The sequence below is a fragment of the Rana temporaria genome, chromosome 3, assembly GCF_905171775.1.
Source record: "Rana temporaria chromosome 3, aRanTem1.1, whole genome shotgun sequence".
Classification (NCBI taxonomy): Eukaryota; Metazoa; Chordata; class Amphibia; order Anura; family Ranidae; genus Rana; species Rana temporaria.
The window spans coordinates 433966392-434038480 of record NC_053491.1 but is presented as its reverse complement, the minus strand read 5'-3'; the positions used below and the strand labels follow the sequence as shown (position 1 = coordinate 434038480).

The following is a 72089-nucleotide window of genomic DNA, read 5'->3' as shown; positions in this document are numbered from 1 at the left end:
CACATGCGCGTGCATACTGTTTGCGCAGGTGTGCGGGGCTACAGGGTTTTTTTGGCAATTTTTTGCAGTGCTGGCCAAGAAAGGGTGCATCTGAAACCAGGAGTGACATCCCTTTTCACTACAATCTCTCTCCCCACGCCGGCAGCTGTGTTCCTGGGCACCGGTGAGCACAGGACAGCCCAGGAACCACGGGAGGAATGGGGTCGCCGGTGGGAGGGGGGAGGCACCAATGCTGACATCCTTCAATGTAGAGTGGGTTTAAAAAACATGGTGGGTGTAATGCAAGATGAACAGGTGGGCGCCAGACACTTTTTAAATGCTAAGACATTAATTGTCTCTTAAGCAGAACTGTGGGAGAGAGGGTTAGGTCCAGGACACCCTGAGGTAGATGCAATGTTAATTGGCAGACTCTGAGACTTCTTTGGTTAGATAGTTATACAGGTAAGGGCCTCCAGCTGGACAGCATAGATAGGACTGCTGTCTTCTATGGCAACAATCTTGGAGCTGTTACTAACGGTAAAGTATTCAACTATCTGCAACATGAATAGTTCTCTTTACCCCACACTCACTCAATATGGGTCTTCACTCAATGAGCTCCCAGTCTCTCTCACTAGACTCCAGATCCACTAGCCACTGGGTCCCCTGAGCTCTTTCACTGTAGCACTCGGTATCTTCATCAAGCGTCACCCCTGCTTCACTGCTGGGTCCCTGGCTTGGTACTCACAAATACTCTTCAAGCATCACCTCTGCTGACACGTTAGGTTTCTGGCTTGGCATTCCACAAGTGTCACCTCTCCTGTTAACTGGTGACAGGGTCTCTTTAAGGTCCCAGGGATGTGGGATATCTATTTACCCCACATAGATATCAGAATCAAATGTATGATTTCAATGTAAGCAGAAATATTATTTAAAGCGGTGGTTCACCCTAAATAACAAGTTTTCACCATTAAATCCAGCATACTAGTGTGAGCTACAGTATGCCTTTATTTATTTTTTGGCGCCGTACTCACAGTTTAATCCCGTAGTGAAGTTTCAGACTCCCCGCGGGAATGGGCGTTCCTATGCAGAGGGAAGATGATTGATGGCCGGCTATGGCGTGTCACGCTTCCCAAAAATAGCCGGAGTAGGTCTTGGCGCTTCACGGCGCTATACGGCGCCTGCGCACAGACTAGGAGCTGACTGCGCAGGCGCCGTGAAGAGCCAAGTCCTATTTTGGCTATTTTCGGGAAGCGTGACGCGCCATAGCCGGCCGTCAATCATCTTTCCTCTGCATAGGAACGCCCATTCCCCGCGGGGAGTCTGAAACTTCACTACGGGATTAAACTGTGAGTATGGCGCCAAAAAATAAAATAAAGGCATACTGTAGCTCGCGCTAGTATGCTTGATGGCATGCTAGAATTATTTTTTTTTTTTTAGGGGGAACCCCCGCTTTAATATATGTCAACGACGATATGTAACTCATAGCAACCAACCAGCTGGCATCCTCCATTAGACTATTGGACTGGAAGGCTGCTGATCTCTGTTAAAGTGGATGTTAACCCAATTCATGAAATTTGAGCTAGGCACATATATCTGCAGTTATTTGTTATCTCTCTTCAAAGAGCTAAGTCCCGTAGGTCTCTCCTGACCCGTTCCTCTGTTGTCAGCCTGATAACTCCTGACAAATTCTCGGACACATCACATAAAAGCAGCCTGAAATTTCAGTCCTGGGAAGTTGCTATAAATAAATTAGCAGGAAGCTGGCCCTGTTACAAAGCACCTCTGAGAGTCTCTGCCTATGATGAGGGGTGTCCAATCAGCAATGTTAGCTATCTTGGCTGTATGCCCAGACATCACACTCTGTGTTAAACAGGAAGAGAAAATTTCTTAACACGATCTGACTTTCTAAACAGTATATAAATGTGAAGACAGCAGATATGGATGTAAAACCTATGTAGGGAGATTTTTTTCATCTCTGTGTATCATCTGAGGCTGTTCACTTTACTGGGCATATGGATGGTTTACATCCACTTTAAGGGTTAGTGCACATCGCTGCGCTTTGCACTACATTGTAAAGTAAAGATATTTGTGTTTTTCTTATTTTCACACATTACTTTCTTACAACAAAACTCTTGCAGTGAAATGTGGGCAGGCTTGCACATTACACAACCTGGTTAATTGCTGTGTTCTTAGTATAACCACCTCTTTTATATAAAAGGCGATGAGAGGTGGTTGGATTAATGGTCATGCATAAATCACAAGCTTCCAAAGCTGCAAACCTTTGTCCTCCAGCGATGATATAGAGAAATGGCTCTGATTGGGGTGTCAGTGGTGGGATGTCGTCTTGCATGTTGGATCGCACATCTGCCAAAGCCTACCAAATGAAAAAAAATCCTTCTTTATAAAATACCTCATTACTCATTAGAAAAAGACATATCTGGAAGAAAAATGTTCAATTATTATTCCACCGGGTAGAAAATCTACGGAGAGATTTTTCATTCCCCAAATGATTGCATTTTTCATATGTCTACATAGCGCTGACCCTTCACCTCCTATACACATATGATTGCTTAGCTGCCGTGTGCAAGAGTATGACCTTGTAAGTGGAGTTCTGGCAACCATTTCAAGACACATCCGTTTACTGCGAGTTTCTGCAAAGATCATTAAGTGCTTATGTCTTTCTACCTCTGACTGCCAAGTTTTAAAAATATCCTTTTTATGGAGAAATTTTCACACACGCTGCAGGAGCAGAGGGAAAGGGGGGCGCAGGGTAGTGGAAGACCCAAAATAGCATTGTATAAATCTGTTTTACCTCCTGAAATATGCCCTTCTGGGACGAGAGCTCAATCGAAGCGAGGCCCTTGTCTCATTCTCGATGAATGTGCTCTAAATTTCTTTTGTGGCAAATTTCGGTGCAATATCCTTCCCTATTGAACAATTCTGGGTATGCTGGTGCTTTATAAAGGAGAAATAGCTTGCAGAAAATGAGGCATGTGGTTCTGCCGCGCAAACAATACCAGCAGTAGTGATTAAAAAGAATGTAGCGGTTCCTTTACTGAATATTTTTTACTAAGAAAGAATATGTTCCCCTTTGTGTTATGAATACAATCAGCTTTTTGGTTGGTCCTCCTTTTACCTGGTCGACTTCAGCATCTCTTATCATCACTACTATATAGATAGCACATGCTTTCTGTTAAGTATTTAAAAAAAAATGTGCTGAGTATTAGGCCGCGTACACACGATCGGTTAAACCAATGAGAACGGTCTGATGGACCGTTTTCATCGGTCCAAACCGATCATGTGTGTGCGCCATAGGTTATTTATCCATCGGTTAAAAAAAGCCAATTTGTTTTAAATTTAACCGATGGATTCCTAACCGATAGAAAAAAAAAACGATCGTTAGTAGGCACAACCATCGGTTAAAAATCCACGCATGCTCAGAATCAAGTCGACGCATGTTTGGGAGCATTGAACGTTTTTTTCAGCACGTCGTGTGTTTTACGTGACCGCGTTCTGACACGATAGTTTTTTTAACCGATGGTGTGTAGGCACGACTGACCATCAGTCAGCTTCATCGGTTAACCGATGAAAACGGTCCATCAGACCGTTCTCATCGGATGGACCGATCGTGTGTACAGGGCTTAAAGGGGTTGTAAAGGAAAACATTTTTTTTTTCATAATAAGCATCCTTTACCTGCAGACATTCACTTCCTCACTGTTCGTTTTTGCTCAGAAGTTGCTCTATTTCTTCTCTGTTCTGTTCACTTCCTGCTTGTCTGATTTTACTGACCACCGTGACGGGAGGGTTTACTGCGGTGGTCAGCAACGTGCTTGTGGTGTGAATTACTGGGCGTGCCGCAATTCACACTGGGAAATGCAGTTCTTACATCAACAAACGATGCAAACCAGGAAGTGAATGAGAGAACAGAAACTAGAACGCCGGAGGTGATATAGATGAAGGAATTTAATAGGTATTTACTCGTTTTTTAACAGAATCATTACACTATTCTGTCTGTCTACCTTGCAGTCATTAATTTTAGGCAAATTTTTTTTTTCCTTTACAACTCCTTTAAGATGTCACAATGATGGAGTAGGAGAAGGAGGGGAAGAAGAGGCAGACCTACATGCAATCCGCGGCGGTAAAACCAAATCTACATGGGTGCCACGGGTTACATGCTTGACGGCCATCAGAAGGTTTACCCAGTGGGCAGTAAAAGTTATATACCTTCCCTACCCGTGTTTGCTAGACCACGTGTCTGTGGTCAGATGTATCTTGGCACCGACACTGTGTGCCAGAGATACATTCACTTGCCGCTGAACATGGCCATATATCTCTGGGATGCCCTTCTGTGAAAAAAATGTCCTTCCTGGGACCTTCCATTGTGGTGTTCCAATGGCCACAAATTTTCGAAAGGCCTCCGAGTCTACCAGTTTATTTGCCAGTAGTTGGCGGGCTATCAGTTCCGACAAGCCAGCGGTCAACCGTTGAGCAAGAGGGTTATCTGGCGTCATTGTTTTTTTACGATCGAACATTTGGGCCACGGAAGCCTGCCTTTTTGCAGAAAAACGTGAGGACGGCATGCTGGAAGGTGGAGTGGAGGACAATTGTGAGCATAGAGCGGAAGGAGAAGGAGAAGAGGCTGGACGATGAGAGCCTGGAGTGTGGCTTTGTGGGTTCTGATGGCGTTGCTCCCACTGGACTCGGTGATGGGAGGCCAGGTGCCTTCTTAAGGCGGTCGTCCCTAGGTGAGTGTTGGGCTTACCGCGACTTATGCGTTGACTGCAAAGGCTGCAGATTGCAACACTATTGTCTGCAGCGGACACATTAAAAAAAGCCCACACTGCGGAGCCATGGGCCGGCGTCCTGGGAGCGCCAGATGTGACCGTAAATGGTTGATGGCTTGCTCCTGATACATTAGGAGTCTTGTTTGTCCCTCCTGTGCAATGTAAGTTTGGCCTGCTTCTCCTCCCTATCTGCTGGTCCATCTCACCCTCTGAACTCCCCTCCTCTTCCTCTCTTGTGGGCACCCAGGTGACGTCTGTAGACACGTCATCATCAACGTCACCTTCCCCATCACTAACAATAGAGATCTCGGAGTAGGCAGCAACAGCGGGCACCAACCTCCTTGGGCTGATCTGAGTACTGTCGTCAGACTGCTGGCTGTTGCTACCTCCTCTTCCTGATCCAATGCCAAGAATGGCTGCACATCCGAAATGTCTTCTGATAGATCGTAAAATAATTCCTGTGACTCAAGCAGACAGTATATGGTGGTGGTGTTGTTGGTGAGCCACTCAACCAAGTCTGGTGCGTCCTTTGACGTAATCGAAGAAACGTTGTGCCACTTCCCACTTTGGCTCCGGCCTGGTGTTCCTGCCCTACCACCCCTGCGGAAGGGCCTGTCTCTTCCTCTGCCTGTCCTTTTTTAAATGACCCTGTGACAAAAGTCTCTAGAGAAGCGCAGTATATGTGGAAGAAGGTATATAACAAAATCTGTCATTTTGGGGGGCCACTGGTTTATCGCACCAGTTATGAAACTTTTTTTTCAGGAAATGTTGTCACTGTGTGTAGCAGAAGTAAAGCAGCGAAAGCGACAACAATTCTGCAGTACCCAAATACACTATTATGAAAGTATATTTTTAGATAACACCCCGCTTCAATCTGTCATTTTGGGGGGCCACTGGTTTATCGCACCAGTTATGAAACTTTTTTTTCAGGAAATGTTGTTAACTACTTGCCGACCAGCCGTCGCAGTTATACGGCGGCAGGTTGGCTCCCCTGCGCGAGGTCACGTAGGTATACGTCACCTCGCGAATCGGCCACTAGGGGGCGCGCGCGTGCCCCCCGCTCACCCCTGATCCCGATGCGCGTGCCCGGCGGGTGCGATCCCCGCCGGGCACCCGCGATCGCTCTTTACAGAGCGAGAACCGGGAGCTGTGTGTGTAAACACACAGCTCCTGGTCCTGTCAGGGGGGGAAATTACCTATCGTCTGTTCATACAATGTATGAACAGCGATTTGTCATTTCCCTATGTCAGTCCCACCCACCCTTCAGTTAGAACACACCCAGGGAACATGATTAACCCCTTCCGCGCCCCCTAGTGTTAACCCCTTCACTGCCAGTGGCATTTTTATAGTAATCAATGCATTTTTATAGCACTGATCGCTATAAAAATGCCAATGGTCCCAAAAATGTGTCAAAAGTGTCCGAAGTGTCCGCCATAATGACGCAGTACCGATAAAAATCGCTGATCGCTGCCATTACTAGTAAAAAAAAATCCCCTATTTTGTAAACGCTATAACTTTTGCGCAAACCAATCAATAAACGCTTATTGCGATTTTTTTTTACGAAAAATATGTAGAAGAATATGTATCGTCCTAAACTGAGGAAAACATTTTTTTATATATTTTTGGGGGATATTTATTATAGCAAAAAGTTAAAAATATTCATTTTTTTTCGAAATTGTCGCTCTATTTTTGTCTATAGCGCAAAAACGGAAAACCGCAGAGGTGATCAAATAATACCAAAAGAAAACTCTATTTGTGGGAAAAAAACTACGCCAATTTTGTTTGGAAGCCACGTCGCCCGACCGTGCAACTGTCAAAGTTAAAGTGACGGGGTGCCGAATCTCAAAAAGTGGCCCGGTCATTGACCAGCAATATGGTCCGGGACTGAAGTGGTTAATGTGTGTAGCAGAGGTAACGCAGCGAAAGAGGCAAAAATTCAGCAGTAACCAAATACACCACCAGTCACAATGCTGCACAATACAAATCCACTATAATATGCTTTCTATATTCGAAAGTATATTATAAGTGTATATTGCACCTATATACTGCAGAGCAAGTAGTACACCTATACCAGTGCTTGAAAGGACTTTTGTGGACCTGTTAGGTAACGATTTGTGTCACTACAGTCTGTCCCTGCTCTGCACACAGCAACCTGTCCCTACACTGACAAAAAGTATATGAATGTATTACACACCTATGTACTGCAGAGCAAGTAGTACACCTATACCAATGCTTGAAAGGACTTTTGTGGACCTGTTAGGTAACGATTTGTGTCACTACAGTCTGTCCCTGCTCTGCACACAGCAACCTGTCCCTACACTGACAAAAAGTATAGGAATGTATTACACACCTATGTACTGCAGAGCAAGTAGTACACCTATAACAGTGCTTGAAAGGACTTTTGTGGACCTGTTAGGTAACGATTTGTGTCACTACAGTCTGTCCCTGCTCGAAACAGCAACCTCTCCCTACACTGACAAAAAGTATATGAATGTATTACACACCTATATACTGTACAGCAAGTAGTACACCTATACCAGTCCTTAAAATGACTTTTGTGTACCTTTTAGATAGCTATTTGATTGAATACAGCCTGTCCCTGCTCCAAACAACAACCTCTCTCTACACTGACAAAAAGCAGAATGTAAGATGGCCGCCAGATCAGGTCTATTTATAAGGTAGGGGGTATGTCCATGTGCTGAAATGTCTCAATTGGCTGTCCTGCACCACCTGATGGATGTGTCATAGGTCAAAGTTCTTCTCCATGTAAAATGGTGGACCGCTGCGAACATCGCCAGATGTCCGTCGGTATGGCACAGAAACAGGTAAATAATGCGCAAAAGATACACAAATCTCAGGTGTCAGAACAGCATATATAAATATGAGAACAAAGGGGATGGATAAAGTCAAAGAATGATAGTTAATATAAACCAATCAAACAGTCTGTGATTAAAACAATTTAATTTATAAAAACATGATCGTTTCACTCACATTTGAGTAGTGTAAAATGAGCATGTAGAATGTCCTTTGGGAAGGTGAGCTGTCATCCGATGGTAAGTTCCTTCTCCAGTCAGTGGGAGTGCTGTGCGGGGGGGATGTCACTTCATTATGGAGCGATGAGCGTCCATTGGAATGGAGGATTTCCTTAACCCGAGGTGTGGAGCGCAGATGGAGAGCTGGCGAGGGTGGATGACGTCACCGCTGTGCGACGCGTTTCCGAGTTTCAAAGCAGCGAGTGGATTGGCTGCTGTACTCCTTTGTCAAGCATATCAGAGGAGGGGAAGGAGGCTAGTTATAAGTGGTCTGGAAGGGGCGGAGGAGAACGGGAGTAGGGCAGGACAGAGCACGTCTAGTACAGGGGCGAATACGGAGGGGCGTGAACCAGGGAGTGGCAGTATGTAAATGAAGCAGCAATGTGGTAAACTGAATGGGTTGGCGTGTCAGAGTGCAGGGGGGGTGTGAACGGGGGAGTGACGCATATGACTGTAAACAGAAGGGAGCGAGAGGGGGGGGAAGAGTCGGTATGGCAGACCGCGAACGAGGAAAGTTTGCTGCGAAATGACCGCCGGGCAAACCACCAGGCCATCTCTAGTCACAGAGCCGGCCCAGGCTTGGACAAGATCATGATCGGGATACGCCCACATGGCTGGACCAGCACCTGGCTCAGCCTCTCAGTGAGCTGCTGAGAGCCTGAGCCGGCCGCTCCCGCCCCCTGCACAGCCCAGCGCTCCAGTGAGCAGGCGCAGGGGGAGGGGGGCTGAGCACAGAGCTGTGTTCGATCGCTTGGCTCTCAGTGTTAAAACCACCTAGGTAAGTATGATTGGGCAGAAGAAATTTATTCCTGTACTTCTCTTTAAAGAGTATCTCTGATCAAAATTTTTTTTTGGAGGTTTAGAGATTAAAGAATGGTTAAAACTCCTTGCTTTCAGTGGTAGGTTAGAGGTAAGGGATACACTGTTTTGATGTGGAAAAACCTTGAGCTACTCTAATACACCACAATTACATTTTATATAGTAAAGCAGCAGGCAGAGCACGCAAACAAATGCTAAGAACTGCAGGCACTGCCTGTCTCAGACTGAAAGGCTTGTATTATGCTATACCAAGACTTCCATCTGCACACCAAAAGTCTGAACCTGTTACTGGCCTATTAACTTCCTGTACTTCACGCCACAGTGATGTCACCAGTTGCTAAATAATTCATAGGCGGGCATTCATAGAAATGTTGCTATAACAGAACAGTGGATCCCAGTGTACAGAGAAACAGCTGCATTCCTTTCCCTGGTCATTAATTATCCCATGGCAACCAATTTCCCTTTCTTGTTTGATGGTCTGTACATTTTAATGATAGTTCTGCATTTGATGCAAATAGAAGTCTGCCACCAATGGCAAATTATTGCATTAGTTGTTACAAAAATAATAATCAAAAAGGGGTAGAGACTGTAGAAAGAGGCCTCACCACGTGCTTATGGCAATGTTGTTTGAATACAGACCCAAAACTAGGAGTACCGTACTTTGATTTAGGAATTCTAATGGGATTCTAGCACCCCAGGACATCAAGGCTTTGTTTACCAGAGCCAATTCATTTTTTTAATTTTTTTTTTTATAAATGACAGGGTGGTTCAGATTGGATGGTTTTGGCAACACAGGCCCTCTTGTTTTATGTCATCTTATGCATCTGGTATGCTTTTGACAATGAGAAATGAAACCACAGCTTGACAATTAAAACCGTTAAGAAAAACATTCTTTATCATTTAGAAGTGTTACATGCGCATGTACGTTTTTTTTTTTCTTGACAGTTAAAGAACAGCAGTTCTATGCTTGCCATAAAATAGCCACAAGAATTCAAGCATGATAATTACAAACCAAGATTAACGAACAGTATACAAAGAATAAACTCTGGAATGGTGCCAGCTGGATGAGGCCCAACTACTCTTTTCCAAGCCATTTCCGATCCACTGCTGATTTCTCTCTATAGCGTATCCAGGGCTGGCAACAATACATATTACTTCTGCTTTCCAGTCACTGCAGAGCAAGCAGCTCTATGTACTAATGTTCTCTTTATCTTTACACAGCACAGCAGTGGGTGTGTGATGCCAGTTAATATTGCCCAATTGTGAGCGTCAGCTGATTTTATTTAACTCTTAAGATTTTAATGGGCATCCGTGGTTTTATCTTAAAGCAGAGGTTCACCCAAAAAAACAAGTATATAACATTACATTCTGTATACCTCAAACATGTACAGTATGCGTTTTTTTTTTTTTTGGGGGTGTACATACGGTATTATCGCTATTTTTCACCTGGCTTTTGGGTACTAGCTCCCGCGGGAGTAGGCGTTCCTATGCAGTGGCGCAATGTCCTCTGGGACTTCGCCCAGATGATTGACGTGCCTGACAAAAACTTCCCCCCGGCTGATAAGACGCGTCACGTGTTTCCGTAACTAGCCGAACTGCGACTCGGCTTTATACGGTGCCTGCGCAGTCAGCTCTACGCGGCTTCTAGTCGGTACGCAGGCGCTGTATAGAGCTGACTCGCAGTTCGGCTAGTTTCGGAAACTCGTGACGCGCCTTATACGCCGGGAGAAGTTTTTGTCAGGCACGTCAATCATCTGGGCGAGGTCCCAGAGGACATTGCGCCACTGCATAGGAACGCCTACTCCCGCGGGAGCTAGTACCCGGAAGCCAGGTGAAAAATAGCGATAATACCGTATGTACACCCCCCAAAAAGTACGTTTGGCCTTTTGAAAGTATTTAAAGCCGAGGGACCCCAGAAGACGTGGATCGGGGCCACTCTGTGCAAAACGAGCTGGACTGTGGAGGTAAGTATAACGTGTTTGTTATTTAATAAGTATAAAATAAATTTGTTTACAACCCCTTTTACTCTTTAGTAAGACACAGAAGTTGAATCCAATGCAATTTTTCTTCAGATAGTTTTAGTACAGAGGATTTTGTTAGACATGTAAGAAGACAATGGGGTTATTTACGAAAGGCAAATCCACTTTGCACTACATGTGCAAAGTGCATTTGAAATTACACTGAAAGTGCACTTGGAAGTGCAGTCACTGTAAATCCATCGGACCCCGCCACGCTGACCCACGTGTTTGACAACCCCAGGGACGTGAGGCAAGGTGCACAGCTCACCCTCCTAGCTGCCACAGAGAATGAGGCCCCCCCCCCCAGAAGACTCACCACCCGAAAATGGTTACCGCACTGCTGCTGTGTGCCTCTCCCACCAGAGGGGCCGCAGAGCGGCCGCCCTGTAAGAAAAGGCGTGCAGCTTCAAGAAAATGGGCACCGAGCAAAACATACAGGCCAAAACAGAGCCGGGCGATGTCAAAATTACCCCAGATGATGCCTTATTAGGAGAAAAGCGTCTGGAAGGGCTCTGCTGATGACACTGCGTTATTTTGATCCTATTTACTTTTACTTGTCTTCTCAGATGTGAGTGACCATTTTATATTTTATTTAATAAATTACCACCTTTTAAACGGAATTATACTATGTGGCCCAATTTCTCTCCTTAACATATGTTACACTGGGAGGATTTGTGTATGAAGTAACGTTGCATAAACCTATGGTGGATACTCATTGATGTCAATATAGTGGAATATCGTCACCTTGTCTCACTGCCTGGCCCCATTGGAAGCTGTGCTTGCTGTACCTCTCCCTGGGTGTGTTACACCAACAAGCTCATTCGATCCTTCAGGCATATGCCCTGCTGGGTCCATCTTGTCTGGTAAGCCTTTGATCTTCATGGTGGTGGATTGCCTACAGACAACTATATACAGAGTCACTTTTATCACAGTGGATACATTTTGGACTTTCTATTTCATTTGTTCACTAGCACTTTTATGTCCAAATTTTGAATAACACAATTTTGTTCAGTCAATGATTGCGTTATATTATCACTTTGATTAATCATTTGCATAGTTTTCATATTATGTGTGCAATTTAATTCATTTATTAAGTACAACATGGAGGTTATATGTACACTTTTGAGCATACCAAGAGTAATAGTTTAAGTGCCGCAGATTCTCTTTTCCAGACGTCAAAATGTCCGCCGGCCGCATGGAAAGGAAAAAAACCACAAGCACACACACATGGCAGCAAACACCCAGGGCCCCCCTGCACATGGCAGCTGGACAGCACCCCCAAGGTGAGCAGACCCCGCAGCGCAGCCCCCGTTAGTGGATGGAGCCCCCCAGGCGGAACCCCGGTAGCGCAGGCAGCCTAGCTCCCAGAGCATAGGGAGGAGGGAAGGGAGGGAGAGAAGAAAGGGTGGAAACCCTCTAATCGACCTCCCCGGGAATGCCCAGCCGTGCCATCCTGTCGTTGCAGGGGCTACTACTTACCTGTCCATCGAGGACTTGCTGGGAGCATCCCTGACAGACCCAACTCCCACGCAGTTACGATGTGGCTGTCGGCCCTGGCACACTCTGACACAGGCATATAGCCTGGTCATATGCGTGCCCCGGAGCATGTAGCTCACCGGCCACCCCTGGAGAAACGGGACATATCGTGACCGACCCAGCATGCAGCTAGAGGCCTGAACACGCTTGATGACCGAAACTGGGGGACTACAAGGATCTGACGTCAAGCCTGTCACTCAGTCGGCAGTTGATAGTAGATCTCAGGAAGAAAAAAGCAAAAAAATCTCCAAGACAATGGGCCCACAGGGAGCCAGGTCCTTCTCCTATGCTAGGCAGAAAAAACTGAGCTGCTGCATGCAGGGAGAGGGGTTGTACCTAGAGGGACCGCCCCCTGGGCGGTACTGTACAGTTTTGATGTGTGTTTAACACTTTAACTCTTTTTCTGCCTAGTCCTCTCCTAACAGAAGGCTAATACCCTACTGTCAAGATTGCTGCTGTGTCCGTCCATGAACCGAAGAGAAACATAATTTCCGGTCAGCTGGAATGCAGGTGGAGCACAAACCAGCATTTCCAATACAATACATGCGGATCCCTTTCTTCTTAGATGTAAGTGCATAACCTTTTTAAAAATAAATGATTTTTAATACTAAACTATTAGAGCGCTCTTTCCTCTCCCTCTTTATATGGCATCTTTGGAGATTTGAATATAGTATTTATCTGCATATTGAATGGATGACAGCGCCAACTTGGATTCCATTTCCATGATTTCATGTATGATATCCTGGGATCTCTCCCTCTATGTGCATCTTGACTCCCTGTAATAGGGGTCAATTAAGTCTGGTGAGTGTGTAGTGTGTCATTGACTCCCTGTAATAGAAAAGAGAGAGAGAGGATCCACTTCTAATCACTATGGATATGCAGGATAACAGAGCTGACCATTTGAATACCCAAGAGACAAATATCTTCAATGAGGAAAGAGGGTAGAATAAGAATACATTTAAAGGAATTCACCATTAAGATAATATAATTTATGGTTTACTGCTGAAAGGTGTTGCATTTTGGCCAAAACTCAGAGCAGGGGGGAGATGCTGAGAAAAGCTTTAGTTCCTGCTACGGTTACAAACATTTATGGAATAATATTTATATAGGCGGTGCGCACTGCACACCAGCAGCATGTGAAAATCAACGACAGGCTTAAATAGGCTTCAGCTGTACGCTGAATATGGCCCATACAGGGCCATATTCTCTGAATGTGGACTTTCTGCATTTGGAGCAAACATTCTCATACACAAGTACCACCAAAGTCAAAGTGTATTTTTGGCTGTCATTAATTTTGATAGGCTACTGCCAGTGATACCAATCACTGTGTTGATTCATAACTGAAGCATAGTAATCAGTAGTACTATGGCTCAGTTTGTTAACATAAACATGGAGACTGTGCAGAGCTCTTCCTGTTCATTCATTCTGTATAGCTGAGGTGATTGAGGACTTTGTCATTAATCTAATTTCTCTGTCTCAAAAGTGATACATCAGGGACTTGTTTAGACCCTTGATATTTCACCAAAGCCCCCCAAAAATTAACGACACGTTTCACTGACACTGTCCAGGTTATATTTTTGTTTCATTAAATTTTTCTAAGTGTTCCTTACTATTTAGTTAGGCCTGGCTAGTAAAAAAAAAAAAAAAAAAAAAAAAAAAAAAAAATTAGAAGGGCACCAAACCTCGGTGATCTTTGATCTCTTTCACGTTATTCAGGTAGATCTCCACCTATCAACAGTTGCCTAACCATGGTCTATTGCTTGTCTTTTTTGGACACAACTTCCACAATTCTGGCTCTCTTTATAGGACATTACCTTTTTATATGTCCAAGGCTATTTTCACACTGAAGCGCTGGGTGCGTTGGCGCTAAAGTGACGCTATTTTTAGCGACGCTTTACCATTATTTTTGTTGCGATTTTCGCCCGCTAGCATTGTGGTTTTAACCCCCCGTTAGCGGCCGATAAAGGGTTAAACCCACCTTCAAAAAGGCTGCTTTGCGGCAGCACATGTCAAACGAAGGAGACAGGAGAGAGGATACACGAAGGAGGAAAGAGTAACCACCACCTGCTGTTCATCATCGTTCGATGCACTACTAGACCCATTGGAGTCCATCTATGAGTGTCTGGAGGAATTTGGAGGTGGAGGACCGGAGTCATCTGAACCTTCCTATATGCAGAGTGTGTACTGCTGGGTTTCATCCCCTATCCAACAGGCTTGTATGATCGCAATTGAGGTGAGAGGCTAGCATTATCTATCCTATCTGCACAGTCACCCTGGAGGATCGTGTGGTGGATTGGAGCATTGGTTTGAACAACTTTTTCACCGCTGGGAAATCTTTGAAATTTATGCACTTTGAATATCTCTATTCTTTTTCACTTTATTTAATTTTTCATTTATTTGCACGTTTGGAACACAACGTTTGAACATTTTTTGTATGAAATTTTGGAAGTCAACTTGAACATTATATCAACTGGATTTGTTATATATATATTTTTGATATTTTTCTTTTATATATATAATTTTATTTATATATTTTTCATGGAATCTATTTATACCATTATTTATTCACTTTGCACTTTTTATCTTTGTGCACACTGGCTTATTTGCTATAACTATTGATATACAAACCACTTCCTATTTGGGATTTTGTATTCACGTTAACACTTGAGCACTTTATTTTGGTGGTAACACTGGAAGCCTTTGTTTACATTATATTGGTACATTCACTTCAATCAATGATCTCCATAGTATCATTGTAAATCTATTCTATCTATTATATCCACTACTCCTACCCTTTACACCTGAATTATGGATGTTATGAAGGGTCTTCAAGGAAATTAGGAGTGGAACACAGATTGATTGAACACTACTGATCAATACTCATACGTTTTTATACGTTGTTGTGTGTGTAATATATTTTATCTTATTATAGTTTCCCTTTGGCAAGCGCCATTACACTCCCTGTTTTACATATGCTTTGCGGCGCTGCCCTATTGATTTCAATGGGCAGGGTTGCTGTAGGAGTGGTAAATTCACCGCTCCTACAGCGCCTCAAAGATGCGGCTGGCAGGACTTTACCGTCTTGCCAGCGCAACCCTACACTGGATATAAAGGAGTGGCTCTTTGCAGGCGCTATTTTTAGCGCAATAGCGCCTCAGTGTGAAAGAAGCCTTATGAACTCCAGAGACAAGGTACTCCACCCCCACCTTCCCCAAGCATTGCCAATTCCATCCCTTTTCCATGGTCAATACATGTAGAATAAATAACTGGAGAACCCAGCTCAAAGACACAGATAATTATGTACAGTAGGTATGTAATGGTCTTACAAAGGGGTTCCAGTCAAATTATTGTAGCTAAATCTCACCAGTGGACTGCAAAGCCTATATGGCAAAAGGCTTATGGTCACACAACCTTCACATATATAGGAGTTTTTAAAACCATTAGCATTAATATAGAGCTGCCCCTCTCCAGCTTTAACAGACTCCACTCATCTGGGTAGATTTTCCACACCAGGAGTATCTGTGGGAATTTATGCCCATTCATCCAAAAGATCATGAGTGCACTCAAGTAATGATGTTAAAGAAGATCGGGCTTGCAGCCGTGTTCAAATTTTATCCCAGGATGTTCAGTAGGATTTAGATCAGGGCTCCCAAAGAAAACCACTCAAGATCTTCCTTACCAAACTCATCAAGTTATGTCTTTTTGCACATGCCCCTTCCTCAAACTGTTACCAATAGGTTAAAAGTGCACAATTGTCTTAAAACCTTTTTTTCCTTTTGTAGCATTAGCCTTCACTGGAAACACCTTTTTGCAATAGCTAGAACGTCTGCATTATTCTATCCTTCCTAATGTTTTCTAGAGCCGACCTTCGGATCTCTTGTAAAAGAAATCCTAGCGGCTAACTACCCACTGGATTGCATTTACAAGCAGCAGAGCTGAACAAAGACTGGATCACATTTATTTTTTTGCTCTATGACATAGTAAGCCGGAAGCGATGACCTGACATCAAACTTCCAGTTTACCCAGATTTAAACCATTTTTAAAAATAAAAAGCATTTGAGCACATCCATCTTGGTGTGATCAAATACTTTTAAGGGTAGAGTCTTACAGACCCCAGATCTCACCAAATAGAGTACCTGTCATATGGGATGTTTGCATCCCCATTGACAGGCAATAAAATGAAAAACGTTTTTTTCTTAGCGTGTAAAAAAAATAATTAGTGCACCCTTCCCCCCCCCCCCGTACAAAGGCTAATGCACACATGCATCGATGTCAAGACCTTCTGTGTAAATCTAAAGTGGTAACCTTCAAAGGATTTTAAAGCATCACCTATGGATAGTAGAATTAAACATGTTTGTTGCCGTTGGGCAAGCGCAATTAAAGCGTTGCATTTTTGGTATCGATTTACTTGGCTTAACATTGTTTATATTTTACCAAAATATTAGAGTATGTGTTGCATATTAAAATTCTAAAAGTTTTATTTTTTTAAATTGCATTTGAAAAGCTGCTGCGCAAATACCAGGTCACATGAAAAAAAAAAATGCAAAACCCACCAATTTATTCTGCTGTAGCCACCATGGCAGTGTGATTATGTCAGATTTTTGCGTCTCAGAGCGGTACAATTGTTTTGCATAGAAATTTGGCGTTTTATATTGTAGGCCTGTAATTCTTAGCAATAACACACTTAAATCTGTCCAAAACAAGAGTCTAGTAGACATCCCGCGTATGATAACGTTTGAAACACGAAATCATAAATTTTAATATAATAAATAAGTATAAAAAATAATAAAATTAATTTTCACTAATCGCTCAAGTGTTCTAATTTGTTATCGATGTTTTCTAGCTGGTCTAAAACCACTTTTGACATAAAAGGGACACTTTTTGGTTGCTATGGACAATCTCAAGTTTCCAGGCAGAAAGAACTCTCTTTATAATATAAAACTACATGCAGGGCACTGGACTAACCACTAGGGACAACAGGGATGTGAAATGATTTCATACAGTACTATAATCTGTAAGATTACAGTACTGTATGCGTAATGTTTTGTGTACTTTTTGAATTTGCCGCCAGGCTCTGTCCCCATGCATCGCAGGGAACAGAGCCTGGCACACAGAGGCATCGGGCGAAGGACACAGCCTGCGGACACAGTGGGGGGGACATTGCAGGATCCTGGGGACAAAGAAAGTATACTGCACCAGGATCCTGCAATGCAATCCTGAGTGTGGCTCGGGGTTATTCTAAGTAGTTTTCCAGCAAAAAAAAATACTGATTGTAAGGGTCCTATCACACCACGGACAAACGGTTTGTGGACGGAAGAAAACCCTATTTTTCTTCCGTCCGGCGGAACGGATCGGATGAATACGGACACACGGTCCGTATTCGTCCAATTCCCCATAGGGGAGAGCGGAAAAGAGACAGGGCGGTCTCTGCACTGTGTGCGGGGACCGCCCTGTCCGCCGACAGCTCAGCGGGGATTTACGGAGGAATTCCTGCTGAGCCAAACGGGCTAACGGAGCAGATCAATACGGATCCGCTTCGTGTGAAAGAGCCCTTAAGCCTAGTACACACAGGCTGAATGCCGGGTGTCAACGGGCAGTTCAATAGAAACTGGCTGACATTCGGCCTGTGGGTACAGGAGTCGGTCCGAAAAGGCATGACAGAAAACGGTGTGCCGATCAGCTCCCGATCAGTGCTCTTAGCCTCTTGTGGGGGGCCTCCCCAGCAGAATATAATAGAACAGCAGGGGCAATTGCTGTACTATTGTCAGATAGTTAGTACAGCAGCTCCTCCCGAGCTGTCTTTTTTTTTTTGTTCAGTCCTGCTGGAAAGAACAAAAAAATAAAACACACGACTAGTTTGTACAAGACTAAAATGCCAGAAAAGGCCTGAGGGTCAAGTGGTTAATCCACTGGCATCCATCCAGAACGGGAAAACAAATTTGAGCAAAGCTGGCTTTCAAAATAAACTTAAATTTTATTCGGGCCAAGCCACAGTTTTGAATAGAATACTGGGGTACACTAATACAAACAAGAACAAAGGCACCCATAGCAACTGGACATTATAAAATATCTTACAGGTGACTTAAGGCAATACAGCCATTTTTTACATTTTCTCTCATTAAGCCTCAATGGTTTATGTAACCTATATTTCAAAGTGATAAAGATAATACAATAAGCCTCCAAATCAGTTTTGTGTAATAAGCTCCATATACAGATTGTTTGAATCAAACCCTGCTAAAGCCAAACAAATAGGATTCTTATTGAAAGCACATATGATAATATAGTCCACTTATTGGCACTCCAGGACTGGAGCCCTCTCTAGGGACACACACAGTTCAATATTATTCATAAATAAAAATATCACGGACCCAAGCTCTACCTGAATTATACTTTCATGAGCAACATTACTTGGTATTCTACATGACTTAAAGATTTGTTGTTTTAACAACCTTGGCAGCGGGAACAAGATCTTCTCTCCGCTACTCCATATTTCTTTTGGTACCTGGGGGAAAGCCGCTTCTTTCAAAACTTCAGGATAAAAAAACATTCCGCTTCAGGTACCACCCTACCTTGTATCTATTAAAGCTCAACGCCAGGCAGATATAAAGACGCAGCTTTGGATTTGATACATTATTAAGTGTGCACAAAGCCAAAACTTAGAGTAGGAAAACATTTTTCAAAAAGAGTGAAGACAGACAATAACAACTTGATAGAAGGACTCTTCACCACTCGATCCAAAAAACAAAAACAAAAAAAAAACACATTATTTATACAGTATATAAAGTTTTGCCTCTGAATACCCTTTAACTGCATTTTAGTCACTACAACTAGTACACAACTTGAACTTGACTGGGTATCAGCCTCTTGCAGTCCCCTGTACAGCAGAGCATAGAGTTGGAGAAGAAAAAGCAAACACAATGAGCTAATCAGTTCTAGGTCGTAAGAAGGAACATGCTCCTAGGAGGAGAGAGCAGAGCAGCAAAGAAATAATATCAGCCTGATGCATCTCATTTTTCTATCACAAGGCTACAGGCTGGGGGAAGGACAAGAGCAGCAGGTAAAAAAAATAAATAAAAAAAAGCTTCCCTGCATGACAGATCTGTGCAACTTTTAAAACTGGATGGACAGAAATTCAAACCCTTTGGCAGGTAAACGCATTTCATCATGTAATTATCTAATTACCGTATTTATCGGCGTATACCGCGCACTATTTTGCCCTGAAAATCAGGGCAAAATCGTGGGTGCGCGATATACGCCGATACCCCCGCCGAGTTTGAATACTGCGCTGACATATACCGAGCGCAGTACACTTGTGTATAGTCGGGCAGTCTCGGCTACATTCGCGCACACGTCCTGTACGTCCAGGACGTCAGCGCGAGCATTGCCGACTATATGCGAGTGTACTGCGCTCGGTATAAGCATGGCGCAGTATTCAAACTCGGCGCGGAAAACGAGCGAGGAGGACGCCGCACCCGACGAAGAGGACACCCGAAGCCGCAGACGGACGCCGGACCCGACGATGGACGCCGTGCAAGACACCAAACTAAGTACAAAAATCTTTTTTTTACAGGAATTTCTGGGCAACTTTAGGGGTGCGCGCTATACCCCAATACATACGGTATCTGTTCTTCTGTTTTTGTCTGGAGTTAAAGAGGAACTGCAGTCTGCTCACATAATTTGGAATACAATTTTTTTTTGCCATTCTGAACATTCTCTCTTCCCACTTTGCATATTATATTATATAAATAAAAACACACACACGTATATATATATATATATATATATATATACACACACACACACACATACTGTGATTCTGTACTTGCCAAATATGCTGCAGAAATCTCCCTTCACCAAGTCTGGCTGAAACCATTTTAACTGTGGGCAGCTAAAGCTGCTGCCTGTTCACTTCCTGGATTTACACAGAGGCACATCGCCAGCTTTCATTGGCCCTCTTATGACTCATCCCCCCTTCCTGGCAAACTCTCAGGAGAGTGAGCGCGAGCTATGCATGATGTCATAAAACTAGGCGAATGACCAGACAACAGGAAGTGGGCTGTATAAGGTACCTTATACCTTATACAGGAAAAAAAAGTTTACTATCCAAAGTTAAAACAGAGGCAGATTTAATTGATGGAAAGATGAAAAAATTACCGAAGTTCCACTTTAAGCTGCAATGTCATATTCTTCAACCCAGCAATCAGATCCCAACAATAGCTTTTACTGTAAATAGTCACACAATTACATCAAAGGATTTTTAATTTGGGTCAGCTCCCAGTTACAATAGTGTTAGATTAAAAGTTATATCAAGTAGAAGGATTTGATTAAGTTTGGTGTTAGATGTAAGCATTAAAGTTAGATGCAAAAAAGGGGAAATCATAATTTGGTTCACTTCTTTTTTCAACTAAACCAGTGTTTTTTTCTCAGCAGGCAAGGCCAAAACTGAGAACATGTGAAAATGATTCTAAAAACTTCACCTGGTGACTTAAATTAGGGATGCATATTAATTACCGTATTTTCCGGCGTATAAGATGACCTTTTGGGCTTAAAAACTTGCCTCAAAACCCAGGGGTCGTCTTATACGCCGGCACCAGACCTCGGGCATCCATTATTTAAAAGCCGCGCCTCCTCCTTGTGGTGTTCCGTGATAGGCGGAACACTTGGTTTCCCAGCAGAACCTCTGTTCGGTGTTCCGCCTATCACGGATGTCTTCTCATTCTCAGACGAGAGGAACTCTCGGATGACTTCTCATTCACGGAACAGCATGAGGAGGAGGCGCGGCTTTTGAATAATGGATGCCCGCAGTACAGGACAAAAGGTATGGCAGAGCGAGGCATGTGGATGGGCAGAGCGAGGCATTAAAAAGAATGTTCCTGTCAGCGGTTGTTCTGGCTACCCCTCAGCTTCCAAGACAGACTAGTAGGAAGGGGGTCGTCTTATATGGCGAGTATATCCCAAAACCAAAATTTTAGCTGGAAAATTAGGGGGTCGTCTTATACACCGGCAAATACGGTATGTGCATAGTTCAAGATTTACCAACTAATTTGATTTAGTCATGAGCATAATGAGGAAAATTGGGAAATATATACATTCCTTTAAGTGGGAACAGTGTCTGGTTCTTACATATGAAGAAACAGAAAGCACCTTTGTATCTTTCTACACTACCTGCCATTGTATAGACTACTCATAAAAATGTTGCCCAAAACTTCATAAAAATGTGGCAGCAAAGTTCTCTTGCCAGAACTGTAGGACGATCTCTGCAACGGCACACCAAATGATAAAAGTAGATGTATGCTACTCAATGCTATTCAACTCAAAAATCAACAAGACACATTATACAAACAATCCTATAAAAGATATTTAAAAGGGGGTTGTAGAGGTAATTTTTTTTCCCCAAGTAGCTTTCTTTACCTTAGTGCAGTCCTCCTTCACTTACCTCATCCTTCGATTTTGCTTCTAAATGTCCTTATTTCTTCTGAGAAATCCTCACTTCCTGTTCTTCTGTCTGTAACTCCACACAGTAATGTAAGGTTTTCTCCTTGGTGTGGAGTGTCGTGCTCGCCCCCTCCCTTGGACTATAGGAGAATCAGGACGCTCTCTACTTTGCAGATAAAGGAGCTGTGTGTTAGAGGGTGTCCTGACTCTCCTGTAGTCCAAGGGAGGGGGCGAGCACGACACTCCACACCAGGGAGAAAGCCTCGTATTACTGTGTATTACAGTTACAGACAGAAGAACAGGAAGTGAGGATTTCTCAGAAGAAATAAGGACATTTAAAAGCAAAATGGAAGGATGAGACAAGTGAAGGAGGACTGCACTAAGGTAAAGAAAGCTATTTAGGGGAAAAAAAAATAATAAATAAAAATATACAAATTGTACCTTTACAACCCCTTTAAGGTATTCCATTGCCGATTAGACAATTTATATACCAAGCCCCGGCTACTCATTCTACCTAGTTAGCAGACACTTCTTGATGAAATCTTATTGCCGCACTTACCAGGCCTGCTTGTCCAATTACTCAAGACCCCTAGCACCCTACAAGATGTGCAATTGCCCATTAAAATTGCTAAACCCTCAAAAAAAATAAAAAAAAAAAAAAAAAAAAAAAAAAAATAAAAACAAAAAAAAAATCGACCTGGCCCCGAAGGTCCAAACAGACTGGGAAGCTGTCCGGCGGACATGTCCGCTGGTTAGTACGTCTAACCAGCGGACAGAAATCCCGCGCATGCGTCAAATTGATTCGACGCATGCGTGGAAGCATTGAAATCGCACGATAGAGAACGTCGGTGTCGTCTACGTCACTGCGTTCTCTGTCCGCGCGGATTTCGGTTTGATGGTGTGTACAGCCATCAGACCGAAATCTCCCAGCGGACATGTCTGATGAAAACGGTCCGGTGAACCGTTTTCATCGGACTGTCCGCTCGTCTGTACGGGGCCTAAGTGTAACAATATGTTGCTAAATGTTGTACCCTTATTATATGCAACCATATTGTTACACTTAGGAGGTGCCTCTCTTCTCTTTTATACTCCATTGTGGCATGACGATGCTTGTATAAGTCAAAATTAATTAAAAAATGTTGCTCGTCTTGCAAAACGCTCTCAAACCAAGGTTTTACTGTACGTTGTGCTATAATATCCCAAAAACAAATTTGTTTTCTCAGTTTAGGCTGATGTGTATTCTACATAATTGCGAAAAAAAAAAAACGCAATAAGCGTATATTGATTGGTTTGCGCAAAAGTTATGGCATCTACAAAAATAGGGGATAGATTTATAGCATTATTATTTATTTTTCTACTAGTAATGGCGGCGATCTGCTAGTAATTATCGGGACTGGGACAAATTTGGCAGAACATTTTTGGGACCATTGGCATTTATACAGTAAACAGTGCTATAAAAATGCACAGATTACTGTAAAAAGGTCACTGGCAGGGAAGGGGTTAACACTAGGGGGCAATCAAGGTGTTAATTGTGTTCCCTAATGTGTGTTTTTAACTGTGGAGGGGATGGGACTGACCTAGAGGAAAATTACAGATTGTGGTTCCTAGCTATTAGAAACTCACGATCTGCCTTTCCTCACAGAACAGAATAGGGGGTTTTTACACACACTCACACACACACACTCTGCCTCTTGTGCCCAGGATCATCGGCACCCGTGCGCCTGCTATCCTGCTTAAAAGGGACCGACGTACACCTACGGCGGGTTCACGGGATCGTGCCGACAAGTGGTTAATACTGCTTTAACCACTTGACACCCGCACGCCGTCATATGACGTCCAAAACGGGGACCTGTTATCCTGGGTGGACGTCATATGACGTGATGGGCTTTGCGGGGGGGATATCTCAATGATGCCTGCACCCGGAGGCATCATTGAGATATCATTTTTTAGCGGCGGCGATCCTGCGCACCGTAAGAACGATCATAGCGGCGGTTCCGCCGCTAGATCGTTCTTACAGGCGGCGGGAGGGGACATCCCCCCCTCCCGCCGCCATCCGGTGCTTCTCCGGGCTCTCCCGTCCCACCGGGGGCCCGGAGAGATGATCGCCGTCCGCCGGATGTTTGCCATAGAGAAGACTGGTGACCATCTGGTCACCAGTCATCTCTATGACCGTCGGAGGCCCGGGCGTGATGTGATGACGTCACGCCCGGGTCCCCGTAAGTAAACAAACCGCAATTGCGGCTAGTTTGAATGAGATCTGTGAATTTTTTTTCACGATCTCATTCTTTCCAGCCTGCAGGAGAGATGTGGGGTCTTATTGACCCAGCATCTCTCCTTAAAGAGGACCTGTCATGCACATTCCTATTACAAGGGATGTTTACATTCCTTGCAATAGGAATAAAAGCGATTGAAAAAAAAAAAAGTGTAAAAAAAAGTGTAAAAAATAAAGAAATAAGTAAAATAAAAAAGAAAAAATAATAATAAAAAAATTAAAATGCCCCTGTCCCCGGTAGCTCGCGCTCAAAAGCGTACGCACACGCAAGTCCCGCCCACGTATGTAAACGTCGTTCAAACCACACATGTGAGGTGTCGCCGCGTGCGTTAGAGCGTGTGCAACAATTCTAGCACTAGACCTCCTCTGTAACTCTAAACTGGCAACCTGTAAAAATTTTAAAGTGTCGCCTATGGAGATTTTTAAGTAACGAAGTTTGGCGCCATTCCATGAGTGTACGCAATTTTAAAGCGTGACATGTTAGGTATCTAGTTACTCGGCGTAACATCATCTTTCATATTTTACCAAAAAATTGGGCTAACGTTACTGTTTTGTTATTTTTTAATTTATGAAACCGTTTTTTTTACAAAAAAAAGCCGTTTAAAAAATTATTGCGCAAATACGGTGCAAGATAAAAAGTTGCAATGACCGCCATTTTATTCCCTAGGGTGTCTGCTAAAAAAACATATATAATGTTTGGGGGTTCTGAGTAATTTTCTAGCAAAAGAATGAGGATTTGTACATGTAGGAAAGAAGTGCCAGAATAGACCCGGGAAGGAGGTGGGTTTTAAAGCCCGGTATTGAAGTGGTTAATGTAAAATTCTGCAAAGAAATGCTGTGAAACCATAATAAGAGTACAACCACTTACCTATAAAACAGTTTAAATAACTTTATTTCAGGCATTCATGTGGCGCCGATAATATGTACTGCACATTTGTATTAGTCCCTACCCACAAGGATCTTACAGGCTAAGGTCACCATTTCATATGCATACATACTGTACATACTTTTAAAAAAACAATGAATAAACATACTGAAAAGAATTGAAACTGTTTGAAATGTTTCAGCTTCATTCATTTGTTACAACATAACTCTTAATACAAATTCTGAAGTTTAATTACCATTTTCTTATGTGGAACATAACATTTGGGTTATATTACAATCACGCTCGGTCTACCTAGGCCACTGTCACACTTTGCGGGCGCTTTTAACCCTTTTTCGGCTGCTAGTGGGGATTTAAAAGTATCACCGCTAGCGGCCGAAAAGCGCAGCTAAAACTACGGTAAAACTAACAGTGATTTACAGCTAACGCCCCCCAGTGTGAAAGTAGCCTAAGGCTTTTGGAGTCTGAATCATGCACACTCCTGGCTATGCTCATGGGAGCATGAACAGAATTCTAGATGGCCATCCCACCAGTTGGTAGGGTTCACAGTAATTGACTGCTTTTCTGAAGTCAGAGAATGTATGTGAATGGGTGATGTTCCCAAGCTCCTCGGTATTCACTATCAGCAAGTCATCTACTGGATTACAATGTGGGAGTGCTGCTTGTATGAGTCAGTGAATCTCAAATGCAGTTTAAGTGACAACCAATCTGACAGACAGGCAAGGCTCACTTGTTCTCCAGAAGCTAGAGTGCATCAACTTTTAATGAGATTTTCCAATTTTAAAAAGAACCTTGAATTGGCAGGAATCTCCTGTCTCAGAAAAAGTACTGGCCAGCTGACAGCAAGGAGCTCTGATACTACCACCACTTACAGCTCTTGCCTTCTTTATGGCAAGGCAGCCCAGACTAGGGAAATCACTGCATTTCAAATGTGCAGCACAGCCCACAAAGGAGAAGCTGGTTCTACACACAGTAAATTCAAAACGTTGCATGCCGTCCTTAAATCTTCAATTTTTTTGAAACTTTCAGAAACATTCGGACTGGAGAATCTTCCATCGGCTTAAAAGATTTGGTTTCTGTAAATGGAGAAAAAAAAAAAAAAAGTTTACAGTAAATAACATGCAATGTAAAAAAGGTGATATAAAGTGAAAAAAACAGCATATTCTCCAGAACAGAGTTTCCTGTTTTCCCGGAGAACGGCTGTAAAGTCTGGACCAGCAAAATGCTAATTCAGCCAACATGTGAAAGCTTCAGATAGCAGAGATCCCACCCCCGGTATCAGCAGGTGGTATGAACTCTCCCTGAAGTCTCACTTTGAAGCTTTAGTACCACTCTAAAACTTCGTATACACTACTTTTTTTTTCCATCCAACCCAGCGGGCTGAACGAAGAAAAAAAAACTGACAGCTTGCCACTGTACCAACAATCTGATGTTAATATAGAGATCTCCCCTGCTGTTATATTTTGTCCTGACAGGGCGACGGCCACCCCCCTGCCAGAACACTCCCGGTCAGCAGACCTTTTTCGGTCATGACCCTTCGATAGGAACGGCCAGCTTGTTTGATCAGCTGCCGTACACACGGGCCAAATGTGGGCTGGTTTCTAATAAACCAGCTAATGCCCCCTGACATTCGGCTTGTGTGTACTAGGCTTCTTTACTGCAAACCACTGGTTGCAGGAAAGAAATTTGCTTGATTCCCCCATCAACACAGACAGTGTTGAGAGAAGAATCCCTCTTGTCGAGCCATTGTATTCTCCCGCTGAGAGAAGACAGTGATTATTGCTAGTGGCTATTGCAGCCACTAGTGATAAGCACATCTAAAATCCAGCAGGCTGGCTGTACACAAGTTGATCAGTCAATCAACTGGGTACATTTGGCCTGCCCATATATGGTTCGAATCTGATGGTTTCTGCTAAACCGGCCAAGATTCGGATAGTCTATGGCAGGCCTTAGGAGGGCCACAGGTGAAGCAATTTTCTTCCCTGCACCCAATTAAACTAGACTTAAGGGGGAGGGTGAACTAGAATTACATCGGGCACACAGGTCAGTTAGGGGTCAGACATTAATGGAGAGTGGAATGGGGATAGATGGGGGGGTTATGGCAGGTGACAAGAAAGTTCCCATGTTGCAAACAGCCATTGGAAATTATAGTGCCATTTGTACTACTAAAAATTATATGAAAAACGCAACAATACATTTAAGTGTTTGCCCACCAATGCCAGAAGTCTGCCAAGCAAAACAGGTGAGTTGGAAGCTCTGGTGCATGAGGAGAGCTATGATGTAATCGGTATTGCTGAAACTTGGCTTCAATCCTCACATGACTGTGCTATTAATATTCCTGGCTATGCTCTCTTTCGGAAAGACAGGGTAAAAAGGAAAGGTGGAGGGGTCGGTCTATGTGAGAAGTGACCTCAAAGCAAGCGTGAAAGAGAACCAGGTTGATGGAGAGTGTGATGAGGCTGAAGCATTATGGGTGGAACTGCATACAGATGTGCGTAGTTCAAAGTTAATCATTGGAGTTTGTTATAGACCACCCAATGTTAATGAGGAGGTGGAGACTCAGCTCCTTGCACAGATGGAAAGGGCTGCAAGGTCTGGGATGGTGATAAAAATTTGGTATTTTAACTACCCAGAAATTGACTGGAATAATAGCACTGCTGGGACAGTTAAAGGACAAAATTTTAAAAACCTATTGCAGGACAATTTTATGGTCCAGTTTATTGAGGCCCCAACTAGGAATGATGCCCTGTTGGACCTGGTAATCTCAAACCATGCAGAGCTTATTACTAATGTTCAGATAAAGGAACACCTGGGTAGTAGTGATCATAACATGATTTCATTTAATGTTAACTATAAGCAAGAAATACATACAGGAAAGATAAAAACCATTGGTACTTTTTTGTTTGCATATACTTATTTATTTAATTATTATTCATTGATTGTTCACTGTTAGTGCATTCAATTGCGCTCGTCACTCACACCTATTCAAGCCTGTTAGACTGATGAAGAGCAGGGATGCTCGCAACTGTACAATAGCCATCTTTCATATGATTTTGAAGACTACAGTAAACCATTTTTGCAATTGGAGTACATGTCCCTTTGTGTTTTTTTGTTGAATAACGGTGGATGATTGGGAGCCCACCCTGACAATTCTATGCTTGTAACAGCATGTAAACGCAATAACTCGCGATTTTGTTCAAAGAAGTTTTTAACGGGGAAACATTTCTGACCATTTGTAATGGTAAAAAAAAAACAGGGGGGGGGGGGGGGTGGGTAGAGACTCTTGTGCAGCCCACAATATACAAGGGTTCTGGATTCACCATAAAAAACGCTGCTAAACGAAAACGCTCATTAACGCCCCTAGACCTGGCATGTAAAAGTGGCAAAACTGAAGTTTTTTTTTTTTTTTTATGTCGGTTACTAGCTGTCAAGTTACATCGTTAAGAGGTTTTCAAACATCCAGCGTACATTAAGCCTTATGCATTCCCCCCCCCCCCAAAAAAAACGAACAATTAGGAACATTACTACATATACATCAGGTCGATATTTACACAATTTTTGCCCCCACCCCCTCATTTTTTGATTAAGCCCCAGTATGAATGTTCTCTGTAGTTCTGGAACAATAAAGCCATTTTAGCCTTTAAACAGCTTCAATATAGGACATCTGTCCCATTAGTAAAATACCAACATGAATTCTAAAATATTCTCCTTTCCTTACAGAGCAAAGTGCAGATTGTTCACTTGAGTGCACACCAATAAGGGGTGTGCAGCCTACAGGTTTCTGGGTAAACCACAGGCTGATTTTCAAACACAAATGAAGAGAAACTTACTAAGTTGTGTTGAGAGTTGCTGCAAGTGTGAAGAGGTTTCACTGGAGAAGGAATCTAATAATTGGACAGACTGCTGAACTTCATCCAACTGTAACAGAAAAGACAAAAACATACCAGTTTAAATGTATTAACATAAGCCAAAAATCCAAGAAAATTTTAGGAAAACCATAAAAAGATAACAGATGATAAAAAAAAAATACCAGCTTTACATCAATATGCATGTTAAAAGCCGCATTTGTTTATATTTTGCCTTCTGTGGTTTCTTCCTTCTCCTCAACACATGAATATATTTAAATAAACCCGTTTTCATTACACACCTTATTTTAGCCCAGTGACATTACTAGGTCTCGGTGCTTCTCTAGGCAATGCAGCCAGATCATAGCTAGTGGAAGGGGCTAGCAGGGTGCCATACATAGCTTCCTGTAAACCCTGTTAATAACCACGTGATGTGGAGCCCCCACATCATTTAAAATACTGAAATCCAATAAAAGAAATGAGCAAGCCAGGAAACTGCTATATGATGCTGGACATCCATCAGCTAGAAAATGAGAGTCGGGCTCTACCTGACTTTCTGCAGCTTCCGATTCAATATTTTAGGCATTTACCAAAACATATTCTAGCTATAGTTATATAATGGATATGCACACTCTCAGGGTTTAATTTGAGGGTATGTACATCCAAAATCAGAGGAAGGGTTTAGGAATTACAGCTCTTAAAGAGGAAGTAAACCCTGATGGGTTTTACTTCCTCTATTTCCCTGCAAAGGTAAAGCATAATGGGCCATTATACTTAGTAGCCCATTATGCGTCACTTACCTGAAACCAAAGCCTGCAATGTCACCACTGTCCCCACTAGCAGCGAGCATCAATCTTCACCCCCATTCCTTCCAGGCCGCGAATGCTGGCTCTGTGACTGTCCGGAATCACGTTATGTCACTCCCGCCCATGCGCACGGAAGCCGCAAGTCACGGCATGACCCCCTTTTGAAACGGCACGATCGCCGTTTCTAAAGTGCGCCTGCGCCGTAGACCTCAGTGCACGTCTATTGTTAAGATCTCTTAAACCGTGGAGGTTTAGGAGATATTTCCAGCAACTACAGTTAAGCCTTGATCTAGGCTTAGTGGTTGTACAGGGTGTACAACCATTTTACAACATAGCCATCCCCCCTTTTTTAAAAAGGGACCAAAGGTAATTGGACAATTGAATCAAAAGCTTTTTCATGGCCAAGTGTGGGCTACTCCTTCGTTATTTCTTCATCAATTAAGCAGGTAAAAAGGTCTGGAGTTGATTCTAAGTGTGGTATTTTATTTGCATTTGGAATCTATTGCTGTGAACCTACATCATGTGTTCAAAGGAGCTTTCCATGAAAGTGAAACAGGCCATTGTGAGGCTTCAAAAAGTAAAAAAAAGCCACCAGAGAGATAGCAGCAAGATTAGGAGTGGCCAAATCAAGTTTGGTACATTCTGAGGAAATAACGCACCGATGAGCTCAGCAATATAAAAAGGCCTGGACAGAACACAACAGTGGTGGATGATCGCAGGATCCTCCCTATGGTAAAGAAAAAAACAATTCACAACATCCAGACAAGTGAAGGACAGGAGGTGGGCATATCAATCACCTGATCTCAACCCAATTGAGTTATGTATTTAATTTGCTGAAGGCAAATATAAAAAGGCAGAAAGACCCACAAAGAACTGCAGACAGCTGCAGTTAGAGCCTGGCAAAGCCTCAGAAATGGGGAAACCCAGTCTTTGGTAATGTCCATGGGTTCCAGACTTCAGGCAGTCATTGCCAGTAAATGATGCTCAACAAAATATAAAAAAAAAAATGAAAAATTTATTTATGATTATTTTCATTTGTCCAATTACATTTGAGCCCCTGAAAATTGGTGGACTGTATAAAATGGTTGCAGTTCCTAAAATGTGTACTTGATATTTATGTTCAACCCCTTGAATTAAAGCTGAAAGTCTGCACATCAAATTAATTTGGATTTTTTTTGTTTTAAATTTTATACTGGAGTATGAAAAGTGTGCCTGTGTCCAAATATATATGGGCAAGAGGTTTCTGCACAAATAAAGCAAAAAGCTGTCCATTGAGAGTACTCAGGGACTGATGAAAAGCCAAAATATGAGGGATGGAGTATTTTCTGGGACTCAGTTTCTTGTCCTTGCACTGAATGCCTTCCATGTGCAATGGTAAATCTTACAGTTCATTTTTGTTGCTCTGAGCAAAGTTAGATGACCAAGTCAGAGATACCCCTATTACTTAGGACTTGCGTTTCAGCAGCCATGCCTTTAAAGTCAGTGACTGGAAAAGCATGATGGAATGGGGCCATGGGTCAACAAGTTTGGCCTGTTTGTAAGAGGTCAAAACTCGTCTGCCAGAAGTCTGAGCAGGTCTGCGTACCATGTTCCTCTGAGCCAATTTGGTGCAATGGTACTCACCATGACCCTTTCCTCCATCATGCACAGCAATCAAGGAAGGATCTAAAAATACAATTCCTGTGTCCTCAACTGTATGATCAAGATAACATTTTTATTTCCCTACTTCTGTTTACTTAGCAATGGAAGCGAGACACAGATTTCTCTTGACAAAATTCACCCAAAAGTGTAGATAAAACATAACATTACAGAATATCCGTTTACTAGAAAGCTTTAATGATAAATATAAAACATTCTAAAATCGTTTCTAACAATACTGTGGGTAAATTTGGTAAGACTGTGGAGTGCCAAATCTGGTGCAGGTTTGCATAGGAACCAATCGTCTTCCAAGTTCTATTGTCAAAGCTTAAATTTAACGAGCCAAGGTTAGAAGCTGTACCCCTGCATGCAAAATAGGTTCATGTTAAGGAATTTTGAATAGGACTTCAATTAAAGTAATAAAAAGTCTTGGTTTTTATTTTGTTTCAAAATAACAAACATGTTATACTCACCTGCTCTGTGCAGTGGTTTTGCAGAGAAGCCCAGATCCTCCTCCCCGAGTCCCTTTGGCACTCCTGACCCCTCCTTCCTGTTATGTGCTCCCACAGCAAGCAGCTTGCTATGAAAGCACCCAAGCCAAAGCTCTGTGTGTCCATTCGGACATGGAGCCGCGGAGCGCCCCCTCTCTCTCTCTCATTGGCTCACCGACTTTGACCGCAGCGGGAGCCAATGGCACTGCCTCAGACAATGAGGGAGAGACAGCAGTGTCTCGTACAACATTGCTGGATTGAGATGGGGCTCAGGTAAGTATTAGAGAGGCTGCTGCACACAGAAGGTTTTTTTTTTTTATATCTTAATGCATTAAGATAAAAACCTTCTGCCTTTACAACCCCTTTAAGCTACATGGCCTGGTGGTTACGGTTCTGTCTCCCTCATATATTCTAAACTTGTAGTGAGTTTAGAATGCGTGAACGGTATGGTTTGTTATGTGGGAACAAGAAACACACTCTGGGATACTATGGGGTTTATTTACTTAGAGCCCTTTGACACTGGGGGCATCGGCGGTAAAGCGCCAGTGCACCGCTCCAGTGTGAAAGCTCTCTGGCTTTCACAGTGGATCGGCTTTTTCAGGGTATTTTGCTGGCACTATTTTTAGCGCTATAGCGCCTCAGTGTGAAAGGGGTCTTATGCTGGAGAATGCAAAATCAGTGTAACTTCTGCACAAAAACTAATCAGTTTCTAACCTCAGGTTGTTCGTATAAGCCTTGGCAATACAACCTGGAAGCAGAAGTCAGTCAGTCTGATTTTACCCCCTCCAGCTTTAGTAAATAAACCCCTATGGGTCTTGCTTCAAAGGAGCTTGTTGTGGACTAAAACAAAGAGACTGTCTAGTGGAAGCTCAAAGAAATGTGGATGTTTAGAAGGGTTACATAAATGAGTTTGACTGGATTAAAATAGGGGTAGGTTAATGAGGGGGTTAATCAGCTCTCTTGCATAAATGTTTAAAATGGTATGAATACCAGGATGTATAAAAAAAAAAAAAAAAAAAAAAAAAAAGATTTTTTTATCATATTTATTTTAATAAAATGCTTTTAGAGTAAAAATATATAAAAGTATCTAAAAACATTTCTATTTAAGATACATTAATAATTTAGTTTATTCAGCATGAAATTGAGCTTAACCACTTAACGACAGCCACAATGGCAAGGGCAGGCAGAACGACGTGCCCGTACCTCCCTGCCTAGACGTTGGTCCGATCGGGAAAGCCCCCCCCCCCCATACAGCGGTCGTTAATCGCGTGGGAGCGTTCCAGGATGAGGGGGCGGCTATTCGTTTCTAGCCACCCCCTCGCGATCGCTCCCAGCGAATCAGCTTCCTCCTCTGCCCGCCCTGCCTGTGTAAATGTAAACACAGGCAGGGAGGAAGTGATGTCATCTCTCCTCTGGTGGTCTTTTTATTCGGATCCAGAGGAGTGAAGACATAACTGAGTTGCACTAACAGTACACTGACACAGTCACACATAGGCACATAACCCCCCCAGATCACCCCCCTGTCACAGTGTCACCGATTGCAGTGATCATTTATTTTCTGATCACTGCATTTAGTGTCATTTGTGACAGAAAAAAGTGTTAGGGCAGTTAGCTTTAGGCCCCTTTAGGTCCAGGGTAGCCCCCTACCCCCCCATATAAAGGTTTAACCCCTTGATCACCGCCCTAGTTAACCCTTTCACCCCCTATTGCCAGTGTCACTAAGCGATCGTTTTTCTGATCGATGTATTAGTGTCACTGTTGCCGCTAGGTAGCTAGTTTTTTTTTTGAGGTTCGCCGCCAGGTTTCTATAGCGTTAGGTACCCCCATAAATAAAGGTTTTAACCCCCGATTGCCCCGAGTTAACCCTTTCACCAGTGATCACCGTATAAGTGTCACTGGTGACGCAGGTTAGCCAGTTTGTTATTTAGTTATTTTAGGTTCGCCGCCAGGTTTTTAGAAAGCGTCAGGTACCCCCATATATTACCTAATAAAGGTTTTAACCCCTTGATTGCCCCCTAGTTAACCCTTTCACCAGTGATCACCATATAAGTGTTACGGTTGACGCTGGTTAGTTAGTTTGCTGTTTATAGCATCAGGGCACCCGCCGTATATAACCCAATAAAGGTTTAACCCCCTGATCACCCGGCGGGTGATATCAATTAAATTTTAGCGCCAGTCAGGGTCTGCGTCGCCCCAGGCAGCGTTAGGTTAGTGCCAGTAACGCATACACCCCCCTTAGTGGTATAGTATCTGAACAGATCAATATCTGATCTGATCTATACTAGCGTACCCAGCAGTTTAGGGTTCCCAAAAACGCATTGTTAGTGTGATCAGCCCAGATACCCGCTAGCACCTGCATTTTGCCGCCCAGCCCAACCCACCCAATTGCAGTATCGCCTTCAAAAATGTACACCCTTAGAAAGCCAGATTTCACTCCTCACTACCTAGCACAGTTTTGAAGGCCATAAAATGCCAAAATAGCACAAAAATGACCCCATTTTGGAAAGTAGACACCCCAAGCTATTTGCTGAGAGGCATGTCGAGTTCATTAAAAAATTAAATATTCCATGGACTCAACATGCCTCTCAGCAAATAGCTTGGGGTGTCTTTCCAAAATGGGGTCATTTGGGGGGGTTGTGTGCCATCTTGGCATTTTATGGCCTTCAAAACTGTGATAGGTAGCGAGTAGTAAATCAAAAATGTATGCCCTTAGAAATCTTGAAGACAGTGCTTGGTTTTCGGGGCCCCGATACCACTTTTTTGAGACCGAGTACAAGTACCGATACTTTTTTTAATGTCATGTGACAGTTTTTTTTTTTTTTTTTTTTTTTTTACAGTGATTTTTATTTTTTTAGGGGGGGTGGGGGGTGAATTGTCAGTGTGTTTTTTTTTTATTTATTTTTTTACATTTTATTTATTTTTTAATATTTATTGCAATTTTTTATTTTAATTTTAAATCAGCCCTGTTGGGGGGCTTTGGTGAGATTTCAGGGGTCTTAGACTTCTGGCATCTCCCCTTTAAGACAGAGAAAGGGACTAGGGAAACAGATTCCCCAGTCCCTTTCTCAGCAGCTTCAGCTGAAATGAATGGAGGGAAGCTCCTCCATTCATAAACTGAAGCATCGTAAACACAGGAGGTTACGATGCTCAGTTATGTGAATGGACAGAGTCGGTGATCACTGACTGTTCATTCAGAAAAGGTAGGAGCCGGGTTTAGCGACTCCTACCTCCGCTCTCCCCCCTGACAGATTGAGGGGGGAGAGCGGCACGGACGGGGGGGGGGGGGGGGGGGAGAACGGGACGGGACGGACGGACGGACGGGGGGGGAAGGAGAGAACGGCACGGACGGACGGGGGAAGGAGAGGAGAGAGAACGGCACGGACGGGGGAAGGAGAGGAGAGAACGGCACGGACGGACGGGGAGGAGAGAGCAGCACGGACAGGGGAAGACAACACTGACCATGGGGGAGAGAAGATTTGCAACTCCCCTGCCTGCCCGCTCAGGTATCGGGTGAAGCATCGGGAGCATTTCCCCAAGTACAAGTACTCGGGGAAATGCTTGGTATCGGTCCCGATACTAGTATCGGTACATCCCTACTAGGCTCCCAAAAAGTCCCACACATGTGGTATCCCCGTACTCAGGAGAAGCAGCAGAATGTATTTTGGGGTGCAATTCCACAACTTTTTGTAAAATTTTTTTTTTTGTCATTATTCAATCACTTGGGATAAAAAATAAATAAAAATATTCAATGGACTCAACATGCCTCTCAGCAGTTTCCTTGGGGTGTCTACTTTTCAAAATGGGGTCATTTGGGGGGGGGGGGGTTTGTACTGCCCTGCCATTTTAGCACCTCAAGAAATGAGATAGGCAGTCAAACTAAAAGCTGTGTAAATTCCAGAAAATGTACCCTAGTTTGTAGACGCTATAACTTTTGCGAAAACCAATAAATATACGCTTATTGCGATTTTTTTTTACTAAAGACATGTGGCTGAATACATTTTGGCCTAAATGTTGGACTAAAATTTAGTTTATTCGATATTTTTTACTTTTTGTTATAAGAAAAATCTATTTTTTTCAAAATTTACCGTCTTTCCGTTTATATCGCAAAAAAATAGGAATCGCAGAGGCAATCAAATACCATCAAAAGAAAGCTCTATTTGTGTGAAGAAAAGGACGCAAATTTCTTTGCGGTACAACATTGCATGACCGCGCAATTACCAGTTAAAGCAGCGCAGTGCCAAATTGTAAAAACGCCTCTGGGCATTTAGCTGCATATTGTTCCGGGGCTGAAGTGGTTAAGTTATGTAGCATGAGGCTGTATATCCTGCAATATTAATTTTTTTGGTAAACTCATTCAATGAGGTAACATGCAATGAATTCAGACAATTTCACAATAACCATGATATAAAAAAAGTTCAGGAATATTCCTTTAGCTCATGGTTTTTCAAATCTATGTACTAAAAACTGTATGATTGAATCGGTTCTGATATAGCCGTTTTACTAACCTGAAAGCCTATTATTCTAAATAGGAAACCTTCATTTTGTTTACATTTTTTAAAGATTACAACTACCAGCAAGAATAAAGTCCTTACATTTAAAGGGCACATGTCATTTCAGATCCATCACGGCAGCACCTGTTAGCAGACATCCACTCACCTGCTACATCACTAGCCGTCCCATTAAAGTGAATGGGACTGTCAGTGAGCCAGCCCCCATCAGGGGAGGAGCCGCTGCGGCACAGAGATGACAGTTGCTCTTTAAAAAACTTAAATTTAAAGCGAGTTGATATAATCAAGCCTTTTTACTAGCGATTTAAATCAAATCAACCATGATGTTCCCTTTACTGTTAAAAGTTCCAGGTACTGGATTATAGTGTCACCTGTGGTCTGGGTTCTTCTGCAACACTCATAACAAGCATTATAGGATTGTTTGACATGTCTGCAAAATACATACATTTTATCACACATACCACAATTTCCATGCTGTCAAACACTGCCCCCTGCTGACACAATATTGCGTTGTAGTCTGGTTTGCTTTGGAGGATTTCTTTTTGGGAAGATGGCATGGGTGCATCACTTCCTAACGGACCTTTAATTATTTCATTTTCCTCCAGCTGCCTAAGTAAGAAACAGGAAAAAAAAAATAAAAAATCATATTTACAAATGTAAAAGTCACATAAAAAAGATGGTTGAGGCAATGCTACAGTGTATAAACCTGGGACATTATTGGGAAAAACAAAATGTTTAAAACTGCAAACGACGGATTTTTTTCCCACACTTGTCAAAAAAAAACAAAAAAAACCCAGCCGTCTTTCTGCTTAGCCCAACATTAACCACCTCAATACCGGGACTATTCTGGCACTTTTGTAAAAATCATAATTTTTTTGCTAGAAAATTTAGAACCCCCAAACATATATATTTTTTTAGCAGACACCCTACGGAATTAGGCCCATTTCAGACGTACGGACGAACGGTCCGTTTATTGACTTGTAATGTATCCCTATGGGATTGCAGACGTTAGCGGATGATGCATCCGCTAACGTCCGCAACCATCCGCGTCCGCAAAGATCCGCTTTTGCGGACGGAAGAAAACCCTATTTTTCTTCCGTCCGGCGGAACGGATCGGATGAATACGGACACACGGTCCGTATTCATCCGATTCCCCATAGGGGAGAGCGGAGGAGAGACAGGGCGGTCTCTGCACTGTGTGCGGGGACCGCCCTGTCCGCCGACAGCTCAGCGGGGATTCCCGCTGAGCCGACGGACACACGCGGATCAGATCAATTACGGATCCGCTCCGTGTCAAAGAGGCCTAAAGTGGTGGTCATTGCAACTTTTTATCTCGTACTGTATTTGCGCAATAATTGTAGAGCCAAATCAAAAATCGAGAATATAATCCGGCCATACATGCAGCAATACATGCAGCAATAGTGTCCGTTGAACCAGCAAGGAAGCAGGGGACATCTGCAACAGGGCCAAAAAAATAAATAAAATCTGACAGGATTTCTAGCCTTTCCCTACTCTACCCAAAAACAAACATTTTTTATTTGTTCCTCTCCTGTTGGGAGTGTTCCACACTCATCATGTCTGGTGAAACATTGTCAGCAGGGCAGGAAGTGGGGTAAATCATATGGAAAAACCCAACAGGGGTTCCAACATCTCCATTATTTATCAATTTCCATACTGGGTCTATTCTGGCACTCCCTCTCCTACTAGAGCTGCACAATTTTGGCCAAAATGAGAATCACTTTTTTTTGCTTCGAATAAAGATCACGGTTCTCCCACGATTCAAATACAAAAAAATAAATAGGGCCAACTTTACAGTTTAATTTTATTGATTCATTAAACTGTGTTTTTTCTCCCCAAAAAATTGCGTTTGTAAGACCGCTGCGCAAATACAGTGTGACATTATGCGACAGGAGGTGGGCACAATAAAACCGCGGAAGTGACATACCTCGCAGTGGCAAGTTAAATTCTTGCTTGGAACTCCACTTTAAAGCGGAGTTCCAGTTGTTTCTCAGTTTATTAAAAGTCAGCAGCTACATAAAAGTGTAGCTACTGACTTAATAGACACTCACTTGCCCCATGGTCCAGCGATGTGGCCAATCAAAGCCGCGCTCCTCTCCCCCTCCTCTCCGCGGTGCTGTCATTGAAAAAGGACACTGAGCTCCTAGGCGTGCCAGTCTGACACAACCCTTCGCTGATCATGGTAAGAAGCCTCCGACAGGCTTCTTACCACATGATCAGCTGTGACCAATCACAGCATGAACCAGGAAGCATAATCAGCACAGCCCCTCCCATCAGCTGTCAATTGGTGCCCAGTCTGTGCCCCCCATCATAACCCCCTCTCAGTGGCCAATAAAGTGCCAGTGCCCACCGCAGTGCCAATCAGTGCCCAGAATTAACACCTGTCCAGTACCTGCCCTATTAGTGTCCGTCAGTGCCGCCTCATCAGTGCCCGTCAGTGAAGGAGAAAGCAAAATTTTATAACCGAAACAAAGAAAAACTTTTTTTTTTTCAAAAATGTTGGTCTTTTTTAGTTCGTTTAGCAAAGAATGAAAACCGCGAAGGTGATTCAAATACCACTAAACGGAAGCTCTAATTGTGGTAAGAATATGATAAAAATGTTGTTTGGGTACAGTGTTGCATGACCGTGAAAATTATCATTCAAAATGCTACAGCGCTGAAAGCTCAAAACTGTCCTGGGCAGGAAGGGACGAAAGTGCCTGGTATTGAAGTGGTTAAGCATGATTTTTAAATAGGGTTGCTTGACTACATCATATTAAAACAAACCTGGATATTTCTTCTGCTTTCTTCTTGTAATCTTCCAATAACTCTTCCCACTGCTGACACTCACTGGTCATACTGAAAAAGAAAAAAAAAAAAAAGAAATAAATGCCCAGGACTGAAACTTTGTAGCTGTGCTTTGATCTGAATACTGACAGAGACAGGCGGCTTCTCTTCCTCAATCTTTCATTTCATCTATTGATAATTTGTCTTTATAAAAAAAAAATAAGCCATATAACAGGAAAATGCCATATTAAAATACTGTAGTCACCCAGGCTTAGTGAGCATTGCGGTGATGGTGACAGCAGAAGTGCAGAAGGTTGCTCATCCTTGCTGTAAGGTCTCCAGAAGATTGCCAATTAACAGACTTTTTCTCTTTTTATTCGCTTTTAAAAACACGAGCTGCTGCCACCGGTGCAGTCATGGGTTTCTTAATGGTGCACAGTTCAGATGACTTTCTGCCGAGAACGAACCCATTAATTGCACAAGAAATCCTTCTTCTGTTCTCCTCCTAGCATTCTTTTACAGCCACAATCAGACACATGCAAAATTCAACAATTATCTTCTATTTTGTGGATGGCTCTCTGCTGCAGGAACAGCACTTTGAACGATTGTAAGGGGCAAAGATTTCTTCACAGTACAAAGTGTTACTCGTTTATCCTGCAAGGGTTCAGTCTATTACTAAACAATCGTTAACAGACTTATTTTTTTCCTTAAGACAATGAAGAAATCCACACACACACACACACCATTGCATTCTCAGTTAAAGTGGTTATAAACCCTAACATATACAGAGTGAAGTGACTGGCCGCAGGGTATACAAAGATAAAACAAATCTGCCTACATGAGTTGTAATTGTTTATCTACAGTCTTCTCTACAGCCATTCAAATGCCATTATTTATAAAGCTTGTCCGAGTGACAAAAATATAAGGGGGGCTTCCTCTCCGGTTCCAGCCATTCATTTTTAATCTTGTCCGATTATCGAATGGACCGGAAACCAGAGTCTCCCAGACCAGCGTACATGCGGTCGGGCAGTGAGAACCCTTTCTTCCTCTATACCCAAGGTAGCATGGATTACTACTACCTATTCTAGTGATAACTTGTACTGAGAGGCGGCATTTGCTTCATTTTCATTATCTCCTGAATCTGTTCCATCTGGAGTATGGGAAGCAGGTTTTTGGGAAGTATCCTCCCGCCTGCATCAGAGAAACCCCTTGGGATTTTGAAGATGGCTGTGGAGCCCTAGGCTCCCCTGAGGGACCTGCCTCTCTCAGGTTCAACCTGAAAGCTTGAAAGGCAGTGCGCGGATGTCATCCTTAATGGTTAAAACCATATCGCCACAAATGGAGACTCCTCCTTGACTAAATCTGCAATACAATCTGCAAACGATTTTGTCCAAGCGTTGCTTAATTTTTCTTTGCAGACAGGGCACCTTCTCGACTGGTTGATCAGAGCTTTTGGCCCGGACAAAAAAAAAAAAAAAAAGGACCACGCTAAAATGCTGCTGTACAGCACAAGTAAAAAAAAATAAGAAAAACTGAACGAATAGCCGGTTCCCAGATTCAAAAACAACCCTGCTCTCTCCCCCTGCATATTGCAGCCAGAAATGATGCCACGTGACCCGAAAGTGCCGCTTCATCCTTAACGGCCGTTGCCCCGCATTGCGGTAGGCAAGCAGGGGCCTCCGCACATCTGCCAAAAACAAAGGGCAGCACTCTCAGGCAGTACAACCATCTAGTAAGAGGCAAGTGGGAGGATCACAGACTCCTGGCAAAAAAAAGAAAAATAATTTTCAGGCGAGAACCTCTTGTCTCTCAGGACAGACCTGAGAGATCCTGGCTCCCAGACGTGTTCCTACAGGCTTGAGGAAACACAAAAAAAAAAACACACACTGAAGGAAGCTGCGTGGAAGCCTCGTTTTAGAGCTTTGGATGATGAGGCGTTTCCTGTTGGGAGGAGGAGCCATGATCTCTCGGGTGTTGGGCCATGTTGTATCCAAACATCTTTCCATCAGCTGTGCCAAATATTCTGCTAATAGGTCATAGAGTAGGGATCGAAAGTTTGGGCACCCCAAGTAAAAATTTGTATTAATGTTCATAACGAGGCCAAGGAAAGATGGAAAATTCTCCAAAAGGCATCAAATTACAGATTAGACATTCTTATATGTCAAAAAAAGTTAGATTTTATTTCCATCATTTACACTTTCAAAAATTACAGAAAACAAAAAAATGGTGTCTGCAAAAGGTTGGGCACCCTGCAGAATTTATAGCATGCAGTGCCCCCTTTGCAAAGCTGAGACCTGCCAATGTCATGGATTGTTCTCAATCATTGTCTGGGAAGACCAGGTGATGTCAATTTCAAAGGTTTTAAATGCCCAGACTCATCTGACCTTGCCCCAACAATCAGCACCATGGGTTCTTCTAAGCAGTTGTCTAGAAAACTGAAACTGAAAATAGTCGACGCTCACAAAGCTGGAGAAGGCTATAAGAAGATAGCAAAGAGTTTTCAGATGTGAATATCCTCTATTCGGAATGTAATTAAGAAATGGCAGTCATCAGGAACAGTGGAAGTTAAAGCAAGATCTGGAAGACCAAGAAAAATATCAGACAGAACAGCTCGCAGGATTGTGAGAAAAGCAATTCAAAACCCACGTTTGACTGCACGATCCCTCCAGAAAGATCTGGCTGACACTGGAGTTGTGGTACACTATTCCACTATAAAGAGATACTTGTACAAATATGGTCTTCATGGAAGAGTCATCAGAAGAAAACCTCTTCTACGTCCTCACCACAAAAATCAGCGTTTGAACTTTCCAAAATGCATCAGGCTTGTCTATATGTTCATTTGCAAACAAGTTCTGTGGACCGATGAGGTTAAAATAGAACTTTTTGGCCGGAATAAGCAAAGTTACGTTTGGAGAAGAAAGGGCACAGAATTTAATGAAAAGAACCTCTGTCCAACTGTTAAGCATGGGGGTGGATCAATCATGCTTTGGGGTTGTATTGCAGCCAGTGGCACAGGGAACATTTCACGAGTAGAAGGAAAAATGGATTCAATAAAATTTCAGCAAATTTTGGATGGCAACTTGATGCCATCTGTGAAAAAGCTGAAGTTGAAGAGAGCATGGCTTCTACAAATGGATAATGATCCTAAACACACCTCAAAATCCACAGGGGATTACATCAAGGAGGCGTAAACTGAAGGTTTTGCCATGGCCTTCACAATCCCCTGACCTCAACATAATTGAAAATCTATGGATAGACCTTAAAAGATCAGTGCGTGACAGACAGTCCAGAAATCTCAAACAACTGGAAGACTTTTGTAAGGAAGAATGGGCAAAGATACCTCAAACAAGAATTGAAAGACTCTTGGCTGGCTACAAAAAGCATTTACAAGCTGTGATACTTATCAGTAGCCAAGAACTACTCTATCACTCTTATGCAGACGATACGCAACTGTATTTTCGCATCTGCAACAAAAAGGATCATCATCTCAGTTTAGAGAAATGTCTCTCTTTGATAGAAAACTGGATTACTAAGAGTTATCTTAAACTCAACAGTTCAAAAACAGAACTCCTTATGTTTCACGCCAGCCGAAAGAGTCAACTGGCAACAACCTGGACACCCCCGCCCATTCTGGGCCAAATCATCACCCCTAGCTCCAAAGTCAAAAGTCTTGGGGTCATCTTCGACACCTTCATGACAATGGACGCACAAATAGGGTCAGTAGTCAGCGGAGCGCACCATCTGTTGCGCCTACTACGCAGACTTATTCCATTTATCCCCAAAGAAGACGTAGCAGTCGTGGTGGGAACAATCGTGAATTCCAGACTGGACTATGCAAATGCCCTTTACCTCGGACTCCCAAAGTACCAAATCTCTCGTCTGCAAGTCGTACAGAATACGGCCGCCAGACTTGTGACTGGGAAAAAAAAAATGGGAATCAATCTCACCTTCGTTGAGAACCCTTCACTGGCTGCCAGTAAAAGACAGAATTGCATTTAAAGCACTCTGCCTGACACATAAGTGCATCCATGGGAAGGCTCCGCAATATCTTTGCGACAAGATAGAACCTCACAATTCGAATCGCGTTCTGCGATCCACCGACCAAAATCTGGTCAGGGTACCAAAAACCAAATACAAGTCCAAAGGAGAAAGAAGGTTTGCTTTTCAGGGTCCTAGACTATGGAACGCTTTACCAACCAGCATTCGGTTGGAGGAAAACCACCTGACTTTCAGAAGACGAATCAAAACTCTGCTCTTTTGATGTCATGAGACACGAACAACTAGCGCCCAGAAGCGATTCAGTTCGCATGCGCCGCGCTTTATAAGTTTTTCATTCATTCATTCATACTTGCCAAAGGGGGCAGTACAAGATATTAACTCTGCAGGGTGCCCAACTTTTGCAGATGCCATTTTTTTGTTTTCTGTAATTTTGAAAGTGTAAATGATGGAAATAAAATCTAACTTTTTTTGACATATTATAAGAATGTCTAATCTGTAATTTGATGCCTTTTGGAGATTTTTCCATTTTTCCTTGGCTTCGTTATGCACATTAATACAATTTTTTACCTGGGGTGCCCAAACTTTGGATCCCCACTGTATATATGCTACTGCTGGCTGATCTACATAGTTAATTTGGCTGAGGACTAGCTGACAGTGGGGAAAACACACATCTAAGTTGTTGCAGTGTGATGGGAGTGAGAGGACGCAATCAAGGTCGCCAATCTTTGCTCCAGTCCACCCATAGCTGAGGCCAGAGCCTCCTGTGTTACAAAAACTGGAGCAGGCGGGACAAGGGTAGATGAGGCACCTGGCAGCCCTGATGGTTCACCCTGGGCCTCTAATTTATCTGGAGAGGAAATAGCCACAGGAGCATGCCCGAGATCCTCCGAGCCTGATGGCGATCCCTCAGATATTTTTTTTTGTACTTCTGAGCCTTTAGCCATAATAAAGCCGAGGTACTCACAAAAGTTACATCCACTCGCGGACCTATAGACCAGCACTGACGCTGCTATTTGATGGTCAGCAAGATGCAGAGCCCACTATGCACCTTAAGCAAATGTCACTGTCCACCATCCAGTAGTAATAATACTGAAAACTTGTGCACAAATACTGTGTCCACCATCAGCCAGGATGGGTGAGGTGGACTGAGCTTTAATGGACTAGGTGCAAGTCACCTGACCAGCTCTGTCCTGCAATCTCTAGCCTCATAGAGAACAGCTGAGATAGACCTCTTGCGCGCCGCCGTCTGTGCGTGCATCACGAAGCTGCGTGCGTATGTTGCTGCGCGCGCGCATCTGAAGCCCCATGCACGCCGCGCACATGCGTGCGCACTAGACGTAAGCGCATAAATTCCACAATAGCGCGCGTGCGCCTATGACACGCACTATGCGCGCACAAGGTTTGGAGCTACCAGGTAAGACAATTTGTAGCCAAAAACTTTTGGACAACTTTTCCCTACTATTACCTGCACAGGAGGGGCTAATTGACTGAGCATAGACACCCCTCCTCCCCACAGTATTACCAGGACAAGTGATAGGAGAGGCAGCGTAGGCAAGCATAATGGCTCAAAAAAGAAGGAAACTTTCAGAACCAAGTTCTGAAAGCACCTTCACTTACCTCATCCAACGCCGCAGGACTCACACACACACACACACACACACACCTTTTAGTGACAGGAAAAAGTTGGTTTTGGCCAAACTATTTAAAATGTAACTTAAAGGGGTTGTAAAGGTTTGTTTTTTATTTTATAAATAGGTTCCCTTAAGCTTGTGCATTGTTGGTTCACTTACCCTTTCCTTCGATTTCCCTTCTTAATGTTTTTTTTCTTTGTTTTGTTTGTCTGAATTTCTCACTTCCTGTTCCTCCTCAGTAAGCTGTTCTGGCTGACTAACCACTGCTCGGATAATGGTGGCAAGTTTACTGAGGAGAAACAGGAAGTGAGAAATTCAGACAAAGAAAAAAACATTTAGAAGGGAAATCGAAGGAAAAGGTAAGTGAACCAACAATGCACTTGCTTAAAGGAACCTATTTAGAAAATAAAAAAAAAAAACCTTTACAACCCCTTTAACCCAGAATCTACTTTAAGAATCTTTCTGCCTGCAGCTCAAAACACCCATCTAAATGTAAAGTCCTTACCTAAAAACAAAAATGTAAAGCAAATCTTAAAAAAAAAAAAAAAAAAAAAAAAGAGAAAAAGTAAACAGTGAAGTTTTTACATCTACTTAAAAAGTAAAAATGCAAGAATAATTAGCTTCTGTGTAACTATACACCAGACATGAAACAGAAGAGAGTGAACTTACACAGCAATGTCACTTCTAACTTTTTCCTGAAGAGTTTCCACATCTTCATTATTCGATAAACTGTTTGGATTCAGAAAGAAGGCATAATTAAAGTTAGTAATTATAATTATAATAAAAAAAAAAAAAAGGAAGGACACACAGATCACAAGAAAATATTCGTATTTAAAACTGAGCTCCAGATAGAAGGAATACAATCTTTTCAGCAAGGCATGTCCTTGCCTTGAACCAAAATACAGCATCCCCGTTTTCTCTATATGGAAAATAACTTTTAATAAATGGCTTCCAGGAACATCACCTATGTGTCATTTCCTGAAGGAGAGACGAAACACCAGCCAACAACTTGCGATTAGCAGCTATGCCAATAACTGCCCACATTATCACAGCACTGTCCCCAATATCTACATATAGTCTGAGGGAGAGGTAACCCTTGAATTACATTCCTATACTTCCATTTATGCTTTTTTTTTTATATAATCTTTTATTTTTCAAATTAAAAGACAAAAACAATATGACTTCACAACAAAGCCAAAACAATCAGGGAGGGAGAGAAGGGTAAGAGGTCAGGGGAGGAACAGAGGGCAAGTGGAAATGGGGGAAAGGGGAGGACCAGGGGGTATGTTTAGCATAGTCCGAGCATCGACAACCATCACATATCGCCGGGGAAAACCACCATCAGTAATGTACAAACGTCGGGGCGCCCGGCCCGACCATTCGATCCATGTGGACAGGCCTTCCCCCTAAACTAGAGGGGGGGGCATTGCGGCCAGACGCTCCACCCCTAGAGTAGCTCCATTTATGCTATTAACTGGAATCCCATGGAATCATGGGAAACATAGCTCATGAATAGGTCAGCTCAGCAGTGTCGTGCGCTGCCTGCTTTGATCTTCCCACCCAACCCCCCCCCCCACAATAAACTATGCATGACTTCACACGAAAGAAAATAATTCATTAATGAAATAATCCATTATTTGTGAAACATAAAAGCTTTTTTTTTTTAATCCACGGGGAAAGTGAGCCAAGTTGAAAAGTGAGCATGTTCCTGGAATTATGATTTACAGTGGTTCTAATTAAGGCTCTGCATACGCTGATAAGTAGAGATGATGTCACACGGAGGTCATGCAGGGTAAATGTTTCTTGCAGACAAGTTCCAAAATCTTCAGTCAAACACATGGTGTGGCAAAAGAGAATTACAGCCAGAACCAGGCACAAAAGTGGACCCAGCCAAAGAGAACATGATTCTAGAGAGTTTCCAGTCTACTGTCAGTGGGGTCCTCAAAGGACATTTTCAGCTAGAATGTTAAGAAAGATGGGCCACTTACTGTGAAGGTATAGCACCAACAAGTGTTTGGAAACCTGGGAAAAAAAAAACTCTTTCTGGGTGCTTCCAATCTTCATACAGAAACTCAAACAGTATTAACAGAAGGTTTTGCAAGTCCTTGGATTCCTGTAGGACCCAAGACTAGATAAGGCACTGGCAGAAGTGATAGAATTATCTTCATTTCATTGTAATGCACAATATTAAAGTGGTTACCTACAGGAAAGCCTAGATTAAGGATTACCTGTAGGTTCTGAAAATATCTCCTAAACCTCCACGGTTTAGGGGATATTTACAATAGAGCCATGTGCCGATGTTGACGGCGCAGGAGCACTTTAGAAACGACGATCGTGTCGTTTCTAAAGGGGGGTCATGCTGTGACTGGCGGCTCCGGCGTGGGAGTGACGTCGCGCGACTCCGGCCAGTCACAGAGCCGGAGTCCGCGGCCCTCGCAAGGAAGAGGGGTGAAACTAGACACTCGCTACAAGTGGGGACAGCGATGACCGCAGGCTTCGGTTTCAGGTAAGCGACACATAATGGGCTACCATGAGATACATGTTAACCCATTATGTTTTACCTTTGCAGGGAAATAAAAAGAGGAAGTAAAACCCATCAGGGTTTAGTTCCTCTTTAATAAAAACGGACAAAATTATCTTGTTCAATTTAGGCGTAACACAGCATAAGAATATGACTCTGCGGGAAAAATCATCAGTCAGTCAGCTATTAGGTATTAAGCAGAATTTCCACCGACTTAGGCTCGGATGCAGCCAAGGCTGCAGGCAAATCAGGATTTCAAAGCCAACTTAGCCAGAACCAGTCTGAAATGGACTCAAGCAGTGCCGAGGGTCACTACCAGGCTCCCCCAAGATGTCTGATACAGAAGGGTCTGGTAAGAATAAGACCAAACATCGAAACGGAGGACAACTACATTGAGTTGCTGAAAGGAAGCAAATAGACTGCCTGCAACTACCGTATTTTTAGGACCATAAGACGCACTTTTTTCCCCCCCAAAAATATGGAGCGAAAGTGCCGCAGGCACCGCCCCCGCTGGCAACACCCCCACCACTGCCGGAAACGCCCCCGCTCCGTGCTGTGTTTTAATCAATGAAGCCGCCCCCCCTGCACGAGCAAAAAGTGAAAGTATTTCCCACTGCTGCCTCCCGTAACAAATGCAGCACCCGGCGGCCGGCACATTGTGAGCCCAGCTTAGCGATGGGAGACGAGTGCCCTGTGATTGGCCAAATCGGGTCGTTTGCGGGCGCTTGACATGGGTAAACTGGTAATGGCAGCGATCTGATTTTTAGCAGGACTGCGACATGGCGATGAACAAATCTGACCCCAAATTGTCACGTCCCATTCAATGCAATGGAACCGTTCTAATAGGAGCGACGCAAGTCGCTCCGACTTAGAAAAAGGTTCCTGGAAGACTTCGGGGGTGGCTCGGGGCGACCTGCATTGACTTCTATACAGAAGTCATTTTGCAAATCGCCTCTGAAGTCATCCTCAGGACGACTTGCAGAGTCGCCCCCGAAGTCGTGCCGCTGCTGTGTGAACCGACTCTTAAAGTGATATTTATTTTTTAATAACGAAACACCTTACAAACATGTCATACCAACCATGGCTGGCTGAGAGCGCTGACTGAAGTGTCTCTCCCCCCACCCCCAGGACACAATAGAACAGCAGGGAAGATCGCTGTACTAATGTTGGCTAGTTAGTGCAGCGGCTTCTCCCGAGTGCTCTCACCCAATACCCGGAAGCGCAGGATATGTGCAAATGTGATCCTGCACAGCGCGGCCGCCCTGCGGCAGTAAGGGCAGTCGGGAACTGGTTAACGAGTGTGCCAACATTACTCCTCCAGCCATGTAAAGCCAGCCATAGCCGTTTTGAATCTCAGCCTGTTCAGTAGGAACCGGCTGATTCAAACCATGTATGGGAAGGCTGAATGTGCTGGGTAAAACCAGCCTGCCAGATTTTATATGCAATTATTATTAGTGTCTTGACCTACAGAGCCATTACAATGGCTCTGCAGGAGGGATTTCCCCCTGTCAACACCCATACCCGTGGTTGCAGGAAAGAAAATCACTCAGTTTATGGCCAGCCTAATAGCAATTGGTTGCTGGACCAAAGCATTTCCACAGAGCAGGAGGTCACATGCTCCTCAATATGTAGAAGCAACAAGTATTATCATCCACTAAAATGGAGGTAGGAGTGGTATGACAAAGCTCGAAAGAGGATATCAAGGGTTTGCAGGGCCCATCACACAAACCTGGTCACTTCACCATTACTGGGCAAGGCGATAGCGTATATGTAAAAGTGTTTAGACTAGCTTATGCGTTTCCCGTTTGTCAATCTAAATGTATTAGACAATTACTATTCCTTCTGCTAACTCAACAAACATCACATAATTACAAATGCTTTGTTGTTCCCCCTTTAAATGTCACTGCTTAATAGCAATCACTAGATAGCAGTTGTGCAATCTCCATGTAAAAATCCAACTTACTTTCCATTTAGCTTCTTTTTCCCATTTTTTTTGTTGCTTATTGACAGACCAGCCAGTCAGGAAAGGGTGGGACAATACTATTAGGTCTATAAAGACTGCAAGAGCCGACTTTACCTTCAAAAATAAATGCTCTAGCAGTTTTTAAAAATGGGAAAAGTTAACAGTAGGGATGGGAGGTGGGGAGCAGCAATAAAGAACTTACTATAACCCTGTAGGTTATAGGTACGATTAAGACCCCTTTCACACTGGGGCGTTTTTTAGGTGATTTAGCGTTTTTAAAAAAAAAGCGCCTGAAAGAAGCTTCATCTGCAATACCAATGTGAAAGCCTGAGTGCTTTCACACTGAGGCGCTGTGCTGTCTTGGGGGGGCTTTTAGAAAAAGTCCTGCAAGCAGCTTCTTTGCAGCGCTTTAGAAGCATTGAATACACCGCTCCTAAAGCTCACTTCCCATTGAGGGAGATTTTTTTAACGCCCAGTGTGAAAGGGGCCTAAGACAGCAAAAGAAATGGCATACAAGCGGTCCCCTGGGTTACAAACAAGATAGGGTCTGTAGGTTTGTTCTTAAGTTGAATCTGTTTGTAAGTTGGAATAGGGAAACATTTTTTAAGTGTAGCTCCAGCCCAAAAAAAAACATTAAGCTTTTTGGATAGCATAGGGAAGGGTTATCACCCGTGTTTTGCTGTCTGTGCCCCTGTTCAGAAGATTTCACCTCACTTTCTGTCCCAATGACAAATGGATTTTAAACATTTTGGGTTTTTGTGGAAACAAGGATTGGTGATAAGCATCAGTGGAGGTACCTTTTTCCCTGCTGCACCATTGGCATGGTTATATCTTCTTAGTCCTCTCCATAAAATTATCAGAAACTTGTGCTTAAAGTAGAACTATAGGCTACACTTTATTTTTAATTTTGGATAGATTAATGGGGGGGGGGGGGTGTTTTAGCCCCTGTCAGTTTATTTTTTACCATCCCCGTCCCATTTCCCTTCACTTCCTAACCCATAGCCAAACAGTAAGTGAGAGGATATCTATGCAAATTAAGGAAATTCATTGCCCCCCAACCGGCCCTCAGAACTAGTGTCCCCACTCAATTTTTTAAACAGAAAGGGGCGTGACCTTGCCAGGAAGGGGTGTATCATATTTAAATTAGGGGGTGCGCGAGTTTAGTCAGGCCTAGGGCAGCACAAAACCTAAATACACCTCTGGTCCCAAGTACTTCTAGAATACACCCCTACAGATAAATGGCATTCACGTTCTGCTCATATCATCATAAGTAGTTGCCATCTTGGCCTGTGTTTGATCTTTAACTGCCATGATGCTGCACATGTGATCAGTTATGACACCAGTCATTGGATGGTTTGACAGTTTGGTTGAGGACAACCAATGTGACAATATTCCCATCACGTGTCAGGCATTTAAAGATTTTTTTTTTTTTTTTAATTGCTAAAATTTATAGGTTTAGTTCCGCTTCAAGGGCTGGTTCACACCACAAAAAACGCACTCCAAATCCATTCCAGATGTGTTTTTTGCATGCATGATTTTAGCACACTTTTGGTGCGTTCCAGATGCTTTTTCTTTTTCACTGTACTGGGGTCTGGGAGGTTTTTGATGAGTTCCAGTGCGTTTTACTGCGTTCCAGTACAGTTCAGTGCAGGAAAAATGCAGCAAGTTCTACTTGTTTTTCTGGAACTGGAAAGCCCTGGAACTGGCTGCATGGGTAGGAACTATGCCATTGGAAACCATATAACCTACTTTCCATGCATTTTTATTCCTGCATTAAAAACGCACTGGACAGCGTGTGGTGTGAACTGGTTCTAAGACGATTTATACACCAACCCTCCTTCCAAAAAATAACACGATACACCTAGAAAGAAAAAAGTCAGAAAATGTTTGTTTTGTGCGTCTGTTCCACACATCAGTCACTCAAATGGTAAAGAAGCCAGGACAGCCCCAGAGCCTGTACCTTCATCAACCAACACCCTGATAGCAGCCCCCGTTTCCAACGTCTCAAGCTCCCCTTAAAGTGGTTGTAAACCCTCTGTGAGAAGTTACACCTACAGGCAAGCCTAGATTAAGGCTTACCTGTAGGTGTTTGCAATATCTCCTCAACCCACACAGTTGAAGAGATATTTGCCAAAAGGAATACACCGTTGTCAACGGCGCAGGCGCACTGAGAAAGCCGGTTTTCTCAATGGCTAATGTCGCCTTCCACGCGGAGTGACGTCTTTGCCGCTCCGGCCAATCACAGCGCCGATACCCGGAAGTAACCTTCCAGAGAGATGTCTGCGGCCGGAGGGGGGGGGGGACAAGGACGGTTTCGATGTAAGGTAAGTAGATCATAATGAGCTAGTATGATAGTCATACTAGCTCATTATGCCTTTGTCTTGCAGGTTTTTTTTCCGGGGGTTACAACCGCTTTAAAGGGAAGTTATTTTACCTTTTGGAGCCTTCAGTGCATCTTTTGAGGGTTCCATCATGAGATAATCGTTCTGTGAAGCGCAATATTTTCTCCTTAACAGCAGATACTGTGGGAAAGATCACAAATCATAAATATTGTTAAAGTTGAAGCATAGTTCATTTTGTTGTGGATACAGCACCAGGGACATCATTTTCATCTAACAAAGCGTCTCGTGTCCTGCTGTTTAGTGTAGGAGTCTTTACTCCAACTCCAGATACTTCCCACAGATGTCAACTTAAAGTGGAACTCAACTCTCCCTCAGTCCACATTGACCATTTGTAATCGTTATGCTGCTAGCATTAGTAAATAGATATGATATACCTTCCTATTTAACATGTCCTCCATTACCAGATGTTTTGGAACTACATTTCCCATGATGCTCACCTACACTGCAGAGTGCATGAGAATCATGGGAAATGTAGTTCCAAAACATCTGGGGTGCCAAGGTTCCCCATCACTGGCTTAGGCAAATTTCAGGAGCGCAAGAGAGACTCTCTCACTTAAGCACACCCTCCTGCCTGCATTGCCTGAGCTAAGGGCAAAGGACTCCAGGAAGTAAATGCTACATGAAACACCTGCCCTTACTCAAGATGACCATGACCAGAAATGCTGGGGAAGAGACATGGATGGGAAAGTTTGCTTTGAATATATAAAAATTAACTAAATAGCGTTTTTGGTGCTCAGATACGGTGTAGTTACACTTTAAAGATCAGTGGCTACAAAGCATTAGTGCTGCTCCCCTCACCTTCCTTGTCTAGGTTTATGGAGGAGGGCAGACGGATGAAAGGATACACCACCTTTAAATCACAGAGTGCTTTAAATCCTGGGAAAAAAATAATGAGTTCTGTGGAAGGTTAAGATAAAGATGAGAGAGAGAGCAAACCAATGCCTCAGTCCAGCTCTTAACCCCTGCAGCACTGCAGTTCAGATGGGGGGGGGGGGGGGGTGTATCCAGGAGGTCTACAGTAAGCAGCAGCCAGCAGGAAAAGGACACGCTTCATCAGAGACAAGTTATATTGCTGTATCCAATAACATCTTCAACCTGCTTAACCACTTAAGGACCGCCTCCTGCACATATACGTCGGCAGAATGGCACGGCTGGGCACATGTACGTACAGGTACGTACTAGTATCCAGCCGTGGGGCGTGCGCCTGCGGCACACTCCCGCGACCCAGGGTCCCGATCTTCATTGTGGCGGCTGCATCGATCGTGTGATCCCTTTTATAGGGAGACACGATCGATGACGTCAGACCTACAGCCACACCCCCCTACAGTTGTAAACACACACTAGGTGAACCCCAACTCCTACAGTGCCCCCTGTGGTTAACTCCCAAACTGCAACTGTCATTTTCACAATAAACAATGCAATTTAAATGTATTTTTTGCTGTGAAAATGACAATGGTCCCAAAAATGTGTCAAAATTGTCCGCCATAATGTCGCAGTCAAAAAAAAAAAAAAAAAAAAAAAAAAAAAAAAAAAAAAAAATAAAAAAAAAAAAAAAATCGCTGATCGCCGCCATAAGTAGTATAAAAATGCAATAAAACTATCTCCTATTTTGTAAACACTATAAATTTTGCGCAAACCAACCGATAAACGCTTATTGTGATTTTTTTTACCAAAAATAGGTAGAAGGATACGTATCGGCCTAAACTGAGGGAAAAAAAATTTTTTTTTATATATTTTTGGGGAATATTTATTATAGCAAAAAGTAAAAAATATTGAATTTTTTTCAAAATTGTCACTCTATTTTTGTTTATAGCGCAAAAAATAAAAACCGCAGAGGTGATCAAATACCACCAAAAGAAAGCTCTATTTGTGGGGAAAAAAGGACGCCAATTTTGTTTGGGAGCCACGTCGCACGACCGCGCAATTGTCTGTTAAAGCGACGCAGTGCCAAATTGTAAAAACCCCTTGGGTCATTTAGCAGCATATTGGTCCGGTCCTTAAGTGGTTAAACCATACCATGCGAATTCCATCATTCCTCTCCTATAGGAAAAAAATAAAAACATCATTTTTTTGCTAGAAAATTACTCAGAACACACACACACGGATAGATAGATATATCTATCAGAGACCCTATGGGATAAAATACCAGTCAATGCAATTTTTTAATGTCGCACAGTATTTGTGCAGCAATTTTTTGGGAAAAATAAATGAAAAAGTAAAAAAAATTAAATAAAATAAATAAATAAAAAAAAGGCAGTAAAGTTAGTCCAATTTTTGGGGATAATGTGACAGGATGATGTTACGCTGAGTAAATGTCACGCTTTAAAATTGCACACGCGAGGAATGGTGCCAAACTTCGGTACTTAAAAAATCTCCATAGGTGATGCTTTAAAATGTTTTGAATTATTGCTCTTGTTCTAAAGTTCGCAGTGATACCTCACATGTGTGGTTTGAACATATGCGGAAGTTGTCTATGACTAAGTTCTGACGTCCCCCCCCGCACCACCTGCAAGAAAGATCAAGCCGCTATGATTGTTCTTGTGGCTTGGAAAAAAAAAAAAAAAAAATGTATATCTGAATGATGCCTGTAACTGCAGGCATTGAGATATCCCCACTGAAAGCTCAGGACGTCATATGATGTTCTGCGGTATGGAAGTAGTTTAACAACACTTTTCACCAACTTTAAGTGTAATGGTATGGTAGTTCTACTGAACAGACTTGTATTGTAGGGTTTTTTCAGTCATGGCAAACTTTAAACGGATTGCACAATTATAAGGGAGGCTGGGGGCGCGAGCAGCACTCAGGTTTTTCAACTAAATGTTGAGAATGTATTATGCCGCGTACACACGATCGGAATTTCCAAAAAGTTTGATGTGAGCTTTTGGTCGGAAATTCCGACCGTGTGCAGGGCCCATCTGACTTTTTCTGTCGGAATTTCTGACAGCAAAACTGAGAGCTGGTTCTCAAATTTTCCGACGGGAAAAGTTCTTGTCGGAAATTCCGATCGTCTGTATGCAATTCCGACGCACAACAAAAACATGCATGCTCCAATCAATTCGACGTATGCTCGGAATCATTGAACTTAATTTTTTTCAACTCATCGTATTGTTGCACGTAACCGCGTTCTTGACGGTTGGAATTACAGACATCATTTGTGTGACCGTGTGTATGCAACACAAAAGTTTGAGACAAAATTCTGTCGGGAAAAAAAAAAATCCACATTTTTCTTGTCGGAATTTCCGACGTACGTGGCATAAGGGTAAAAAACCTTCAGACTTTAGAACCACACATGGCTCAATTTTCTCTATCTCAGCCCGCAGACTAACGGCATAGATGAGGGAATTGCCACTGTCAGCTTTCCTATTCAGGCAGCTGCGGCACCAATAATATAATATACCATCGAGCTCAGTTGATTTTTTACATACCATGGCTGGCCAGGCCACACACACCTTGAATTTCTTCCCTTCAATTTTTGCCCCTAAAAGTTTATGAAAAAAATAAATAAACTTACCGGTTGCACTAAAAGAATTGGAGTTAAATCCATCAGTATGCGACAAGGGGTGTTCTAGCTTATGTACGGAATACTGATGTAAAAAATAAAAATAAGACATAGTAACCAGTGTTAATAAAACACTTTAGTTTATAGCCACTTTAAAAATGCAGATTTATTATATGTTCTTTTTTGATAATACATTTTCAACATTAAACGGAATAAAAACACAATTACTGTACCTGGAAGCAAGCATGTATGAGCTCCATAAGGCGATCATTTTCTGGTAACGACAAGCTGATGGCATCGCTGAGACCTGTAATAGTCAATACAACAGACAAATATATAAGTCCAACCAATCATCTGCAGGAGTCCAAGGCTGGATTTACATTTGCTAGAATACACTGATCATGCTTCTATGTTAAAGGAAAAAAAATAAAAAAAATTGGGGTCTAGAAAACGTTGTTTTATTCTTCTTTGTTGTCCACCCTGCCTTAGTGGATTACGGCTTTAATATATGGTGTTGAGATTAGAGGTAGACCGATATGGGTTTTTCTCTGGCCGATGCCGATATTTAGAAATCTGGGCGGCCGATATATGATGCCGCTTTTGCGGCCGATATTTTAGGCCGATTTTTTTTTTTATTGGTGGCACTGGCTCGTGGCACTGGATGGCACCAATTGGCACTGGATGGCACTAGCAGAAGGCACTTATTGGCACTGGCAGGTTGCACTGGATGGCACTAGCAGGTGGCACTGGCAGGTGGCAATAGCTAGCACTGGTTGGCATTGGCAGGTGGCACTTATGGCTTTAGTTGGCACTGGATCGCACTGGCAGATGGCACTGGATGGAAGGTGGCACGCACTGGATGGTGCCACTGTTATTGGCACTGGCAGGTGGCATTGGCGGATGGCACTGGATGGTGCCACTGGTATTGGCACTGGCAGGTAGCATTGGCGGATGGCACTGGATGGAAGGTGGCACTAATTGGCACTGGCAGGTGGCATTGGCGGATGGCACTGGAAGGAAGGTGGCACTAATTGGCACTGGCAGGTGGCATTGGCAGATGGATCGGTCGACCTCTAGTTGAGATCACATCTTTGCACTGATCCATACTGGACGGCACACCAGCTACTGTGCTGTAATGCAGAGGCTGGTGTAAACTAGCCTTAAGGGAATGGGTTTGACGTCACTTACTTGTAGCATTATGATAAATAGGTGGTAGTGTCCTCCGGCGTTTCTTTCCAACAGATCTTCGTAATGATTTTCTTCTAGCACGGGGACTTGGGGAAGAGTCTTGAAAAGACAAGTTGTTTGGGCTGTTCCTTTGTTTCTTTTCAGGAGAAGTCATATTGGGAAATGGTGTTTTTTTGTCCCAAAAACGTGGAAATGACCACTGTGCGAAAAGACCACTTTATTCACACCTAAAGGAAAAAATAAATAAAAAATTGTATGTATATATCAACCAAAAGCCATGCTATAATAAAAAGGTAGCAGGGATAATTGAACAACCACCTCCTTTCTTGTTACAAAGTATTTATACACCTTTTTGTGAATGAATGCTACCAAACCATAAACGTAGCTTTCGCCAAGGGAACGTTAAAAGCCACTTGCATTAAGGTTTGAAGGGAAAGATGGATTCCAGGAAATGCTACATGAATCATCTGTCCTTCTTTAACCACTTAACGCCCGCCGCACGACTATTTACGTCCGCAAAATGGCACGGACAGGCAGAAGGGTGTATATATACACGTCTTTGCCTTTCTGCGGGTCTGATCGGGACCCCCCCCCCCCGCTGCGTGCGGATTCCCACGGGGAGCGATCCGGGATGACGGCGCGGCTATTCGTTTATAGCTGCCCCATCGCGATCGCTCCCCGGAGCTGAAGAACGGGGAGAGGCGTATGTAAACACGGCTTCCCCGTGCTTCACTGTGGTGCTGCATCGATCGAGTGATCCCTTTTATAGGGAGACTCGATCGATGACATCAGTCCTACAGCCACACCCCCCTACAGTTGTAAACACACACTAGGTGAACCCCAACTCCTACAGCGCCCCCTGTGGTTAACTCCCAAACTGAAACTGTCATTTTCACAAAAAACAATGCAATTTAAATGCATTTTTTGCTGTGAAAATGACAATGGTCCCAAAAATGTGTCAAAATTGTCCGAAGTGTCCGCCATAATGTCGCAGTCACGAGGGAAAAAAAAAAAAAAAAAAAAAAAAAAAAAGCAAAAAAACTATCCCCTATTTTGTAAACGCTATAAATTTTGCGCAAACCAATCGATAAACACTTATTGCGATTTTTTTTTACCAAAAATAAGTAGAAGAATACGTATCGGCCTAAACTGAGGGAAAAAAATGTTTTTTATATATGTTTTTGGGGGATATTTATTATAGCAAAAAATATTGAATTTTTTTCAAAATTGTCGCTCTATTTTTGTTTATAGCACAAAAAATAAAAAACGCAGAGGTGATCAAATACCACCAAAAGAAAGCTCTATTTGTGGGGAAAAAAGGACGCCAATTTTGTTTGGGAGCCACATCGCACGACCGCGCAATTGTCTGTTAAAGCGATGCAGTGCCGAATCGCAAAATCTGGCCTGGGCATTTAGCAACAAAATGGTCCGGGGCTTAAGTGGTTAAAAGGATGTCAACCTTTGAGTTTTTTTTTTCTCTTAAACAAACATGTCAAACTTAACTCCTCTGTGCAGTTGGTTTTGTACAGAGTGGCCCCGATCCTCCTCTTTTAGGGTCGCTCAGTGGCATGCCTGGCTCCTCCTCTACTCGAGTGCCCCGGCAGAGAAGCGATTTTCCTCGGGGCCCCGGTGTGGGCGTGCTCCCATGTCCTGCGTCCATTGACACAGACAGCAGGACTTGGCTTCAATGGCTGCCCTGCTATCAATCTCTCCAATCAGGAACCAAGACACCGGCTGGAGCGGGTGTGCTCATCCCCCGAAACAGGAACGATCTGGCACAGGTAAGTAAAAGGGGGGCTCTGTGGGGCTGGTGCACTACAAGATGGAATGCATGGAGGTGAAAAAACATGAAGGTTAACAACCCTTTAGGATGTTGTTCTATTGCGTTCTGACAGAGGAACAGCCCCCCGCCAAAACACTCCGGTCAGCGCTCTCAGGCAAGGATAGGTGTAACGGGAGTCGCTTTGGGGTTTTCTGGTTCCACGGGTCCCCCACCCAAAGCGACTCCAGTCACTATAGGAACATAAGGAGCCGGTCGGCAGACCTTTTTCGGACATGCCCCTGCGACAAAAGACGGCCGGCTTCTATTGGACCGGCTGCCATACACACGGAGCGAATGTTTCTATTGAACCGGCTTGATGCCGCCTGACATTCAGCCCATGTGTATGAGGCTTTAGGCACTAAGATTGGTGCATGCGCATAGTGCACACCAACGGCTTTGTGTTCAGTGCAGCTTGCTGGTGTGAGTAGATCCTTAATCGCATGCCGACCACCGCACACACATGTCGGCAGAATGGCTTGTACAGGAAAATGGGCATACCTATACCTCCCTTTAAATTTGCCGCTTACTGGAGCGTTCCTGCGGGTCCCGCAAACTTCGTTTGCCACTGGCCTTCTGAGCGCAAGCTACCAGGGACAGGGGCGGTTTAAATTTATTTTTTTATTTTACTTATTTTTTTTTAAAACACTTTTATTTGTATTACAAGGAATGTAAACATCCCTTGTAATAGGAATGGTGTGTGACAGGTCCTCTTTATGGAGAGATGTGGGGACCAATAAGACCCCACATCTCTCCTCCAGGCTGAAAAGCATGAGATCGGGAAAAATAAATCACAGATCTCATGCTTACTAGCCGCAATCGCGGCTTTGTTTACTTCCGGGAACCCGGGCGTGACGTCATAACGTCGCGTCCAGGCCTCCGATGGCCATAGAGTTGACTGGTGACCATCTGGTCACCTCTATCCTCCCCATCCCGCTCCAGCCGTTTCGTTTTCCGATGGCACGGGAGAGCCCAGAGAAGCACCAGATGGCAGCGGGAGGGAGGGGGTGTCCCCTCCCGCCGCCTATAAGAACGATCAAGCACGATCTTTGGTGCACTGAATCGCTGCCTGAAGAGAAGGATATCCGAATGATGCCATAATGATGCCTGTAGCTGCAGGCATCATTCAGATATCTCCCACGGAAGTCATGATGTCCTACGGTACAGAAGTGGTTAAAGAGAAGGGTTTTCAGGGATTGTCTAAATATGGATAGATTAGGGGACAGACGGACAGATTGGGGTAGGGAATTCCAAAGGATGGGAGAGGCTCTGGAGAAGTTTTACAGGCGGACTTATTTTTTCCGCATTTCTCACATGTTGGGAGGACTATTGAAATAAAAGGGCAGCCCTAAACGTGACCCATGGGAATGCCCAGAGGTGCGCAGCCACACATGTGAGACAAGCCTAATAATGTAGGATTGTTGTTATTAACCTCCCGAGACCCGCGCTATAGTCAAATGATGGCTACAGCGTGGATCTCAAAATCCAACTAGACGTCAATTGACGTCCGCCCCTTTGGGCGCTCCAGAGCGCACAGCGGGGAACTTCTGAATTGGCCGTGTCCCTTGGACACAGCCAATTACAGATCACCGCGAACGGCCAATCAGAGTGGCCGTTTGCGATGCGATCTGTGCGGCCAATGAGAGATGATCTCATATGTAAACATATGAGATCATCTGTCATTGCCGGAGACTTAACATCCTTGTTCCACCATATGGGAAGTTCCACACCCAACTGCGCAGACTCCGGGCATGCGCAGTAATGGGCTATGGGCAGGCTACGGAAATAGCCGAACGAAACAGCTGATCGTCAGCTGTTAAGAGGAACACAGCTCGGCAGATCAGGATGCAGAGCAGAGAGAAGGGGCGTCTGTTGTGTGATGGGGGAGGAGAGAGGATCCCCCTCTGTATGGACTGAGCACACCGCCGTCCTACACAACACCTACCATCCCCTTCTACATGCTTTCCCCGTCTGACATATTGCAGGAAGGGTGACGTCACCCCACTAAGCCGGCGCTTTTTGTGTCCGCGGCATGCGGGATCCCTGGGCATCGGAGAGGGGGGGGGGGGGCTGTGTGCGGCTCTATGGGGCTGACGGAGCAGGAGGAGCTCACTGACTGACAATAGAGCGGCCCATCCAGGGCACCAGTCAGCGAGCACCAGGGTGGGGGAGGCCCCATAGCTGCCTCAGGGAGGGAGGAGGAGGGGAGAAGATGACCATCTGAGAAGTTCCACAACCGACTGCGCAGACTCCGGGCATGCGCAGTAGCAGGCTACGGAAATAGCCGAACGTAACAGCTGATCATCAGCTGTCAAGAGGAACAAATACCATAGCTGAAACAAGCTTGGCAGATCACCGGCTCTCACAGAGACAGCGGTGCTGTCTCTGGAGAGGAGACCGATCTGTGTCTCTTGTACATAGGGACACCGATCGGTCACCTCCCCCACCTACAGTTAGAACACTATATAGGGAACATATTTAACCCCTTCCTCACCCCCTAGTGTTAACCCCTTCCAAAAATGTGTCAAAAGTGTCCGCCATAACGTTGCAGTCCCAAAAAAAAAAAAAAAAAAAAAAAAAAAAAAAAAAAAAAAAAAAAAAATCGCAGATCGCCACCATTTCTAGTAAAAAAAATAAAATAATTCTATCCCTTATTTTGTAGGCGCTATAACTTTTGCGCTTATTGCGATTTTTTTTTTACCAAAAATATGTAGAAGAATACGTATCGGCCTGAACTGAGAAAAAAAAAGTTTTTTTTTTTTTAAATTGGGCTATTTATTATAACAAGTAAAAAATATTCTATTTTTTTTCAAAATTGTTGCACTTTTTGGTTTATAGCGCAAAAAATAAAAACCGCACAGGCGATCAAATACCACCAAAAGAAAGCTCTACTTGTGGGGAAAAAAAAAGGACGTCAATTTTGTTTTGGAGCCACGTCGCACGACCGCGCAATTGTGAGTTAAAATGACGCAGTGCCGGAAGCTGAAATTTCACCTGGGCAGGAGGGGGGTATATGTGCCCAGTAAGCAAGTGGTTAAAGTCTATACCTGATATTATAGAGAGGAGTAAGGGACAGGCAATTCCAGCTCCACAAGAGAGCCCCTGTAGACTGTATACAGCTGGGAGCTTTGTATTCTATAGCACGACAAGTTCAGACACCATATACAAGTACTGTGACCTCCCTTCTCATACACAGCTGAGCACTTACCATCTCCAGCCGCCCGGCCCGCCTCCTCTCTACATACCCGGATATACACAACACTCCACACAGGATAGACAGCCCGCTCGCTGACTAGCATTAGCCAATAGCAGCGTACCTCTTTTACAGCCCACAACCGGAGTGACAAGCAATGCGATTGGTGCGCTGTGCCGTGGCTGGGCGTAGCACACGACCTTTCGCAGCACGCGAAAGGTCCGGCGGGAGCGCGCGCTGAGGGATAACAGTTTCAAAACGGCTGGCGCGCCTGCGCAGTTCGAGGTAGACTGGAAGTGTTTGACTTGCTTGCTTTGGCGCGAAAGAGTTGTGCGAGGAATGGGTGAGGCGCTCAGGGTGTGAAAGCCCTAGAACGTTTACCAGTGTTTAACCCCTTCAATACCAGGCACTTATACCCCATTCCTGTCCAGGAGAATTTTCAGCTTTTGGCCCTGTCACAGTTGGAATGACATTAGGGTGCCCACGTGTCCTGGATTGCCCGGGACATTCCCGTAATTAGAAGGTCTGTCCCAGGTCCTGGGCACCTTTATTCCGGGACAATACAGTGTCCCGGAATGGAATTGACAGAGCAAGCAAACCGCGCCATAGCACTGGGGCTTGCTCTGCCTCCAGCTCCACTTGAGACTCTGGCCACTGGTTGCTAGAGCCGCCTGGCATCTACCAACCAGTGACCTATTAGCCGCGACTCTGCCCAGCCCAGTCTTTACTGAGGGGGTATATACCTAGTGAAGGGGGGTCCGTACTGAGGGAGGGGGTCTATAGTTAGTGGAAGGGGGTCCATACTGAGGGAGGGGGGTCTGCACTGAGGGAGGGGGTCTATAGTTAGTGGAGGGGGGGTCGTACTGAGGGAGGGGGCCTATACAAGTGGAGGGGGGGGTACGTACTGAGGGAGGGGGTCTATAGTTAGTAGAGGGGGGTCTATACTAGGGGAAGGGGGTCTATAGTTAGTAGAGGGGGATCTTTACTGAGGGAAGGGGGGTCTATAGTTAGTAGAGGGGGATCTATACTGAGGGAAGGGGGTCTATAGTTAGTAGAGGGGGATCTATACTGAGGGAAGGGGGTCTATAGTTAGTAGAGGGGGATCTATACTGAGGGAAGGGGGTCTATAGTTAGTAGAGGGGGATCTATACTGAGGGAGGGGGGGTCTATTATTACAATATAATAATAGAAATACATTCACCCGACGAATCGCTCGCTGACAAAATCCTTGGCAAAATTGTCCCTGAATGGCAGTTTGGAAATGTGGTCACCCTAGCGGTCATGCAATGATGTGCTGTACCCAAACTAAGGGCCAGATTCACAGTGAGAGTACGCCGGCGTATCTAATTCGCTGTTTACGGCGATCCACGAAGGTACGCGCGGTCGTCGCATTCTCTTACGTCGTCGCTAGTCGGCTTTTCCCGTCGTAAAGTTACGCATGCTATTTCAGTGGCTTATATTTAGACTAGCCATGTTAAAGTATGACCGTCGTTCCCGCGTCGAATTTGAATTATTATTTTTTTTTTGCGTAAGTCGTCCGTGAATAGGAAAGGATGTAACGCACGTCGCCGTTCAAAAAATTACGTCGGTGCAACGTCATTTCGCGCAAAGCACGGCGGGAAATTTCAAAACGGAGCATGCGCAGTACGTTCGGCGCGGGAACGCGCCTAATTTAAATGATACGCCCCATTTGAATTAGGCGGGCTTGCGCCGGACGTCTTTACGCTACGCCACCGCAAGTTTACAGGCAAGTGCTTTGTGAATCAAGCACTTGCGCTGAAAACTTGCGGCAGTGTAACGTAAATGTAATACTTTACGCCGCCGCAGATGTACCTGAATCTGGCCCTAAATTTTTATCATTTTTGACACAGATAGAGCTTTCAAGACCCCTTTCACCCTCAGGCGGTTTTCAGGCGTTTTAGCGCTAAAAATAGCCTCTGCAAAGTGCCTGAAAAACGCCTTCCATTCATTCCAGTGTATATTTTCACACTGGGGTGGGGCACTTGCGGGACGTTCTGAAAAGTCCTGTAAGCAGCATCTTTGGGGTGGGTTGGGAGCATTGTATTTAGTGTTCTCGAAACGCCCTGCCCATTGAAGTGAATGGGCAACGCCTTGAAAGTGCCACAAAAATTGGGGTTTTAACCCTTTTTTGGGGTTAAAAGTGCCCCGCTAGCACCCGAAAAGTGCTGCCTAAACAGCGTTAAAGCACCACTAAAACAAGTGGTCCTTTAGTGCTAACGGCCGGTGCTTTCAGTGTGAAAGTAGCCTTAAAGCGGCGTTCCACCCAAAAGTGGAACTCCTGCTCGTTGTACTCCCCCCCACATTTGGCACCTTTCGGGGGGGGGGGGGGGGGGACGACGACAGGATACCTATCTTTCACAGGTATCCCGTTCCCACTTCCGGGAGCCTCAGCTGCGGGTATTGACGTCACCGCCCGGGCTCCCACCTCCTTCCCTGGCCGCCAGGCCAGTAGGAGAGAGGAGCGGAGCGCATACACAGTAGGGTTTCCAGCGTGAAGCCGTAAGGCTACACTGCCGGGTTCCCTTACCCGCAATGGAGGCAGCACCCGACAGCTGATGGAAACATCAGCTGCGTTTTCCAACATTCCTGGACTCCAGGACAGGTAAGTGTCTGATTATTAAAAGTCTGCAGCGGTGGGCGGACCTACGCTTTAATCACTACTGGATTTTTTAGTTTTTTTTGCTAAACAAAAGAAAAAAGATCGAAAAAAAAAAAAGTTTTTAACCCCTTGGCATCGGCCGCATGCAAATTGGTCCTTAGCGCAGAGGGGCCATACATTTGCATGAATTTCTGCCTATACATCAGTTACTGTCACCTAATCGAAAGCTCCTAATCATTCATTATAATTGGGAGTTTTCGGACTACATGACAGCCAATAACGGCGGTCACATGATCTTAAAGTGATTGTAAAGGTTTTTGTTTTCTTAAAAACAAACATGTCATACCTCCTCAAAGGTTTTGCACAGAGTGGCCCGATCCTCCTTTTCTGCGGTCCCCCCGGCGGCGCTCCTGGCCCCTCCTCTTCATCGAGTGCCCCCACGGAAAGCCGCATTCCATGGTGGAAGCCGTGCAGGTGTGCTCCTGAGTCCTGCTGTTGCATTCATTGACACAGAGGACATGGCCCCACACACAGCTCCCGGGTCACTGGGTTTGATTGCTATCCAATGAGAACTCAAGACATCGGTTGCAGCTGCTCTGCTTGTCCTCGACGTTGGAACGATCGGGTTCTGGTAATAAAAAAAAGGGGGGGGGGCTCTGGGGTTCATCTGCATTAAGGTGAAAAAACATGTGACTTTACAGTTCCTGTAAGCCACACCCGGCCATCTGGCATCATACACCTCTCAAAGAGACGGGAGGCGCCGGCGCTAAGGTTTAAATTTCCTGTTATAAAATTTTACAAATAAGTAATTTTTCTCCTTCACTGATGTGCGCTGATGAGGCTGCACTGATAGGCGTCATTGACAGGCACTGATGAGGAGGGACTTATGGGCACTGATAGGTGGTACTGATGGGCAGCAGTGATTGCCACTGAAGGGGCTGCACTGATTATCTGTGTTCGGGTCATCTGTCAGGATTGCCAGTTACCGGCTCTCCTCCCCTCACATTGTGACCGTGCATGAGAAAATACTTCCGATAACTGGCAAGTCTGGTTACACTGTGATTGGACACAACTGATGACATCATAAAGGGCAAAATCTGTGATTGACTGTGTCTGAAGGACACAGCGACCACAGAGCGTGCCGGGTGCATGCAAGGGGCATGGTTCTGGGAGAGCATTCATGGATGCCCCTTCCCAGAACAACAGAGCCACACTGTAGTCATCTTTCTGCTATAGCGTGCGAAGGGAGTGGTTTAGTCGAGGTATCTTGGATTCCCTTTTCAGGCTGGGTTCACACCTTTTTTTGTGTGTGTGTGTTTTCTCTGGTAGCTTGCAGCCCATGCATGGGCTGCTGTAACAGCAACAAATGCCCAAAGCGCCCAAATCTTTATTTTTTTTTTTTTTTTTTGGAGCAGAATTTTGCACGTTTTAGCACCACCTCATATTTTGGCACATTTGTAGCCCTATGTTCGTCATGGTAATGCATGTTCCCGCCATGCCTACTGTGCGCTGATGACGCAGCACTGATGGGCTCTGATGAGGCTGCACTTATGAGCACTGATGAGGAGGCACTAATATGTTGCACTAATGGGAAGCACTGGTGGGCACGGATAGGCAGCACTGATGGGCAGTGCTGATGGGCATTGATGGGGCACTGATGAGCAGACACTGAAAGGCTGCACTGTCTGGCATCACTAATGGGCACTGGTGTCACTGTAGGGTACTGATTGGTGGCACTAATGGGCACTGATTGGTAGCTTATCAGTGCCCTGATTACCTGCCCTGGTCTCCCCTGCGAGGAGATACCACTGATCGGCACTCCTTGCCACACACTCTGTCAGTGTGAGGCGAGGAGAGCCGATTGCCGGCACTTCTGCATTTACATGTGACCGGCTGTGATTGGACACAGCAGATCACATGGTTAAAGAGACAGCTCTTTACAGAGATCAGGGTGGTGTCATGTCCTAGGAACAAAGCGCGGCCACGATCGCAGTGCTGGGGCACTATCCTATATCATTCTTCCAGAACGAGAGCCGCACTGCTCCTCCATCATTTGACCGTGGGCGGGCGGCAACGGGTTAAACTATGCTCAATTGGTACTAAGGGACCCAAAGTGTGCCAAAAAAATATTCCCCACCCTATTACACCACCAGCCTGAACCGTTGATACAAGGCAGGATGGATCCATGCTTTCATGTTGTTTATGTCAAATTCTGACCCTACTATCTGAATGTCTCAGCTGAAATTGAGACTCATCAGACCAGACAATATTTTTCCAATCTTCTATTGTCCAATTTTGGTGATCCTGTGCAAATTGTAGCCTCAGTTCCCTGTTCTTAGCTGACAGGAGTGGTACCTGGTATGATATTTTACTGCTGTTGCCCATCTGCTCAAGGTTCGATGTGTTGTGCTTTCAGAGATTATTCAGAGAGTATTCTGCATATCTTGGTTGTAACAAGCGATTATCTGAGTAACTGTTGCCTTTCTATCATCTCCAATGTCTGCCCATTCTCCTCTGACCTCAACAAGGCATTTCTGTCCACACAACTGCCGCTCTTTGGATATTTTCTCTTTTTCAGACCATTCTCTGTAAACCCTAGAGAAGGTTGTGTGCGTGAAAATCACAGTAAATCAGTTTGAGCCCTGGTTCACACTGGGCTGTGGATATGGCGCGCGAGTTCAGCTGAACTCGCACGATTTCACTCCCACTGGCAGTCCCGAATTCGGCCGCGATTTAAGAGACATCTGTGCAGGTTTCTGCACAGATGTCTATGTAAATCGCGGCCCGAAATCGCAAAAAGTAGTACAGGAACTACTTTTTGAAATCGGTGCAGCGCCGCAGATGCGGCGTCGCACCGATTAGGACAGTGTCATTGCCGACAATTGCCGGCAAATGCCGCCGATTTGAGATGCGATTTTCCATCTCAAATCGAAGGAAATCGTACCCAGTGTGAACCTGGGCTTAGAAATACTCAGACCAGCCCATCTGCCACCAAAAAAACATGCCACATTCAAAGTCACTTAAATCCCCAGTTTGAACTTCAGCAAGTCGTCTTCGTCGCATCTAGATGCCTAAATGCATTAAGTTGCTGCAATGTGATTGGATGATTAGCAATTTGTATTACCAAGCAATTGAACAGGTGTACATAATAAAGTGGCCGTGAGTGTATATTGTACAGTCACATCAGTCCCTGCCCTCAAGGAGCTTACAATCTAAGCTCGTTAACTCATATTCATACATACACATACTACATATAGATTTAGACAGCATAACTTTGAAGTGTTGGAGAAAATTAGAGTACCCAGGGGAAATCTATGCAGGCACAAGGAGAACATGGAAACTCCTTGCAGGTAGTGCTGTTGTTGAGAGACGTCTAGTGCTGCTAGGGGGAAGTGCTAACCACTTATGTCGGGATCCACCAAGATGCCTGACCAGTAGATGGCTCAGCTTCTCAGCGCGCCGAGACACTGAGAAAAGTTTGAATTGTAGACACCCTGTTCTATCCACAGTACAGATGAGACACATTTTTCAGGCAGACAAAGAGGACCCCCCAGGCACTATATTTAAAGGAATTTTTCATTTTTATTGTTTCATTTTAAGCCTCATTAAAATCACTGCTCCTTTAAAAACGATCTCTTTTAAAAATACATTTTGCATTGATACCTACCCGGCCCCCATACACTTTTTATGTCCAATAACTTGCATTTGACGATTTAGCAATGATCTTGCAATTGTATTTTAGAAGAATATAGATTCTCTTGATTTACTGTATGATTAATCATTGTACTACTGTATATTCTAAGCATAATCATGCTCATCTCAATGGATTAGTGGGTAGCACTCCTACCTAGAAAGACTCAGACAATGGGTTCAAATCCAAAGCATGGTACCAGCCTGCATAAAATGTAATGCCGTGTATGCTGAAAATAGGGGAACGCCTAACTGTCACATCAGCTTTGTTATTTCCAAAATTTGCATGCAATGGTATGCTATTTACTTTAGCAAAAATTCTATCGTGTGGAAATAAATTAAATCTTTCATGACTAAGCATATTTCTGACATTTGGTGTTTACCAATTACTTAGAACCCCCAAACATTATATATATATATATATATATATATATATATATATATATATATATATATATATATATATTTTAGCAGAGAATCTAGAGAATAAAATAGCGATTGTTGCAATATTTTAGGTCACACAGTATTTGTGCAGTGGTCTTTTAAACACAACTTTTTGGGGAAAAAGACACTTTTATGAATAAAAAAAGACGAAACAGTAAAGTTAGCACATTTTTTTTGTATATTGTAAAAGATGATGTTATGCTGAGTAAATCGATACCAAACATGTCATGCTTTAAAATTGCACACACTCGTGGAATGGTGACAAACTACAGTACCTAAAAATCTCCATAGGCAATGCTTTAAAAAATAAAATAATGGTTACCAGGTTAGAGTTACAGAGGAGGTCTTGTGCTAGAATTATTGCTCTCGCTCTGACAGTCGCGGCAATACCTCCACCGGGGACGGGCACGACTTTCGTATGCATTTTCTTTGCTGCGCCAGCTCGCAGGGATGGGGGCGTTTTAAACTATTTGATTATTTTTCTTATTTATTTCATTTTTTTTTTTTACATTGTGTTTAAAAAAAAAAAAAAAAGATCACTTTTATTGCTGTCACAAGGAATGTAAACATCCTTTGTGGCAGTAATAGGTGGTGACAGGCACTCTTTATGGAGGGATCAAGGTTTTAAAAGACCCCAAATCCCTCCTTTGCACTTCAAAGTATTCAGATCGCCAAAAACTGCGATTTTTGAATACTGTATATTTTTTTAAAAACGGGCGCCATTGGCAGCTGAGTAAATTGGAAGAGGCGGATCAAGTCTCCCGGTGGGACGGAAGGCGGGGGGAGGGGGGCTTTTAGCTGCATCGGTTGTTATCCCTGGAAAGCCGACCACCCGCTCTAAAAAACGGTCCTGAAATGATGCCTGGACAGGAAGTCCCACTCCTCCTGAAGCCCCCACTCCCCCCCCCCCAAAAAAAAAAATTGCATGCCAAATGTGGCATGTAAGGGGGCGAGGAGTGGTTTAAGCGGAAGTTCCACTTTTGGGTGGAACTCCGCTTTAAGCGTTTTCCTGCTAGACATTGTGGAGGAAACAATCCATTCACTTAATATATGTTTTTTTTTTTTGACAACTTGGCATGCTTTTTTGGATAGGGAAATTCCAAAAAATGCTGGTCTTGGCTTTAGCAAGTTCATGGGTGGCTTGGCTACTGGAAAGCCATGTTGTCCTCTTTCCCAAACAATTTCAAGTAGTTGGTCTTGGAGGCAGCAAGCTGGTAGAAGGATTGGAGAGACTATATCCTCTTGGAAATCCTTGAGAGAGCAAGATGTTTGTGATCAAATATCTTGGCAAATAGGAAGCTGGCATTGTTTTTTTTGATAAATTGATGCCAAATATTTGGCCTTGGCTTGGGTAAATGCATTGGAGGTTCTACCCATTAGAGATCCTTCAGAATGCCAATTGTGGTGGCTTTTGGTCCTGCAGTTGGGATGGGTATCAAAGTAGGTTCACCAAAGGTTCAATAGCAGCGTTAGTGACCCAATGAATAACTCATCCGACTGTGAATTTAAAGGGGTTGTAAAGGATTATTAATTTTTTTAAATAACAAAAATGTTATACTTACCTCCACTGTGCAGTTCCATTTTCACAGAGTGACCCCGATCCTGCTGTTCTGGGGTCCCATGATGGCTCTCACGGCCCCTCCCTGCAATAGCTAACACTCTCTGGTAAGTTCTATCCCGGGGGGGGTTTCCATGTGGGCATGCTCCCGTATCATACAGTCTGCGTCTATAGACTCGCCCCCGCCCCCCAGCGGCTGCGTCATTGGATTTGATTGTCAGTAGTGGGAGCCAATGCCTGCGCTGCTATCAATCTATCCATTTAACGCTAAGGTGAACTGGCTCAGGTAAGTAAAACAGGGGGCTGGGGCGCCGGTGACAGCCAGGTGTTTTTTCATAGGATGCATTAAAGGAGTTGTAAAGGATTTTTTTCTTAAAATAACAAACATGTTATACTTACCTCCACTGTGCAGTTCGTTTTGCACACAGTGGCCCCGAACCTGGTCTTCTGGGGTCCCTCTGCGGCTGTTGCGGCTCCTCCCCGCAAAAACAACTACACACAGACATGCGAGCGAGCATGGTGTGTAGCTGTTGCGGGCGCGCTCCCCCACAGCCTGCTGCTGTATCACTCGGCCCTGCCCCTCGGTGTGACGCATCATTGGATGTGATTGACAGCAGCGCCAGCCAATGGCTGCGCTGCTTTCAATCCATCCTCTGCAGCCAATCAACGTCCGGGCTTCGACTCAAGGCTGGGGGGGGGCATCATCTGATGTTTTTTCACCTTAATGCATAGAATGCATTAAGGTGAAAAAAAGGTTGCCGTTACAACCCCTTTAAGGTGAAAAAACACAAACCTTTACAACCGATTTAAAGATTGTAGGTTTGGCTCTTATAGTGGTTAGTACTCTGCGTAATGTAAGTAGTAACAATTAGAGGATACAGTATATATCCTCTTGGAAATCATTGAAAGAGAAAAATTATATTGATTAAATATTTTTACAAATGGGAATCTAATTTTTTCTTGGCCAAATTCTTGTCTTGAACTGTAGAGGCTTTAGGAAATTTCTTCCCTTTAAAGATCCTTCAGATGGTTTTCAAATCAGTTGTTTGAATTGGATTGGAAATGTGCATTGATCCCACAGTTGTGATCAAAGGAAGCTTGGCCAAGACCCACAGTATGTTCTGCGGCACACTGGATAATGCATCTGAAAACAGATAATAAAAATCTAGGTTCGACGCAGGGCTCAAGTCCTGCGGGAACGCGTGGGAACCGAGTTCCTGCACTTTTTTCCCAGCAGGAACGCAGTTCCCTTTGCAGGACTAGAGCAGCCGAGCCGCCCGAGCCAATCCTTCACTAAGCGGCGATGCCCAGCTCAAGTCACTGTCAGGGGCAGGCGAACCTTAGTAATCCTTTATGTTACTGGCCACTTCCTGTATATGGATTCATCGGGTAGTGTACGGGTATTCCGTCACTTCCTCGATGCCGCAATGTCTCCTGGGAGCTTTTGTCATTGTTCCATCGAGGAAGTGATGGAATACCCGCACACTACCTGATGAATCCATATACAGGAAGCGGCCAGTAACATAAAGGATTACTAATGTACAGTGGATCGAGAAAAAAAACATGCGGTTTAGTAATTATGCATATGAGCATATAATTTTTTTTTTTTGGTGGGGGAGTGGATCTTGGGTGGGAGTTCCCACACTTTTTTCCCCAGGACTTGACCCCTGGTTCGACGCCTGCCTAGCGGTTCAAATATTCTGTTGTTATTTGTTGTGTTCAGTACTCATCTTCAACATTTTTAAATATTTCTATAAGGCCCCGTACACACGACCGAACATGTCTGCTGAAACTGGTCCGCGGACCAGTTTTAGCAGACATGTTCGGTCGTGTGTACGGCCGACTGGACAAGTTTCCAGCGGACATTTGTCCAGCCGACCAGCTAAGAAACATGTCCGCTGGAAGCCTGTCAGTCGGACATGTTCGGTCGTCTGTACAGACTCACCGTACATGTCCGATCGGCCGCCATCCCTCGCATGCGTCAAAGTGATTCGACGCATGCGTAGAAGCATTGAACTTCCAGGGCCGCGCACGTCGCCGCGGCGACGGCGTGGCCACGTCACCGCGTATCGTGTACGCGTGGATTTCTGTCTGATGGTGTGTACAACCATCAGACAGAAATCTCCGGGCGGACATGTCCGCTGAAAACGGTCCGGCGGACCGTTTTCAGCGGACAGTCCGTCCGTGTGTACGAGGCTTAAGGCTTGGGGACCCACAGGCTCAGCTAATCCCAATACGTTATATATATTTCACAATTCCGGAATCAGTACAATGTGCTAGAATATAGCATAGTAATTTAGTAGATGTTACATACCACATTTCCTCTATCTATACTAGAAATGCACTTTCAGCTGGTGCCTTATTTGCCCTTAGACCCCATTCACACCTTCGCGTTTTGTCGCATGTAGCGCGACGCGAACAAACGCCAGAGGGACGAAAAGCAATGAAAGTCAATGGGGATGGTTCACATCTGCACGCTGATGCGCCTGACGCGCATCGCCTGTAGTCAAAAGAAGTTCCGGACCCTTTTTTGTCGCGCAATACGCGCGATATGCGCGTATTTGAGCGTTTTTGGTTTTCCATTGAAATCAATGTAAAACGCCAGATACGCGCGTATTGCGCGACAACAAGCGTTTGCTACAGGCGTTTCGTCAATAGAACTTGTCGCCCATGCAGAAGATTAAAAAAATCTACCAACATAGCAACAAGTGATGAAAAGATGATAGTTTTT

General features: G+C 44.0%; 1 protein-coding gene across 1 annotated transcript; it reads right to left on the bottom strand.

The window, feature by feature from the left end:
• Window positions 1–24740: 24740 nt before the first annotated feature.
• Window positions 24741–61167, bottom strand: DSN1 (DSN1 component of MIS12 kinetochore complex). Its single transcript, XM_040346382.1, has 10 exons — window positions 61062–61167; window positions 56035–56261; window positions 55080–55153; window positions 54859–54931; window positions 51380–51467; window positions 45131–45190; window positions 38832–38903; window positions 36509–36656; window positions 28590–28677; window positions 24741–25835 (listed from the first exon to the last, which is right to left on the bottom strand). The coding sequence occupies exons 2-10, from the start codon at window positions 56186–56188 to the stop codon at window positions 25759–25761; spliced, it is 834 nt and encodes a 277-aa protein (XP_040202316.1). The 5' UTR covers window positions 56189–56261; window positions 61062–61167; the 3' UTR covers window positions 24741–25758.
• Window positions 61168–72089: the final 10922 nt, after the last annotated feature.

What these genes read in the sequence shown, in the direction of transcription:
- DSN1 (XM_040346382.1), bottom strand. Translation starts at nt 56,188, where the DNA reads ATGACTTCTCCTGAAAAGAAACAAAGGAACAGCCCAAACAACTTGTCT. An exon ending in CAATTCTTTTAGTGCAACCG is followed by an intron (nt 51,468 to 54,858) that starts GTAAGTTTATTT and finishes TCTTTCCCACAG; the next exon opens with TATCTGCTGTTAAGGAGAAA. An exon ending in AAAGCAGAAGAAATATCCAG is followed by an intron (nt 36,657 to 38,831) that starts GTTTGTTTTAAT and finishes TTTCTTACTTAG; the next exon opens with GCAGCTGGAGGAAAATGAAA.